Source organism: Lissotriton helveticus (genome assembly GCF_964261635.1).
Source record: "Lissotriton helveticus chromosome 1_1 unlocalized genomic scaffold, aLisHel1.1 SUPER_1_unloc_1, whole genome shotgun sequence".
Lineage (NCBI taxonomy): Eukaryota > Metazoa > Chordata > Amphibia > Caudata > Salamandridae > Lissotriton > Lissotriton helveticus.
The window spans coordinates 68977-140521 of record NW_027611648.1 but is presented as its reverse complement, the minus strand read 5'-3'; the positions used below and the strand labels follow the sequence as shown (position 1 = coordinate 140521).

At 50.5% G+C, this 71545-nt stretch overlaps 1 protein-coding gene across 1 annotated transcript; it reads left to right on the top strand.

Annotated features, from left to right (window-relative positions):
* Window positions 1–24117: 24117 nt before the first annotated feature.
* LOC144805421 (uncharacterized) lies at window positions 24118–43334 on the top strand. Its single transcript, XM_078671980.1, has 5 exons — window positions 24118–24198; window positions 29014–29048; window positions 33304–33324; window positions 40717–40744; window positions 42849–43334. The coding sequence occupies exons 1-5, from the start codon at window positions 24118–24120 to the stop codon at window positions 43332–43334; spliced, it is 651 nt and encodes a 216-aa protein (XP_078528106.1).
* Window positions 43335–71545: the final 28211 nt, after the last annotated feature.

Genomic DNA, 71545 nt, shown 5'->3' with positions numbered 1-71545 from the left:
AGCAAATCTATTGTGTGCTGCGAGGACTATGCCTAGACATATCCCTCAACTATGGTCCAGAGTATGAATCAAGGGCAATGAAATTAAGGAGTACTTTCATGTGCTCATTTTATTCCACCTGATTATCAGTTGTTGGGTTTTTCTGCACCTGGATGTACCGGGTGCAGAAATACAGGACACAATTTTGTTCCAGACAGGAAAATTAGACTGATAAGACGCACAAGACTCTGGGTGTAGGAGAAGCAGCCAAGACGTATGCTGTTTTTTTTACAAACTGTGGGAAACACACAATTCTTCCCTTAGTTAGACATTTCTTTACTCTTCCCCCCCCCCCTGCTTCACCCATCGCCCCCCAACCAACCACATGCATTTATCTTCCACCTGCTTAAAACTAGTGGTAAATAAAAGCAGAAAAACACTATGAAATAGTGAATGGCATGTGGTTTGACAGGCAGAAGAATCTGTTCCTCGTGGCAACTCCCCTGTCCATGGCGTCAAACTTGTGACTGCATGTTACTGGGGTAAATATACCACAAAGTTTACAAAAAAACAATTACATGAGATTTTTCTGCCACCCCAGTACTATGCAACTTCTAACAAGGGACTATGAGCGGTCTTGGACCAGTCCTGTGACCTGGAGGGTCACACCAAGTGTTCCCTTATTTAAGGCAGAGGACTGTCATGGGTTTAACAGCTAGAGCGGTGGTGGCAATGCACCCTGTTGTAAGGATCAATAGCCTGATGAGATCTTTGCATCATGGTCAGTGGAGTGGCGTCCTGCTGACACACCTATGTTGATTTTTTTTGTTTTTTGTTTTTTATTAGCAATACATGAGTATTCAACTCACAAGAGTACAAACAAATTAAAGAATAGTGAGTACATGCGTCTTAACCATCACACCACATTTAAGCATATACATTTAACTCGGACAGTTCCATAGCAGATCGACTTCTTCTGGTATGCCCAACTTTAGTACATAGAATTAAACACAACAAAAAAAAAATTGCCATTCAAAAATCCAAATAAGATAAAACAGGACCCCAAATTTGTAAGCCCAGCTTTCTCTTACGCCTACCTTTTAATGCATACAAACTATACACTAAATTAAATTTAGCCTAGAACCTAGCCCTCCAAGCCTCAAACTATGGGGGATCCCTTTGTTATCAGCTTGAAGCTATACATAGCCTTAATACTGCTGTTGCTAAAAAATTCAAATATATAGCATTCCTTGGTACACTATCAGCATTTACCCCCATCTCTACACCCAACAAAAGCTGCGTAGGCGACAAATCAATAGGTGTTCCCAAAATAGCAGTTAGAAATTATCAACATGCTCTAATAATTCTTTTAATAGTGGACACGTACAGAAGATATGCATCACATCTACATCAGGGTTATCACAGCGAAAGCATTTCCCCTCCTGTCCACCACCCCATTTGGCAATCTTATGAGGTGTCATATATAAATAAAAAATAGTTTTATAATGTTGGGCAGACAGGTTAGCAGTCATAAATAATCGACTAGCTAATTCAATGGAGGTCTCCAAACTAATATCAGAACATCCTAACCTGCTTTCCCACTTACGATTATGTTCTTCCAAATCATTGGATCTTGTTTCTAACATACAACTATATAACCCCCCTATTCTTACTGCTTTTCGGCTAGCTTCAATAAGAGAATTAGTCTGAATATTCCACCGGGCAGTGAAGAGATAGTTCCTAATTTGTAAATATTTTTAAAAATCTGCCCGGGTATATGGTATTGTTCCATGATCTGATTAAACGATTTCAGACCCCCTTCCGTATACAAATCCCCCACTATTTTTATACCCTTACTCCGCCAGTTCTGCACTGTCCTATCCCAAAATACATTCAGAAAGCAAGTAGCAACAGTTAATGGGGTATACCAGGAGACTTTCTCTATCATGAACATTTTCTTAATAGCTTTCCAAACCTTCCAAGCTGCTAATACAGTCTTGAATCTTGTGCGCTTATAATAGCTCCAGTCTAGGTGAATGAACAAACAGCTTTTTACATCTGACCCCAGCAACATATGATATATAGCAGGAGATTCAGCAGCCACACTTGGCCCTATTCCAGTAAAGAGTATATTCATATGTTGGAGCATGCATGCTTAGTAGTGTGGTACTGAAATTCAATTCTGGACCCGTGTCATAAACATCGTCGTATCATAACGATTTTGGTATCAGAAGACCGAAAATGACGAGTATACTATATACGAGTGTTTTCGGCGTATTCGAGTGACAAGATCACCCTGAAATCAGAGATTCCGTCCTGATCCATCGGGTTCCATTTTGTGCATGGCAGCCATTTTGTGGTTGCCCTCACATAGGCCGATGACTAAGGCCAAAACGAGTCTTAGGGACCCGTACACCTTTGCTGACTTCTGTGTGACCTGGGCAAGCTGACTCCACTGCCCGAAGCCAAAACCTGTTCGGCCAGTTCCTTTCCCAGTGGCCGCTCGAGATTAGAATCAAGGCACAGCATACCATAAACCCTTCATTGCACACAACTATGTCTAATCTCACTCACACCTGTCTCTGTTCTTTACTTTATGGCTTGCTTTACGAGGAGGAGGTGCCCGATTTTATTAGGGGTCCGTCGATATCTGATGAAAAATGTTGGGCCTTGCCGGGTAATTGATTGTGGGCTGGACAAACTGAAAATGGGCTTGTCATCATGAATCTGCCTTTTCTTTGTCGTGAAAATATGTGAATGGTCAACTGTAAAATAAGGAATGTTTGCCTAAAGCATAATATTTTGTATAAAAAGGGATGGCTGGCTTTGTAAGATTGAGCAATCTCCTGAGAATATACACCGTGTTGTACTTCTAGGATACCTGTTTACTGGCTGCAGCCAATAAATTTGATCTTTGAAGTCACCAAGAAGACTCTGCGTTTCTGTAGTCTGAGACAGAAGAACTCGAAGTCTTTGGGTGTGTCCCCTGGCACCGCTGGGTTCTTAAAAACCCAGTACTTCACTTGGCGCCCAACGTGGGGCGATTTCAGAGGTACCGGTTCAAGCCAGAGGTTCGTGAGGAGCTTCGTGTGAAATTCTGGAGGAAGGCCAACCACTTCATCGACCCCTGTATATTGTCGTGGGCCGAAAGTCTTTGCTGAGAGGTTCCCAGCTTGCCGACGGCTACGAAGGACTGCTGCCCTGACTATCGCCCTGTCTTGGACCCTTTGACGATTTGTAGAGCGAGACGATAGACGAGTCTTCTGGTGACGTCATCGATACTTCAGTTAAGTATGAGTGGAGCGTCTCCCAGTCCTTAGTTTGGTTCTTAGTTTTTGGGTATCCCCTTGGGATCTTTGATTTGGAACTTGCAAGTACCAAAGCAGAGGGACTCGTGTATTCACGAGAATATCGTATTCGATAATCCTTTGAAGTTTGAAGCTAGACTAGTGAGCGAAGATGCCTGGTCTTAGCAGACTTGGAAATTTGTTTTGTCTTGGTTGTAATAGGGATTCCCGATTGGAGGACTCATGTCCGGTTCCTCCAATTGGAACTCCAACCTATGAGCTTTATGTGAAGCATGGCGTAGGCCCCATCACATATAATGAAGTATGGATCCGATACACCAGGAAAGATGGGGTTTTAAAGTGGCCCCAATATGGTAGTTTTGACACGGAGATTTTAGATAATCTAGAGGTTAAACTCTTTAAGAAGAAAGCCCGGCCGGCAATGTTTGACTCTTTCCGCCTATGGCGAAAGGAAGCCAAACAGAAAGAAATTAAGGGCCCGATGTAGGTAAAAGTCATTTACCGATTTTAAAATACCGATTTTTACCGAATCAGTATTATGAAATCGGAAAATGAGATGTAGAGAAAAAAATCGGTAAAATACCGATTCGGTAACAATCGGTATCGTGTTACGACACTTACCGAATCGGTATTGACCGAATTGGTAGATACCGATTCGGTAATGGCAATATAACCGTATGGCCCAAAAGGCCCATAGGAATGCATCGGCAAAACTGAATCGGTATTTCCGGATTCGGTATTTCCCGATTCGGTATAAATACCGATTCGGTAAATACCGAATTGGGAAACACGGAATCGGCAAGCAAGGAAAAGTGAAACTGATGAAAGCAGCCAATGAGGTGGAAGCACCCTCCCCCTCCCTAGCAGGGAGTGGCAACCCAGGCAAGTGCAACTCATCAGAACTTTCTGGAGAGGCAGCCAGAGCTGAGCAGTGAGAGTGAGCAGCAGACAGAGTGTTTGGAGATCTGTGAACACAGTGGAAATGGCAAGCAGCTCTGAGAGCCAGAAGGCTGAGAGAAAGCGCAAGGTGAAGTTCAGCAGCATGGAGCTGCAAGTATTGGTGGAGGAGGTGGTGAGGGTCCACAGGCAGCTTTATGGGAGGCTGTCCCTCACAGTCCCTGAGTCTACAAAGAGGAAACTGTGGAGTGCCATCAGTGAGAGGGTCAATGCTGTTGGTGTGACCCCCAGGACCATGGAGGACCTCAAGAAGAGGTTTTATGATATCCGGAGCCTCACCAAGAGGAAATTGGCGGAGCTCCACAAGCAGGCAGGACTGACCGGTGGAGGCAGGAACCCTGCGCCCCCCCCTCACTGAACTGGAGGAACAGGTGTCCACAACGATTTCGACAGAGAGTGTGGTTGGAGTTGGGGACATGGACAGCTCAGCCAGAGCCAAAGCAAAAGGTAAGAAGCATGCACAGCATGACACACCCTACCAGACACCTCCCCATTGGCCCCAATGTACAGCCAAACCCCAGTCCAGTACTGATAGCAAAATACATGAGCAATGCATGATGGGAAATGTAGACAGCTAATGTAGGAACAATTTACAGTGCACATTAAACTGCAATGCACCTTAAGAAAGAATCAGAGTAATGAAAATGACATGTGCAATGCATTTATTGTAGTGACAGCAAGACATTTCCGCTCAGTTGACAAATGCTACTTTATTCCTAGGGGCGCCATCAGGTAGTGGAGCAGCAGCTGCACAAGTGTCAGCTCCAGCAACAGCGGACAGTGCGGTGGCAGGGCCAAGCAGCATGGAAGCCTCGCAGGAGGTGGAGGACAGCAGTGCCATGGCTAATGAGGATGACTCAGGACATGCCCTCTTATTTCCCCACTCCCCCCAATCGTCACAATCGCCACCATTGCAGTTCTCACCAGAGGACACACCCACACGGTCCCAGCCAGCACCTGCCACAGCTCCAGCCAGGAGGAGTATTGTGGCCCCATTGACCATCATGGAGGGAGCTGCGGGTCAGGCACCAGCACCCACACCTGTGACACCTGTGGCACAGCAGGCCACCCAGCAGACCAGCCCCAATCGCCGCCGCCCACGCACTTCCAGCAGTGCAATTCCATCACGGGAGGGCACCGTCTTCCAAGGGCTTGAGGGGAGCATGGAGCGAATCCAGCGGATGCAGGCCAAGTCCATCCTCGCTTGCCACCAGCAATTGCGTGAACATAACCTGCAGATGGTGGAAATGACAAAGGGAGTTGCTGAGTTTGTGGCAAGTTACCGGGAAATTGCAACAGGAATGGGTCGCATAACAACTGCCATAACACAGCTGTGTGCCAAGATGGAACAGAATGAGCACACAAGGCCCAGGGATGCCCGTGTACAAAACCGGGCAATTAACCGGCTTGCCGCAGCAACAGCCCTGCTATGCCGCCGAGGGGCAAATATGGAAGCGTGCCTCACTTAAAACACTGCGGAGGTGACCAGGGGCATGGCCCGCATCACCAGTGCCATGGAGACACTCATCATATCCAACGCAGTGGTGAATCCTGCCCTGGACGTGGCCGAGGCTGGGGACAGCAGCCGCAGCAGTCCGGCCAGCGCAGTGTCCGAGCCGCGTCGGAGCTCCAGGCGCTCCGCAGAGGCAGCCGGACATTCAGAAGGGGAGGAGCCGCATCCCAGTGGGTCTGCAAAGCGCAGCAGAAAATGACACTGCCAGTGTGGGTGAGGCAACCCGGCCCATTTCCTGTCCCCACATTGTAGTTACTCATTTCATTTGTTGCACATCAGTGCTGTAACGTTGTACCAAAATGTTAAAATTTACATTTTTTCACATCCATAACGTGTCTGTGCATCTGTACTCACTCAGAAATAGTTGTCTGTTATCTCCTCACGTCTGAACCTGCCATCAGTTGGTGTAGACACTCCGGCAGGTTGTGTTTGTGGCACAGCAATGTCATCGTCAGGGTCCTCGTAGTCAGATAACTCTACCTCTGTGCCCTTCTTGACCGCAAGGTTGTGCAACATTGCACAGACAGCTATTATCTTGCAGCAGGTGATGGGGGTATATTGCCTTGCACCTCCGCTCTTGTGCAGGCATCTGAACCTGCTCTTCCAGATGCCGAAGGTCCGTTGGGTTGGGTCAGTCTCCTGAGGCGAAAAGCCGGGAGTAGATGCAATTTTAACTGTTGTGATTTTAAAAACTGTATTTCTGTTTACTGCAGCACCTCGCACTTTAAGGGCACGGTAGAGCGGACCTAGCACTCACGTGACCCCCTTACACCGGCTGCCTTCGCCGCTGGCCACGCCCATCTCGAGGCCACGCCCCCTTCCCGCCCTTCATAAGCGCTGATCTGCTAGCGCTCGGTTCGGTCAGTCTCCTGAGGCGAAAAGCCGGGAGTAGATGCAATTTTAACTGTTGTGATTTTAAAAACTGTATTTCTGTTTACTGCAGCACCTCGCACTTTAAGGACACGGTAGAGCGGACCTAGCACTCACGTGACCCCCTTACACCGGCTGCCTTCGCCGCTGGCCACGCCCATCTCGAGGCCACGCCCCCTTCCCGCCCTTGAGGCCTCCTATAATAATGTGCCACTTTAGAACGCGCAGCGGACGTGCGCAGCGGGCGCGCCGTTTGCGCGCCGAAGGCGCGCCTAAGGCAAGCCCGTCAGCGCCCGTCCGCGGCCGGACGGGGCCAGGGGCACGACCCCATGCCAAATTTACATCATACTCTTCTGAGGAGCTCACCACCCTCCAAGGCCACTGGCCTCTCTCAGAAACCGTCCGTAGGCACATCGCCTCTGTAGGGTTTGTCCCTCCTTCCACTCCTACATCGCCGCCTTCTCGATCGATCCCTCTGCCACTTTGCTCTTCTCTACCTGACCCTCTCCCCCCTATTCCGTCGTTATCTGCTCTCTTACTTAACACCAGGTCAGTGGTCAAGCACCATCATGAGCTGTTTGTCCTGCTTGATACTGAGAAGCCTGACTTACTGCTCTTGACCGAAACCTGGTTCTGTGATTCTTCCCTTCCTGTTCTCTTGGCTACCCTCCCCCTTCCTACGTTGCCCTACGTGCCGATCGTCCGGCAGGCAAGGCTGGTGGCGGTGTGGCGTTAATCGCTCGGTCGGATTTAAACTTTCAAACCCTTCCCTCTCCCCCCATTCCCTCCACTGAGTTCCTTGTAGTCCGTTCCCTCTCTTTTTCCCCTCCTATTACTTGTCTTTTAATGTATCGCCCACCCCAGTTTTCGTCTCTGTTCTTACCAGCATTTCAAGACCTGCTGGCCAATTTGGTGGTCAATTACGCTTCGGTTCTGGTGTTAGGAGATTTTAACTACTGGCCCTCGGATCCCTCGGAGTGCACTGCTTCGAAAGAGTTTGCAGAATCTCTTGTTTCTTTGAACTTTGTCCCCCACATAACTGTCCCCACTCATTCTCATGGTCACACACTTGACCAGGTTTGGTCCCTCAATCTTCCAATATCTTCGGTGACCGTATCCCCCTGTCTCTGGTCTGACCATGCCCTCATCTCTTTCACCATCTCTCACAACCCTGTATCTAAAGTCCCACACGCCAAAAATACCTGGGCGCGGAATTGGAACAGAGTCGATTTTCCTGCCCTGTCGTCCCTGCTGCGGAACTCCACTCCGATTCTCTCCGGGCTTTCATCCAACTCTCAAGTCAATGCTATTAACACCTGGTTGACTGGAGGCTGCAACTCAGTGGCTCCCCTGCGTCGCATCTCCATCCGGCGACCCAAGGACTCCAACAGGTGGTTTAACGACCACCTAAAAGAACTTAAACTGACTGCTCGACAGGCAGAGAGGCAGTGGAGGAAAAATTATTGCCCCTCATTAAAAACCCTCTATCTTAAATCACTTGCCAATTACAAAAATGCAATTCTCTCCGCTAAAACCACCTATTTTTCAACAAAAATAATGTCAGCTGAAAACAAACCTAAAGAAATATTCGGTATAGTGAATGACCTGGCCTATTCCGATAGAGCTTCACCCCAAATCCCTCCATCCCAGTCACTATGTGACCAACTCAACATTTACTTCTTGGAGAAGATCGCTACTATCAAGTCTAACATCCCCCCCCTCATCGGCCTTTGTTGATCCCTCCCCTCCCACTGTTCAAAGTCACCTTACTTTTATCCCTCCCCTTACTGAGGCTAGATTCCGGGAGATACTCCCCAAAGTAAAATCGGGTTCTCCGGCAGACATCTGTCCGGCACGAATCCTGCAACAAATCTACTCCTCTTGCCCCGAACCCCCCATTACTTTCCTCAACAACTCCCTTGCGCAGGGAGTAGTGACCCCGGCACTCAAATCAGCCACTATAGTGCCCATTTTAAAGAAGCCTGGCGCGGACCCGTCTATCTCAGCCAATTACCGCCCCATCTCCCTGCTGCCCTACCTGGGCAAGGTGCTGGAACGCCATGCCACCGCGGTATTCAGCGCCCACGTAGAGGCTAATGGGGGATTGGCCTCCCGCCAGGCTGGCTTTCGTCCCAGGCACTCGACCGAATCAGTTGTGGTTTCGGTCTTGGACAACCTCAGGAAGGGTATGGATAATAACAAATATCAGGCGCTGGTACTCCTCGATCTCTCCGCCGCCTTTGACACGGTGGACCACACCATCTTACTGTCCCGTGTCAAGGCGGCTGGAATAGAGGGTTCAGCCCTGATATGGCTTTCCTCCTTCCTGAGAGACCGTACCCAGGCGGTCCGGCTAGGAGACTTCACGACCACACCTCTTCCTGTCACTTGTGGTGTTCCTCAGGGCTCCTCCCTTTCTCCCTTATTATTTAACCTTTATATCTTTCCTCTTATTTTCGCTCTTCAGCAGCTGGAGGTCACCGTGTACAATTATGCCGACGACCTCCAGCTCATCTTCGACCTATCCTCCTCTCCTCTCTCTGTCTCCAATTTCCAGTCTACGATGACATTCATCAGGGACTGGATGAACTACAACCATCTCAAATTGAACCCGGACAAAACCGAGTTGGTTCTCACTGGTGGTTCGTCCAGTCCCTGGAACTCTCTCTTCTGGCCCTCCTCTCTTGGTCCCTCCCCCACTCCCTCAACCACAGTTAAAACACTGGGGGTTAAAATGAACAACCAGCTTACCCTTCACTCACAAATCAGCGGTGTAGTTTCCTCTTGTTTCCTCACCCTTCGAACCATCCGCACTGTTTCCCGTTTTTTTCCCCCACAGGCACTCAAGCTGATCATGGCCGCACTGGTGATATCGCGGCTGGATTATGCCAATGCCCTCTACAACGGCATTCCAGCATACAGCCTGCGGAGACTCCAGATGGTCCAGAACCAGGCGGCCAGGTTGGTCTATGGTCTCCCACGTTATCATCATTCCACACCTCTTCTCAGGGAGCTTCATTGGCTTCCTGTTAAGGAACGTTCACTGTTTAAGACCGGTTGCATGGTCTTCCAGGCCCGTCTAGGCACTGCCCCTGCATTCATCTCCTCGCTAATAAAAGAATATGTCCCCACTAGAGAGCTTCGCTCTTCCTCCAAATCTCTCCTTCAAATCCCACGTTTCAAACGCAAAAAGTGGGGTGGAACCAATTTTTCTACCCTAGCCCCCACGTTTTGGAACTCCCTCCCTGATCACCTTCGTTCTGCCACTCATTATTTTACCTTCCGTAAAGATCTAAAAACGTTTCTTTTTAAACAGGCCTTCTCCGTGTAATTTCCCCTTTTTCTACGACAGGTTTCTTTTTGCCTTAGTTGCTGATCTCTCCACTAGCGCCAAGAAACCGTACGGTGCACACTGCGCTCTATAAATGTTTTAAATTGGATAAATTGGTTCTACTACATTCCTTGTGCTTTTGTGCGCACGGTTATACCTCCTTTGGCTGGGTGTTGAGGGGTTGAGGTAGGGGGTAAGAATGAATGAGCGGAGGGCATATGCACTGTCGCCTAGAAGGAAAAGGGGTAACATTACTCACATGCATACATGTACTTCACACTGCTATTTAGGTTATGGGGGTCTGACACTGTGTCTTACCTAGGAGGTATCCTTCACCGAATTCCCCTGCTGTCAGCCGTGCATACATTCCGCTATTTTGAAAGATGTAGGAGTCGTGGGTACTCCCTGGAAATTTTGCAACCACGTCAGTGTTGACACACTTAGCATTACAAATCACCTGCACATTTATGGTGTGCCGTGACTTCCGATTGCGGTATACGTATTCCGTGTCAGCAGGGGGGCAAATCGGAATGTGTGTGCCATCTATGCAGCCAATGATGTGGGGGAATCTTGCCATCTGCTTTTGTCTGTACCAGTTCTGCATGGGTTGCAGGGAAGGAAATGTATTGCTCCATCCTTTGTATCATGGCGTCAAGGAACTTGTGGAAGAACCTTGACAGGCTGCTCTGGGTCACCCCTCCTACCACAGCTACTGCACTTTGATAGCTGCCAGACGCAAGCAGGTGTAGGCTGCATAGCACCTGCACGTGCACTGGGATTGCGTGTGCCCTTGGGGTGGTGTGCTGCAACAGGGGTTGGAGGTCCCTAATGAGCTCTAAGATGGTCTCTGGGTCCAGCCTGTACCTCTGTAGGATCTCTGCATCTGTCAGCATGAACAGGGTGATCCGCTGTCTATACACCTGCTCCTGTCTCAGCCATTCCCTCTCTCCTTCCTGCTGTAGCCGTAGCCGTCTTGCTATGCAATAAAATCCCGCCATGGTGCAAGAAGAATTACATTTTGGGTCCATTTTTATAGGTTGCACCTGGTTACCACCTGATTCAAATCTATGGTAAGTACAGATTCTTAAATACCGAATTTGAAGCTAAATCGGTATTTCAGAGCTTTCCTGCATCTCAATCTTCAGTTTTTCACACAGAATCGAATTTACACCGAATCGGTATTTTTACCGATTCGCTGACTTTACCGAATGGGTATTTTTTTCCGATTCTGTGTTTTTTCCGAATCGGTATTCTACCGAATCGGTGATTTTTCCGAATCCCTATTTTTACCGAATCGGTTTGTTAACGGTTCGGTATATTTACCGAATCTGTGTATTTTCAGATTCGGTATTCTAACGATTCGGTTACTTTTCCGAATCGGTATTATAACCAATTTGGGCGGTTTTCGGACTGCTACATCCCGATGGCTCGATACCGATCGGTAACGGCCGAAAATACCGATTTTCGGCCGTTACCGACCGACCTACATCGGGCCCTATATTAGCAAAGAGAAATAAAAGAGAAAAGGGTATCTCGATAATGCAAGCTGCTATGCAGTTTAAAGATAACGAAGAAGAACAAGCGAGTGAGCAGTTGCACAGGCAACGTAAAATGGCGATTGATAAATGCTACCCAGTTTTGCCGGCTCTACAGCAAGATGCAGCAAAGGAACTTGAGAAAGACCCTTTAATGTCGCATTTGTTGACTTCGCCACCCCCCTATGTGCAGAGTGCTACAGCATCTCCGCAACCTTTAGTTGTGCAACCTCTGGTTGTTTTGCCTCAGGTTCTTCCACAGCCGCCAGCTCCTCTTCAGTTGGCTCCTACTCCTCTGGTGCAGCCTCCTCAAGGGCCACCGACCATACCTGCTCCGCCTGTGCTTCCTACAACTTTGCCTACTGTATTGACTACTTCTTCCAATATTACTTCTGATACTGCCTCTGTGTCTGCCTTACTTCACTCTGTTTTTCCTCCTGTTCTTTTGTCAACTTCTGTTTGACAGAGAATGACTGATACTGTTGTTAGCCTTCTATCTCCTTTCTTTGGGGCAGCAAGTATGACCCCGGTTTCAACACGCAAACAGTTGCGTAGTCAATTGCCTGATTCTAGAGAGCGGGAGATATTGGATCATTTGGCGCATAAATGGGTTACCGACCCCACAAGATATGAGTTAGAGTCTGTTATGGATGTCTTCCGTCAATAGGAACCATCGAAACAGAGATATGTTTTTGAGAAAATCTGTGTTTTTCTTTGTGAAGAATTGGAGGATAATGATTTGGAATCCAATCCGCCTGATTGTGCCGTGTACGATTCGAGTTTGCAAAAGGAACGATTGTAGGTTCCGATGTTGAGAGGGCAGTTGCGCCATTGTTGTCATTTAGGAGTGAGACTATTTCTCAGCAGTTGTTTGAGCCTGACCTTTCTGTTAAGAGAAAAGTGAGACAATATCCCATGAGAGAAGTTCCTCCAGTATGGAAGGAAGCAATTCAGGCCGATGCCGCTCTTCATATTGATGCTGTACCAGCACATTTTCCGCGTGTTTGGGTACATGTTCCGTGGAAGCGAGCAGAAGTCTTGGCTCTTAAACAGACTTTACCTGACCCCCGCAAAAATCCTGCAGGGTATTATAAGGAATTATCACAGACTGCAGACTCATGTATTATGAATCTAGCCGATATAGACATGTTGTTTGGGAATGTTGTTCCACAGCCTTTGTGGGGTTTGATCCGCCATACAGATCATGCGCAAGAGTTAGGTGAGACATGGGCTAATATTAGTGCTGTGAATGACAGACAAGTAGGTGGTGCTAAACCTGAGCCTTTAGTAGCAGAACTCCCTGGTAGGATTGTTTTACGTACATGAAGACTTTAATGCCTGCGATGCGTGTAAATTGGGATAAATTGTCTGCATGTAAGCAGAAGAAAGAGGAAACCGTGTCTGATTTCTTCACTAGGTTTGAAGAGACGTTTATCGACCACAGTGGTGAAGATATGAGTACAGAAGGTGGTCAACGGTTGTTCGTTGACAAATTTGTGCAGAATTTGCTTCCCGAATTATGTAAGAAATTGAAAGATTCGGAGAGTTCTTGGGCCGGTTCCTCTTCAGCACAGATATTAGCTACTGCACAGTATTATGAAAATAGGGATAAAGATGAGAAGGATAGAGCAGACAAGAAAACTAAAGAATTGAAGACGAAGGTTCTTTTACAGCAGGCGTATTCGCCTCGTGGTGGCCAGCGTGACTATCAGCAACCTCAGCAGTTTCAGAGAAACTCGCAAAGGTTCGAGCCTTCTCAACCACGTTTTCCTATAGGTCCTAATCAGTGTGCATATTGCAAAGAAGAGGGTCATTTTAAAAGTAGCTGCCCTGCTTTGTTACAGCGTAGGAATGGGGTTTCTAACGCAAGAGTTCGAGGCATTTCACAAGCTCCTAGAGGTAGAGGACGTGGAAATTTCCCCCAGAACGCGCGTCCCTTCCCTCCTCAAAATTCAATGAATAGTTTTGATTAGCAGAATAACGCGTCTGGTAGGACGACTCAGTACTATGCTGATGACTACAATGCAGAAGATGAGAATATGGAAGGTAATGATTGCTAGGACAGCCATAGACAAAGAGAGGGAGTTGTTTCAGTTCCAGTAGATCAGAGTGGACCTTATGTTGAGGTGATTACATCAGGTGTGTCAGAGCATTTTCTGTTGGATACTGGTGCCACGAAGAGTTCTATTATGCACTCTAAAATCCCTGGCGCACCTTTGTCTGGTGAGACGAATGTTTCAGTAGGTTTTTCTGGCGCCCCGGTTAGGAACCCGATTTCTAGTCCTATGTCCCTTTCTGTTGGACCTTGTGAATTCGAAGCACCCCTTATTCTAACGACAGGTTGCGGTGAGAACTTGCTAGGATTGGATCTGTTGAAAAGATTGTATGCGACATTGTATTGTTCTCCTTCGGGAGTACAACTTACACTGGGTAAGAAAGTGGTCTCCCCAATGTATTTGTCGAAGGATAAACTTCCGACAGAATTGTCGTTTCTTCCTGATATTCTTTGGGCTACTGGTCCTAATGATGTAGGTCTTTTGGAAATACCGCCATATGTTGTAACGTTGAAAACCAATGTTAAAATGCCACGCATACCCCAGTACAAAATTTCTAGTGAAGGTGAAAAAGCATTGCTAGCGATCATTTATGATCTAATTGAAAAAGATGTAATTGAGGAAACAAGAGGTAACGTTTGCAATAATCCTGTTCTGCCTGTTTTGAAACGTACTGACCCTTCTCAGCCACCTGTTTACAGGTTTGTGATTGATCTTAGAGAGGTAAATAAAATAGTTGTACCACAATTTCCAGTTGTTCCTGATATCACTGCCCTATTGACTATGATTCCAGCTTCCGCGACTTGGTTCTCAGTGATTGACTTGAAGAATGCTTTCTTCAGCATTCCGATTGCCGAAGAGAGCAGGGATATTTTCGGCTTCTGTTTAGGAGGTCGAAGCTTCAGATTTAAACGCGCTCCCCAAGGCTACTGTGAAAGTCCATCGATATATAGTCAGGCTTTAAAAACACAGCTTGATACGATTGTTTTACCTGATGGCGCTACCTTTATTCAGTACGTCGACGATTTACTAGTTGCTGCAGATACTGAGGAAATTTGTAAAGAAGCCACCTTGTCGTTGTTGCGTCATTTGTCTGATTTGCACCACAAAGTGTCTCTTTCGAAATTGCAATATTGTCGACAAGAAGTGACCTACTTAGGTCATCTCTTATCGAAGGAGGGAAGGAAACTGACCCCAGAAAGAATTCAGGCAATTGCAAAATTGAGTGTGCCAATGACACAGAGAGAAGTGCGTGCTTTCTTGGGTATTACATCATATTGCAGACAATGGATACCGAATTTTTCTCTGCTGGCCAAACCTTTGGTAGCATTGACCTGTAAAGATACACCGAATCCCCTTCCGTGGTCTGAAAATTGTCAGAAAAGTTTTTCCGAATTGGGTGATGCATTGTGTTCGGCTCATGTGTTGGGTACCCCCGACTACAGTAAGCCCTTTACACTGTATGTCCATGAGAAAGAAGGATGTGCATTGTCAGTGTTGACACAGTCTTTTGGGGACAAGCAGCGTCCATGTGCATATTTCTCGTCGACCTTGGATCCAGTAGCTAGAGCGTTGCCGAGTTGTTTGAGAGCCACAGCGGCAGCAGCTGTTTCTATTCGACAGTCTGCTGGTTTGGTAATGAATAATACATTGATTGTGATGGTTCCACATGCATTGGACACCTTGTTAAACAGGACCAAGACGCAGCACTTAACTAGTGCTCGATTGTCAGGTTACGAGTTGACACTTTTAGCGAGTCATGTGCACATAAAGAGATGCAACACGTTGAATCCAGCTACGTTGTTGCCAATTGTAACAGAGACAGATGTTTCTGAACAGCATGATTGTTTTCTCAGGACAAAAGAAGAAACGAAAGGGAGAGTAGATCTTAAGGACACTCTGTGAGAAGTTGGCCTGATAGGTGATGTTTCCAATTCTGGAACCACCTGATATCAGACCAAACAATCCCTTATGGTGTCTGGTTGTAAGTCAACCTTATTAGACAAGCTATCCTAGGGGTAGCCTGGACTAAGCAGCCTAAAGGCTTAACTTAAGAGGTCGTGTTAAGCGAGCTGTTTTACCACATACAATCCTGTAATATCAAATGAAAGGACACCACACAAGTATATATTATAAAAATATATGTGTTTATTACTAAAAACAATCCCCAGTATTCTTTATGAATAAAGGGGCACAAGCGTAAAATCAAAAGCACAGTTTAAACATATAAAGTTGCACAATTATGGATGAGGGCGGGGGGCCACTCAAACCATATACTAAACAAGTGGTATAAGAGATACCAATCGAACAGTGGTTAGGCCTAGGGCCTAGGGAATCGCTGGGAGCAGTCAGGACAAGCAGTGCTGAAGTCGGGGAAAGCCCGCGGGATTCGGGTGCAGTGCAGAAAGCGCACGCAGGCACCAATGTTAACCAATGGTGCGTAAAAGTTGTAAAGTTAAAGTTTAAGGACACTTCCGCTGAACCTAGAGGAACAAAACTTAAGACACAGACCCTAGAGATGTGTACCAGTGTGGGAACACTGGCGGAGCAAAGTTACCTCACCCACAGGAAGCGGGTGCACAGGGTCGAAGTTGAGTCGGGTTTAGTCACGCAGGCTCTTGGTGCTTGAAGCTGAAAGGGCTGCAGGCGGGGTGAAAGAGAAGTGTCCGGTGGAGTCCAAGGGTGGACTCAAGTAGAAAAGTACCTGAAAGCAGAGGGGACAGAGTCTGGGTCACTCAGCAGTGACCAGGGTGGAACCAGGACGGAACCAGGCAATGTCGGGCGCAATCAGGTGGTCGTCAAGGAGCTTCTCTCCACTGTCACGTGGGCTCTGGGGCATCTGCGACGTCCAGGAGCGGGTCACGATCTGTCCCACGCAGGCTCTCGCCGTCGGCGCTGTCGGCTTCAAGATTGGAGCAAACAACACTTGGCAAAAGCAATCCACGCGGAACCGGGAGATTGCTTCTCACTCGAACCAGGAGGGTCAGAGTGGGGGCTCCTTTTCAGGGGAGCTGGTGCAGATCTGGAGCAACCAGATTCGCAGGTCGAATTTCAAAGTTCGTCAGCACAAGGGCCACTAGCCGGCTGGCAAGTGACCGGGCCAACGCGTTGAGCCAAAAGAAGCAGAAGGGCCCCACGCAGCACTCGTGGAGTGTGGAGGGCTGAACTTCGGTGCAGTTGTGGCTCAGGGTTGGGGCTTCTCAAACCCCGGTGTACAGCTTCGAGGGTCACTTGTGGGCTGCACGGTCAGCGTCTCGTGGTCAATTCAAGATGGCGTGCCCCACGCTTCCGGTCGCCTCCACGGGTCTCAGCTCTGCAGGGACTGTGGATCGGGCTGTTGGAAGGCAGGCAAGCTTGATCTCGTCGATCTCTGTCGCTCGAGTTCCGGCGGGAACTGCGACAAAGCAGACGTCAATGGCTGGATGGTGCCTGTTTGCACAGGGTGGTCACTCATTGACCACAAGGGAGATTCTTCGGGCTTCTACGTCAAGTAGGATGTCGAAGGGTCCAGAGTTTCATTTCTTATGTTTCATCAGGATAATCTAAAGTGCATTGGCACTGCTCCCACTCTTATTCGAATCTGGGGGGGCGTGATTACCTGCTAGGTCCCCCCCTATGGGTGGGACCCAGGAAGTGGGTGGATACACCCCCTTCCTTTGATCCAGGCCGCCCTGGCACGAGGGCTGGAGTGCCCCAGAACCGGTTTGGCCGGATTATGCAAGGGGCAGCCTTGTGCGCCCCAAGCAGTGTCTGGTTTCTTTCAGACCTCCCTGCTACAATCCATTATCTCCTGTCTGGAGGGTGATAACACCCCCCTGCGACAGGAAACCCTTTGTCCAGGCCCCATTTGGCTGAGTTTCGGTCAGCTGCAGGGGGTCAGACTCTTGTCTGTGGCAGAGGCATCCATTTTGTGGATCTAAGGCCTTTTTAGAAATTAACCGCATTTAAGTAAAGTAACATGTCTTACCCCTCTAGAGGTGTGGAATGCTATCCCCGTCGCCAGAACTGGCGAGGGGATAGTATTCCAAATCGTATGACACCTTACACGACATGTTTTGATAAAGCCAAACCAAAGTTGCTATATAACCGCGAGGATTATAAGGCACTTAAGAGTATATGGTATGGCCTTATCCTGAAACAGCTTAGGGAGTTGTTCCCGACGGCTGCAGACAGGCTCAGCTCATGCTAGAGCTCCATCTCACATTAAACCACGCACTCTGCCTCCAGGATTGATGAGGCCTTCCATAGGAGTGGCTCACAGGTTTATATGTGTCCAGATATAGGTTTAGATATAGGTATACTATACCTAAGCAAGGGGTGATTACACCACCTTACCCCAGCTGAGTGATCAGCCAATTGTGTCAATTTAAGAACCAGCCAGGGGTGGCAAAAGATATGCTGCAGCCCCTGGTAGGCCTTGGTGGCTCCTATGCCCTGGGCACCTATAGTGCATTATACAGGGGCTGACAAGGAGTCCATTTCCAATTGTGGTATGTACCTAGGGTACATGGAATCCATTTTACAGAGAGAGCAGATGGCCTGGGGCCCTGATTAGCAGGGAACCAGGTCAACTAAGTCAAAAAACCAGCTAAACACAGGCAAAAAATCTGGGGTAACCATAGTCAGGTAGCCACCTTCCTACATAACCCCCCCCCCAAAAACGAAAGGAGATAAGGCTATCCTTGGCCAGGTAAGCCTATATTGCCTGAGTGGCCAAATAAGGAAGTACCTGCACTAGCATGGGTACCCCCTGTCTCATGGTCCACTAAGCAGTCCCTCACCCTTTGGGTATTAGAGGGTCTCCACCATAGGGAATCACTACCTTGGGTGTGTTTATGCAAAGTTAAAGGCTGGTTTGGATATGGAGTATTGAAGTGAGGCTCTACTAATTTAGGGCTTAGCTTCCTCCAATTATCTTCCACCATGTGTGCCTTTCTTTCTTTAACTGAGTTGCACTGTGCTCTCAGGGTCAACCTCTGGCTACCTAAAGCTGGAGGCTGGGTCCCTCTGTTTGGCTTGCTGGAGGGACAGTTCAGGTTTGGGCCCTTTGGGTCCCAGGTTTGGCTGCGCCCAACAGAATCCACCTGTGGGAGGTCCCTAACTGTTTTTAAGGGGGCTCCCTCAGGAGTCTTTAAAGTTTTCACCTCACTAGGGCTACTAGTTTTGGTGCCCCTAATCTGTTGATGGGGGTGCTTTATTTGACAGGGGGCCCTCTGGGTCTCACTGTCCTTCTTGTCCTCTGCAGCCCTGGGCTGACTAAGGCAAGGTAGAGAGGGGCAGGTTACCTGCTCCAGACTGGGTCCCACCCGAAAAGGGTCCACTGACATCAGAGGCTCTGTCAGGCTAGGCCTAACCACCTCTGGGGCAGTTCCTTCATCAGGGGTAAGATCAGTTCCCTGAGGAGGCTGATCCTTTCCTAAAGTCTGGTGAGGGGGAGATTTCTCATCCTCCTCTGTGCTCTCAGTTTGTGTGGAGTTATCCATCATTTCAGGCTTCACAACACACATATCAGTTTGAGTTCGGGCTGTGGCCATCACAGCCCCACCAACCTTTTCAGGAGGAGACTCAGTTTGGGTTTCTGCTGTTATCATAACAGCTTTGCTATTCTGTTCAGGAAGAGCTTTTGCTAAAGATGGGGCAGAGAGTATCTCAGCCCTACCGACCTTTTCAGGAAGGACATCTTGAATTGGGGCTGTAGCCATTACAGCCCCACTAACCTTTCCATTGGAATTTACCATTCTAGAATGGGTTTCCTGTTCAACCTCAGCCCAGGCTGAGATTTCCAAATCATTACCGAGTAGGCAGTCTACAGGCAAGTTTGATGACACTGCCACTCTCTTTGGGCCAATGACACCTCCCCAGCTGAGACTCACTACTGCCATGGGATGATTTGTTTTGAGGCCATCAATGTTTGTCACCTGGTATGTGGCACCAGGTAAAAGTTGTTTAGAGGGGACTATACAGTCAGCCACCATGGTGATGCTAGCCCCTGTGTCTCTAAAAGCTTCAACTTTCAAACCATTGATGATGGGCTCTTGTCTATACTTGCTCAAGGTATTTGGGCAATCAGAGAAGTTGGCAAACCCCATGCCAGTCTCATAAACAAGATCATTGGGTGATCGGGACCTGGATAGGCCAGGGTCCACCTGAGCTCCAAAAGTAAACCCACCCAGATTCCTGGGTGTGCTCCCACTTCCTGGGGGATTACTGCTGACAGTAACAGGAGGTGTTGGAGCTGGCTTTGGAGGTATATTTTCTTTATTGCCATTCTTGGGACAACAGTTGTCTGTTTTGTAATGCCCAACCTGTTTACAGACATGACAATAAGGCTTTTTCTCTGTTGAAGAAGTGTCTTGGGACCCACCCCCATTCTTGGAGTTTTGGGGCCCTGGGGAAGTCTTTTCTTCATTTTTATCCCCACCCTTATCTTGAGGCTTGGTAGACTCCTTCTTCTGGTTACTGTCCTGATTCTTAGGCCTAATCCTGGTTCTGACCCATTTGTCTGCCTTCTTTCCCAATTCTTGGGGAGAGGTCAGATCAGAGTCCACCAGGTGCTGGTGTAAGAGCTGGTTCTGACAATTACTTAGGATCTGCTCCCTCATAATCAAATTATACAATCCTGTAAAGTCATGTACTTTGCTGCCATGTAGCCAACCCTCCAGAGCCTTAGTTGCACAATCAACAAAATCAGTCCAGTCCTGAGTCTGTGTCTTCTGGGTGTCTCTGAACTTCAACCTGTACTGTTCAGTGGTTAAGCCAAACCCATCTATCAGAACACTCTTCAGGACTTTGTAATTGTTTGCATCCTCATGTCTAACAGTGAGGAGCTTATCTCTCCCTTTCTCTGAAAAGGAGTACCATAAGATTGCTGCCCACTGTTCCTCAGGAACCTGCTGTACCATGCAGGCTCTCTCAAGAGCAGTTATCCACTTGTGGTTGTCATCCCCTTCCTTGTAGGGGGGCACAATCTTTGTCAGGTTTCTACTATCATAGGACCTGGGTTTCTCTTTAGGAATATTGCTGCCACCAGTGGCATCTAAGCCACACAATTTTTGCTCTCTTGCCAAGGCAAGTCTAGCTTGAGCCAAGGCTACCTCCTCCCTCTCTATTTGGAGTTTGACAGCCCTCATTCTGGCCCTATGCTCTAGCTTTTGAGAAGCAGTCATGCCTCTCTGAGATTCTCTTGAGGCACTAGAAATATGAGAGTCCCCTGAGGGAGATCTCACTCTTCTGTTGCCTGGGAGAATGACATGGTAGGATCTGGGGAGGTGCTGGCCCTCTCCATTTCCCAGTAGGTCTAAGTTGGCCTGGCTAAGCCTGGCAACTTTACCTTGGTTAACACCTAGCTCCTGATCTTCAGGTCCATATATGTCTGAACCATCCTCCTCCTCTTCCTCCTCTTCTTCTTCCTCCTCTGGAGTGGTATCAGTTACAGGGGGGTTCACTCCATCTCCTGACTCTAAGGGAACTTCATTCGCCTTCTCTAAGTCATCCTGTTCTAGAATGGCTATCAGGATAGGACAGGTGGGACTTCTGCCCCTTTTTAACCCTCTTGAGATGCACAAGGCAATCAAGTCCTTTCGGGTTAATTTGTCATAGCTGGAAGTTGCCTTGGTAAGGTCAACTGTCACAGGAGCAGACCCTGAGGCTTTTCCTGTGTCAGACATGACTCTAGTGTGGTGTAAGTGGTGCACTTACCTACACTAAGTGTTTTCCTACTGTACCTTGCTAGTGAGTTGTAGTCAGGGTGTGCTAATCCCTTTAATCTACAACTACTAAGTTCAGTAGAACTTAATATGCTAAGCTTTTGATTTATATGTACCTAGAGGTACTTGATGTGATCTTTCAATTTGATAAAAGATTGCAATGGTAAAACAACAGCAAGCTCAAATCCCACCGCTGCCACCAATGTGAGAAGTTGGCCTGATAGGTGATGTTTCCAATTCTGGAACCACCTGATATCAGACCAAACAATCCCTTATGGTGTCTGGTTGTAAGTCAACCTTATTAGACAAGCTATCCTAGGGGTAGCATATACTAAGCAGCCTAAAGGCTTAACTTAAGAGGTCGTGTTAAGCGAGCTGTTTTACCACATACAATCCTGTAATATCAAATGAAAGGACACCACACAAGTATATATTATAAAAATATATGTGTTTATTACTAAAAACAATCCCCAGTATTCTTTATGAATAAAGGGGCACAAGCGTAAAATCAAAAGCACAGTTTAAACATATAAAGTTGCACAATTATGGATGAGGGCGGGGGGCCACTCAAACCATATACTAAACAAGTGGTATAAGAGATACCAATCGAACAGTGGTTAGGCCTAGGGCCTAGGGAATCGCTGGGAGCAGTCAGGACAAGCAGTGCTGAAGTCGGGAAAAGCCCGCGGGATTCGGGTGCAGTGCAGAAAGCGCACGCAGGCACCAATGTTAACCAATGGTGCGTAAAAGTTGTAAAGTTAAAGTTTAAGGACACTTCCGCTGAAACTAGAGGAACAAAACTTAAGACACAGACCCTAGAGATGTGTACCAGTGTGGGAACACCGGCGGAGCAAAGTTACCTCACCCACAGGAAGCGGGTGCACAGGGTCGAAGTTGAGTCGGGTTTCGTCACGCAGGCTCTTGGTGCTTGAAGCTGAAAGGGCTGCAGGCGGGGTGAAAGAGAAGTGTCCGGTGGAGTCCAAGGGTGGACTCAAGTGTGGAAAAGTAAATTTTGCCATGTTCTGTGTCCCTACGCCTCATTCATCATATGTTATGTGTGCATGATCAATATGCATATGTTATTCCCCATTTCTGATTAAAGACGCAATTACAGTTGTGTCCACCTCTAGTATGCTATTTTCCAGTCCTCGTGAATACTACGAATATCAGGCCTATGTAAGTAATGTTGCCACGTTTCTCAGTGTGCACGTTATTCAATTATAAAGTCCCCGTTTCCAGGCCTCAAAAGGGCCCGGACCACAGATTCAGCTCCTGTCTCCTGAAAGCCTCGCTGAGGAGCGATACAGCCCCCACCTGTATCCTCGACCCTTCACTTACTTCCTGCCTTGCAGTGCCCGGTGCACCCCGGCTCTGCCTCTGAGTCTGCCAAAAGTATGTTATAGTTCCTGCTATCAGTTCAGTCCTCCTCCTCTGCATTCCTAAGCTACTGAACTGCATCAATAGTTTCCGTCATTGTCTAGCCTTTTCGTCTCCACGTTAGAGAAATACTGTATTTAATGGTCATTTAATATTCTTCACGCACTACATGTAGAATAATGCATGGTCCAATCTTAGAGTCAAGTTAGCCTTTCCCCTCATGACTTCTAGTTTATATCAACATGTTCCCTAAACATCAGATACCAGATAGGGTTTAGGTACATGTCGCTCCGACCCTCCAGACTCTAGTCTCTGCTCCTAGTACAGAGTTCGTAGCCCCCAGCTTCTCCTAGTAACACGTCATTGCTAGTTTTCGCGCACCATTAGGTTAGAGGTCCCGGCTCCTTAGGTAGCCCCCTCCTATGTTTCCGCCCATTCAAGACATATTCTGTTACGTTTTGCATCACATGTCTATGTATACTCCCAGTTACACCTCTTTTCACTATTATCTCTCGCGACTGCTACACGTCACGCCTTCTACTCCACCCACTGTTACGCCTACTGCAATGTAATGCTATGTGTTCGCGCTATGTATATAAATGAATGTCTTGTTATTGAATATTAGCGCGCTCATCCCAGACCTAGCCCCAGCAGCTGCTGGGCCTCTTTTCCCCTGCTGGGCCCCAGTTGTCCTGCTGGGCCCTGTTACCCCCGTTCTATGCAGGTTGTCCTGATCCTGTCCTTATGCTGTAATAAACCTGCAGAAACTCCTACTACCTCGAATCTTGACTCTTATTTATTGAGCTATCTGTTATTCATTCATTCATCCAAAAATAGGGTATTATTTATTTATTTACCACATAATGGCGCCCGAATAGGGACTTGCCCTTTCCCCACGCGTCGGTGAAGCCACGCCGACCCCCTGACCCTCTGCAGTCGTGACGGAACTCTTCTGCGCAGTGGCAGATATTTCTGCTCAAGTATCCCTCAGGCCCACGGAGGAGACGGAGGAGGCGGTCCAGCATCCGAACGAGACGGTGGAGGAACGCGGCTAGTCCCGACCAGAGCCCAAGCCGAGAGTCCAAGGTCCGAGGGGGGACCCAGGGAGAGCCAGGCGCGAGCCGGTCTCTCCCTGGGTAGGTTCGCGCGAGAAGCAGGAAAGCAGGTGTGGGCTGATTAGGGAAGTTATATAAGGGGGTTAGGCTGGCAGTGGGGTAACTGCGTAGCGGGAGGCTAGTAGGGAGGTTTGTTTTGCGGCGCCCGTGTTTTACCTTGGGTCCTTGGGCATGGAGGAAGCGGCGGAGGTCCGGAGGGCTGTGAGGATCCTTTGTGAGGCGGGGCGCGAAGACCTGCTACGGCCGGGTGTTCCGGCGGAGGCGTGGGTCGGGTTGTCCCGCCCCCCTCGCAGGGCGTCTGAGGGCGTTTCCAGGGCGGTCGAGGCCTGCCTCTTGCAGGGCCTGGAGGAGGAGCAAGACGGAGACGCGGCTATGCCGGAAGACGGGCCTGGGCCGGTGTCGCCCGCCGTCGATATGGAGCCCTCACTGGATGCCCCGGGCGCCCCTCAGCAGGTATGTGCTTTGCCATTTATTCTTGCTGACACGCGTGGGGCGCCCGGGGGGAGGAGGGGCCGCTCGGTGAGCCGGCAGGCACCGAGCCCCAGCGGGCTGGTGCGGGGGAAGTCGGGGAAGCCTCCGGCGGGCCCAAAGCCCAAGCGTGGGAGGAGCCTGGATGTGCCTGGGCGTGTACAACCCCCCCCCCTGCAGCGGTGCCCCCTGCCGCCCCCCCCTGCGGTTCCTCAAATGACGGCCGGGGCCTCGCCTTACCTGTGGCTGAACGGGCAATGTTTCCTGCTCTCCCCCGCTGTGCCGGGGCCTGGTACGGCCCCTCACCTCTCTTTTGGTCCCCCACCCCAAGGTGGGGCTGATGTACGGCCCTTGCCGGACGCGTTACCTGCCTGCCCCCTCCCTGATGCCCCGCCTCCTGCTGCTGTTCTGCCCTCTGCGGGTGCTGCACCCAGTGGGCTGCCACCCCCGCCTGCACAGTCTACGGACGCTGGTGTGCCTGGCCTGGGAACTGCCACCCCCCCTCATTTGGCTACGGGTGGGAGGGGTTTGCTCCATGGGGGGGCGCACGCGGGCACTGGTCCCTCCTTGTTCCCGGTCCCCAGGGGTCGGCCGGGTGGCCGTTTTGGGTGTCCTGAGCCTGGGGCGGTGGGTGGCCATGGTTTGGCGTCGGCGACCAGTTCCTTGGGGGGTGATGGCGTTTTCGTTTCCGGGGAGCCTGTTCTGGGGTCCTCTTCCTTTTCTGGCTCGAGCGGCCGCAGTTTTCGTCCGGCGCCTTCGGCTGGGCGGCTGCCGGCTGTTTCTACGGGCCCGGGAACTGTCCACACGGCTGTTTCCAGTGGTGGGCTTCACGGGGGGCTATCTGGAGCGGATAGCTCGTCTACAGCTTTCAATGTACACAGTTTTCAGCCTATTGATTGGCAGTTTTATGATGGGGGTATTGGTGATGGGGCTATGCCCAGTGGCAGTGACCAAGTTTTATTTTCTGATGAAGCTTTCTGTGCTAATTTTCGTGAGGGGGATTTGGAGGAAGGGGAGTTGAGAGACACCAATGTTGGGCTTTTGGCAGCACGGGCCCAGGGGGGTGGGTTGGGGCAACCCCCTGTCTCTCGTGTTTCGCAGGAGTCTCGAGCGGACCGTGCCGGTGTACGAGGGGCAGGGAGTTCTGGACCTTCGCAGAAGGAGCATGGGGCTGTCACACTGCAGTCGGAGCAGTTGCCCAGAGGTAAGGATGGGTGGTGGTCTGTGTGGCAACCTAGGGAGAGTCTCCCTGTGAAGAGTACAAGGTCTATTGGTACGGGTGATGGGGTTGTGGTTGAGCGAGTCGCTCTGGCACCAAGGCTTGAGCGGCCTGTACTTTCGAACGTTTATACGGGGGATGGGGTTGGCGTTGAGCGAGTCGCTCTGGCACCGAGGCTTGAGCGGCCTGTATTTTCGCATGTTTCTACGAGGGATGGGGTTGTGGTTGAGCGAGTCGCTCTGGGACCGAGGCTTGAGCGGCCGGTGTGTTCGAATGTTTCTACGGGGCAAGTTGCCAAAGAGGTTTCTACTACTGGGAATGGTGGAATGGTTGCCCCACAGGTGGCGGAGGATAGTATCCTGCCGAAAAAGTTGCCTTATTCTGGGGTGGGAATGCCTTTGGGGTCTCATTTGTCCGAGAAAACGAAGAATCTGATATGGTCTGGGGCATTTGTGGATGTTTTTCGACTTCTTCATAGAGATATTCAGGCAAAGGAGGGGTCGAAGGAGGAGGAACTGGAACTGGCGCGGCGGCCCCGTGTTCCGAAGTCTATAGAGAATTGGACTTCGGCCTTTCTGATTTATGCCAGTGTTTATTGTCAACGTCATCCTGAGAAGGCAATTGCTATGTTTAAATATGCAGATATCGTCCGCAAGGCTCACAGTTATTTTGGTGGCTTTGCATGGTTGTCCTATGATGACGAATTTCGGGCCCGCATGAGCGCTTTCCCCGAGCGTTCGTGGGGTGAGGTTGACTCCGAATTATGGTTACAGTGGATGGCATCGGCAAATCCGCCTGCTACGACCCACACGGCTAGTGGTCAGCCGGTGCATTATCGGCCCTTTTCAGCTCGCCCCGCTCAGTCTGGGGCGGGGGTTTGGGGCAGAGGTCAAGCAGCCGCCACTGGCACTTGCTGGCACTTTAACCGGGGTTCCTGTAACAGGCCAGCTTGTAGGTACAAGCATGAGTGTTCCCAGTGTGGGGGAAAGCACTCCCTCACCCACTGTTTTCCTGGACAACGTTTGGGCGATCAGGGACGAGGTTCCGGGGGTAGGGGACAGCACCAACAGCCTGTTTACAAGGGCTCCTACTCCTATTAGGCAGACGGTCCTCGATTTCTGGCTGGTGGATTATCCAGATTTTGATGCCGCTAAGATTCTGTCTTGGGGTTTCAAAATTGGTTTTCGGATTGGATATCAGGGACCCAGGGTGGGCAGGTGGTCGGATAATTTGAAGTCGGCGAAGGAGAGTCCCCATGTGGTGCGGAAAAAATTGGATGCCGAGCTGGCGGCTGGTAGGATTGCTGGTCCTTTTGTATCTTGTCCTCTGCCTGACTTGATTGTTTCACCCCTGGGCGTGGTGCCCAAGAAGGCGGCAGGAGAGTTTCGTCTTATCCATCACCTGTCCTGGCCCGAGGGTACCTCCATTAATGACTTCATCGATCCGGCCGACTCGAGTGTTGCTTATGCCTCGGTGGACGATGCCTTACGGCTCGTGCGCATGGCAGGTGTTGGGGCATTGCTGGCGAAGAGCGATATTCAGTCGGCTTTCCGGCTTTTGCCCATCCATCCTTGGGATTTCAGTCTGTTAGGAATGCAGTTTGATGGTTGTATCTATGTGGATCGAGTGTTGCCTATGGGCTGTTCAGTGTCCTGCTCCCTGTTTGAAACTTTCAGTACCTTCCTGCAGTGGAGATTCACTTTTGTTACTGGCCACGTCCTGGTCTGTCATTACCTTGATGATTTTCTTTTCATTGGGGAAGGTCGCTCCGGGCAGTGTCAGTCGGCTTTGAACAGCTTTCAGGCCCTGGCGGAGGAATTGGGTGTTCCTTTAGCGCCGGACAAGACTGAGGGCCCATGTACGTCCCTGACTTTCTTGGGGATTGAAATTGACACGCTGTCTATGGTGGCGCGATTGCCTGCAGCTAAAGTGACGGAAATGTCTGACTTCATCCAACTGGTTTTGAGGGAGCGGAAAGTAGTTTTGAGAACTGTCCAGAAGCTGTTGGGGTACCTCAATTTTGCTTGTCGGGTTGTTCGGGCGGGCAGGACGTTCTGTAGACGTCTGGGTCTGTCCATGTCCGGTGCGAGCCTTCCCCATCATCGGGTACGCATTACCACCGCTGTCCGTGCTGATCTGACAGTCTGGCTTAGTTTTCTGCAGGAGTTCAATGGCGTGTCCTTGTTTTTTGCGGATGAGGACATGGTGTGGCAAGTACAGTTGTTCACTGATGCTTCTGGGGCTCATGGCTTCGGAATCTTTTGGGACGGTCGGTGGTGCGCGGCCGGCTGGCCGGCGCTCTGGCGGGACCAAGGTCGTAGCATAGCATTTCTGGAGCTCTTCCCACTGCTGGTTGCTTTGTATCTGTGGGGGGATGAGTTTCGGAATCGATCAATTTTGTTTCATGTGGACAATTTGGCAGTTGTACATCTTGTCAATCACCAGAAGGCTCGTGATTTGCGGGTGTTGCGACTCCTGCGCGCATTCATGCTGCGGTGTCTGCAATTAAATATTGTCTTTAAAGCACGGCATGTTCCTGGCACTTCTAACTGCATCGCTGACTCTTTGTCTCGATTTCAGTGGGCCGAGTTCCGCAAGTTAGCTCCTGGGGCGGACCTGGAACCAACAGCGATCCCACAGTACGTATGGGCCTTGGGGGATTGAGGGTTCACCAATTAGTCGAACATTCGGTGGCCGCCTCAACGAGGCAGGGGTATGTGAAGGCTTGGAGCGAGTTTCTGCAGTTCGGTAAGGAGTGGGTGGGCCCGGCTGGGGCTGGTTGGTCTGATGAACGTGTTATCTTACAGTTTGTGTTGCATTTGGCAGACAAAGGTCTGTCGCCCACTACCATTTCGGGCAAGTTGGCTGGGATTTCTTTTTATGGGCTACTTTGGTGGGGGAGGGATCCGGTTGGGGGGGTGTTGGTTCGTAAAATGTTGAAAGGTTTGGCCAGGCTTCGGGCTGGTGGTCCGCAGCTACGGCAGCCAGTGACTTTTGAGTTGCTTCAGTTGTTGTTACCAGAGTTGGAGTTGTGTTGTCATGATGCTTTTGAGTGTGCCAAGTTTCGTTTGTGTTTCATTTGGTTGTTCTTTGGGGCATTTCGGGCTTCGGAATTGTTGGGGTTACGGGGTAGGGTAGGCATGACTAGCAGTGAGGTAGTGTTGGAGAGTGACAGGGTGCGGCTGTGGCTGCGGGCATCCAAAACCGACCAGTTGGGGAGGGGTAAGTGGGTGTTCCTTGGCAGGAGTGGTGTTTCTGCTTGTTGTCCGGTTGGGGAATGGGAAGTGTTTATATCATCTCCATATTTTCTCCAGGGGTCTATATTTTGTCATGTGGATGGTAGTCCCATTGTTGCTTCCCAATTGCTGGCTGTCTTGCGCAAAGTTTTGTTGCGCTTGGGGAAGGATCCGGTTCAGTTTGGTACCCATTCCTTCAGAATTGGTGCGGCGACGGAGGCCGCTCGTTTGGGGTGGGACTGGTCCCAGATCAGACGCATTGGTCGTTGGCGTTCCAAGTGCTGTGAGAAATATGTGAGGAAATAGTGAATTTTTTGGATTGTCTAACATTTCTTTCTCTCCTAGGTCCTTGGCCGTCGGCCCCCGGAGGCAAACGGAGGGTTTGGATACTAGGGCACTCTTTTATTAAACGTGCAGCTTGCGCCGCTGCCACTCAGCTCTGTGGGAGATCGCTGGGTCTCAACAGCGCGGAACATGAAGTCTCCTGGCATGGAACAGGGGGCATGCGGTGGGGTGGGCTTTTTCCCGCCTTAGCTGCTTTGGTTTCCCAGTGTTTGGGGGGCCCTCCGGATCTCTTGGTGCTCCATCTTGGCGAGAATGACTTGGTTTCTCTCTCTGGGTTAACTTTGTTGAAACTCATGAAGCAAGATCTGGAAATTATCAAAACCACATGGGTGAGCACCATGCTGATATGGACTGAGTTTGTGCCTCGTCTGCAGTGGCGTGGAGCACGGAACCATTCCGCCCTTGAAAAGGCCAGGAGAAAAGTGAACAGGACAATGCGACCTTTTTGTCATAATTTGGGTATCTACTGTTTGAATCATTATCATTTACAGGTCTCGGAACATCATTTATTTTGTGAGGACGGTGTGCATCTCTCGGCTTTGGGTATTTCTTTTTACCTTTTAGAACTCAGGGATTTGATTAGTAAGGTTCTTCAGGTACAGTTATGGTGTGCTCCTTCCTGTCCTTTTGGTGGGGCAGGAAAACACTAAAGGTTTTCCTGGGTGGCGGGTTTTTGGTAGTGGGGGTGGGCAGCCTGGAGCGGGTTGGCCATCCTGAAGGGTAGCGTGGGTAGGTTAGGGGTAGTAGATAGGAGTTTCGTTCTGGGTTTTGGGTTCAGGTTTTCTAAGATCATTGTAGAGTTGGTTTTTGTAAATAAATAAATAATGAAATGTGTTTCGTGAAAATTTATGATGCACCTGTCCTAAAATAAAGTGGCCTTTTTTGCTCCTAAAAGAGAGATGTGGACAATGATTTCTTGCGCGAGGGGGGACCCAGGGAGAGCCAGGCGCGAGCCGGTCTCTCCCTGGGTAGGTTCGCGCGAGAAGCAGGAAAGCAGGTGTGGGCTGATTAGGGAAGTTATATAAGGGGGTTAGGCTGGCAGTGGGGTAACTGCGTAGCGGGAGGCTAGTAGGGAGGTTTGTTTTGCCCCACCCACCCTCCCTCTTTTTTCTTTTCCATTTGGGTGGGGGGGTGTGTTTTTTCTTCTGTGGTACCCTAGGTGCTGCTCCTTTCTTGGCCTGCCACGGTTAGGATGGGTGCCTTTGTTCTACTTATAGGCGGGTTTTTGGTAGTGGGGGTGGGCAGCCTGGAGCGGGTTGGCCATCCTGAAGGGTAGCGTGGGTAGGTTAGGGGTAGTAGATAGGAGTTTCGTTCTGGGTTTTGGGTTCAGGTTTTCTAAGATCATTGTAGAGTTGGTTTTTGTAAATAAATAAATAATGAAATGTGTTTCGTGAAAATTTATGATGCACCTGTCCTAAAATAAAGTGGCCTTTTTTGCTCCTAAAAGAGAGATGTGGACAATGATTTCTTGCGCGAGGTATCCGGAGGTCCACCCGTAATTGAAGTCCGAAGTCCGAAGTTCGTCGTCGTAGTCCAGTCCCGTCCGAGGCCTTCCGTTCCGTGCTGCCCGGTGAGTACCATTGCTGGGGTAGTGTCTAGACAGGGTCAGTCTAAATTGACTCCTGGTCCGTGGGTTGGTGGTACCCAAGCTCACAAACGAAGTGTTCACCTAGGTGGATACGGGTCTTGATGTGTTCCTTTATGGGACCGGTATGTTCCGTACTGTTATAGCAGTGCATCCAGTAACTCTAGTCTGTTCCGTTCTCGAGAAATCTGTTCTGTTTCTGTTTTCAGTATTTTCAGGTAGTATTCTGTTCGAACTGTTATTTATAATGTTGTTCAATGTATTTCCAATGTCGTGGTATGCCTGAATTGTTTTCCCAATTGTTATTGTTTTTCGTGTATTGTATTGTGTTCCGATTCAAGTTTAGAATGCCGCTCTTTTCCAAGTTACGTCAGTTAAAAACCAGAAAGGGTCTGTTAGAAGCAGCAGTTCCTGTTCCGCCTAGGGACAGTCCAGGTCACTTTATGTATCAGAAACATGGCATAAGCGCCATATTGTATCTAGATTTATGGGTAGAGTATACCAAACAGTTAGAAGAAAAGTATAGATGGCCCGTATCGGGTACATGGGATGCCGAATGTATCATGCGAGTAGAAGAAGCATTATGGAAAAAGAAAGCCAGACAGTCACAGAAAGATGCCATCGAGTTATGGCGTAAGGAAGCGCATAGAAGAACGGAAAAGGAAGTCAGAAAGTCAGAGTTAAGTAGAGAATCCCAAGAACGAGCCCAAGAAAGAGAATTAATCGAGATAGGTGAACAAGTCAGAGCCGAACAGTCAGACAGACAGAGGCATGCCCTTATTAAGGGTATGTATCCTCTCCTTGCCGAAGGCTTGCCAAAAGCGACCCCAGAGGCACCCAGTAATTTCCCGCCACCATTAGTTCCGACCAAGCTACGTCACAAACCGACCGCAGCTGATATTTTTATTTCGTCCTATTTGGATGATACAGTTCCAGAATATGCAAATCCAGTTCGCGCTCCACCAGTCCCTGTAAATCAGGCACTTCCCGTTCCTCCAGACACCGGAGTACCTGTTACGGTACCCCCGGGTCAGCCAGCCATACAAGTTCAGCCCACGTTACAATTACCGACCCTGCAAGCACGAAGAATGTCAGTCGACGATTCTAGTCTAGGGGCCGCAGGAGGAGGTCCTCCTCAAACCCCGCCGCCACACAAGCGTTTATCAGCACTCGAATTACATGCTCAAGCATCAGAGCGTACTCCTAAAAGTAATAAGTCTGTTACAGAAATCAGGCAAGCCCTTAACGAATGTGTTTATGATCCAGTTCCAGGCGAATATAATATGGTTCTATATTCCGTACGCGTAAGAAGGGTGACCGAGTATCTAGTCACCTTGCCGAATATGAAAGAAGATCTAGACAGAATATATCGTTTCATCCGTACAGGGGATGATCCAGAAAGTATTGGCGAGATTATGTCTCAAAGGAAAGCCGAGATTCAGCTCATGATATTAAAGTTCCTGATCAATTGTCTAATAAGAGAACAAGATTATCCGTCTAAAGATCCCGCCGAAATGAGAATCCTGACAAGGTGGAGTGATAATATAGCCGAGGGTAAGCACAAGACCATTAGTGCCATGGAAAGTATGTACAAGAAAATTCGTAAAGAAATAATAAGGTTACACGAACAGCGTAAAGCAGCACAAGTAAGCGAGAAAGAAAGTATCTCTGATCCTGAAGAAGAGAACGAGAATCCCGCCAGAATAGCGTATGTAGGAAAATCCAGATTTCCAGATCGCCATTTACGTCTAGAACCCAAGTCTGTTTTTCAACATCTAGCACCAGAACAAGGTTCTCTAGAACAAGTATTTCAAGCTACCGATCACATTCTGAAATCACGAGTCGGTTATAGCGAGTTAAGTACCATGCATGAACAAGAACTAGCCCGATCAGCAGTCCGATGGATTACTGATTCTACCACTTTTCCAGACGAAATAGTGGCACAAATGTTTCTGAAACTGCCCCCAGCCGAGCAACGACTGGTGGGTATGTATATGATCCAGCACCTCATTATTGATTCAAGTTTTGCCCAGATTATTGACAACTAGGAAAGAAGACTGGGATGCAATCTCAGCCTGTAAACAGAAACAAGATGAAGACATTAGTGATTTTTATTCTAGATTCGAGAAATGTTTCAGTATTAATAGTGGTCTCAAGACAAGTAGTGAGTCATACCCTCATCTTTTCGTTACCAAATTAGTCGAGAATTCAAGTCCACAAATTAAAAACCGAGTTTTGAAAGTCGAAAGCACCTGGCAAGCAAATACTCCGTCCCAGATGCTCCAGATGCTCCAGTATCACCAGAATAGAATCAGAGAAGAGCAAGAACACGAAAGAAAACGTATGAAAGACACGAAAATGAAAGTGCTAGTTGCACAATCTATTCCTCAAGACAGTCAGAAGAGGGGTCCGAATCAAGCCAGTCATCCTGCGGCTCCCGTTAAAGGGAATTGCAATTATTGTAAACAGCCAGGTCATTTTATAAACGAGTGTGCAGTTCTGAAACATAATATAGCTACTGGTAAGACTAAAGAAAGACCACGTCCGCCGAGACAAGAACAAGTTTCACAGACTCCTCAGTCACAGAATGCACCACAGACAGTTACAGTACCGCAGCCTATTGCTGCAACACAGCATGTTACTTCGCAGATGTACCAGTATGCACAGTCTGAGTATCCAGAGTACCAACAGTAATTATGAAACAGCCTAGAGAGGGAGGTAGGCTTGCCTCTCATCGAGATACCTGTAGACCAAGAAGGTCCCTATGTTTATAGTCAAGTATTAGGGAAAGACAGAAAATTTTTGATCGATACAGGGGCAAGTAGGACCACAATTAGTCATGCCGAAGTTCCAGGGGCTCCGCTCTCAGGCTCAAGAAATGTTTCCCTTGGATTTTCAGGAAAACCCATAGTTAATGAGATTTCAAAGCCAGTTACTCTAGAAGTAGGTCCATTGTCCCGTACTACTGACCTGTTACTTACTAAGTCATGTCCAGAAAATCTATTAGGTATTAAGACACTGAAAGAGTTAGGTGCAGTTATTTGCTGTTCCCCAGAGGGAATACGTCTGTTCCTACGTGACTTTAAGGGTCACTATGTATTACGAGATTTTGATTCAAGATTGTCTAATGTTCCGCAGCATTTATGGGCGCAAGGTCCAACTGATGTAGGTTACATGCAAATCACACCCTATCGTGTGACTCTCAAACCAGATGTAGTGTTACCCCGAATCAGACAGTACAGATTGCCACCTGAGGCTGTAGCAGCCTTATCCAAAATTATTGACGAGCTCATGGCTCAAGGAGTAGTTGTAGAAACTGACTCCAATGTATGCAATTCTCCGATCATTCCAGTCATGAAACGTACTGATCCAAATGCACCGCCAGTATATCGATTAGTGATTGATTTACGAGAGCTTAATAAATGTATTATTCCTCAGTACCCAGTTGTTCCAGACATCTCTTCCCTGTTAACAGCCATTGATTCCGAAGCCATGTTTTTCACTGTTATTGACCTCAAGAATGCATTTTTTAGTGTTCCAATTCATCCAGACAGCCAGTTTCTTTTCGGATTTTGTTTAAATGGAAGGAGCTATATGTTTACACGCGCTCCTCAAGGTTTCACAGAAAGCCCTAGTATTTACAGTCAAGCACTCAAGAGACAACTAGACAACATTCACATGCCAACTGACACTGCCCTGCTCCAGTATGTCGATGATCTACTGATCACAGCCCGTTCTGAACGTGCCTGCGAGCGAGCATCACTTACAGTCCTGTATTTTCTAGCCGAGATGGGACACAAGGTGTCACCTTCGAAGCTTCAATTCTGTGTCCAGCAAGTGGTATACTTAGGACACTTGCTGTCCAAGAGGGGTAGGCAGTTGACACCCGACCGTATCCAGTTAATAGCGAGTCTTCCCCAGCCCAGAACCCAGAAGGAGGTACGTGCCTTTATCGGCCTTACTTCTTATTGTAGACAATGGATTCCCCAGTATGCATTCCTAGCCAAGCCACTGATACAGTTAACGACACAGGAGGCAGCCGTATCGACTGTCCTCCCTTGGACATCCGAACATACACTTAGTTTCAACGAGTTAAAGAAAGCCCTATGTCAAGCTCCAGTTCTAGCTACACCGAACTACAGTAAGCCTTTTACACTTTTCGTTACAGAACGCGAAGGTACAGCATTATCTGTTCTCACACAAGATCAAGCAGGTCAATACAAGCCCTGTGCTTATTTTTCGAGCACATTAGATCCAGTCGCCCAGGCGTTGCCTGCGTGCCTCAAGTCAGTTGCAGCCACAGCACTAGCTATCAGACAAAGTGATTCCATAGTTTTAGGACACTCCCTGACAGTACAAGTTCCACATTCAGTAGAAGTTCTTTTAAACCGAACACAAACTCAGCACTTGACAATTGCACGTTTAACAGGTTATGAATTGACACTGTTCCAGCCACACATAGAAATTAGACGCTGCAACGTTCTGAATCCTGCTACACTGTTACCATCAGTTAATTCAAATCCAGACCCACATGATTGTGTGGAAGTAGTCAACATTACGACTAAGCCAAGACAAGACCTGACAGATATTCCGTTACCAGATCCTGACCTGACACTTTATGTGGATGGTTCATGTATGAGAACTAGTACAGGAGAACTAGTCGCCGCGTATGCAGTGACTACTGACACTGAAGTTATTGAAACACACCGTATTGATACCCTGTCCGCTCAAGCAGCAGAGCTAGTTGCTCTGACACAAGCCTGTATACACGCCAAGAACCTGAAGGTTAATGTTTACACAGATTCACGTTACGCATTCGGAGTTGTACACGACTTCGGAGTGCTCTGGCAGGAGAGAGGTTTTATGACTTCTCATGGAACCAAGATTCAGCATGGTCTCCTTATTCAAGCCCTGTTAGATGCCATACATTTACCGACATCTATTGCTATCATGAAGTGCAAAGCACATACGAAAGTTACTGACATTATTTCCCAAGGTAATGATTTAGCAGACCGCACAGCCAAGCTTACAGCACAGACACCAGACATTCCAGTTAATCAGACACAGACACATATTCCAGATCTGATTACATGCATGACAGTTAAGGACCCTACACAAGATGTCATAGATATCCAGTTACATGCTACTCCCGATGAAATCAAGAAATGGTCTGTACAAGGAGGGGTCCAGACAGATCAAGGATGGTTAACGAAGGGTAGAGCCACATGGTTTCTCCCCGATTCTATGGTTCAAGTCATTATCAATACCGCACATAGTCCAGCACATTTAGGAGAAAAAGCTATGTTAGACAGTATCCAGAACATTTGGTTCAACAAGCATTTACGAGCTGCAGCCAAGCAGAAAGTCCGTACCTGTATGATATGTTGTCAGTTTAATCCAGGTAAAAGTGTTCCGGTGGAACAAGGTGGTTTCCAGCCCCCTGACCACCCTTTTGAGGTCCTCCAGATGGATTATATTCAAATGGAGCGATGTCGAGGTTTCAAGTATGTCCTTGTAGTAGTATGCGCTTTGTCCAGATGGACAGAAGCATATCCAGTCCCAGATTACACAGCCGCGACCACTGCCAAGCAGTTGGTTCGTGAATTCTTCCCTAGATATGGACTCCCTAGAGTCGTATATTCTGATAACGGCCAGCCATTCTCATCCGAACTCATGAGACACGTTTCCCTTTTGTTAGGGTACCAGTGGAAGTTCCATTGTGTACGCCATCCAGAAGCAGCTGGACTAGTCGAAAGGCATAATCAGACTCTGAAAATCCGTATAGCAAAAATCTGTAAAGACAAGGGTGTGGACTGGTTAGTAGCTTTGCCAGTCGCTCTGTTTTACATGCGTATGGTCGCACATTCCAGATCAGGTCTGTCCCCGTATGAGGTCGTATTCGGCCGCCCCCCTAACATGTGGGGTACTCCTAGACCCCGAAGTATTACCGATGTTTCATGTAATATGCTGACAGATTACCTAGCTTCCTTGATGTCTGCCCTCAACTCATGTCGTTCACAGGTTGCCGCCGCATTTCCAGACAATACCGAGGTGGCACCGCACGAGATCGTTCCAGGATCCTTGGTGATGATCAGAAATTTTGACAGATCAAGTCCGCTGGAACCACGTTGGAAGGAGCCACGTCAGGTCCTCTTGACCACCCGAACTGCCGTCAAGTTAGAAGGCAGGAAGGGGTGGGTCCATCTTTCTCATGTAAAACTTTTCAAAGGACCAAAGCCAGTCTTCAAAGACATTGCCAAGAACATTTCCCAGGATTCGAAGGATTGCCAGAACATTGTTTTAAAGGACTGTCCCGCACCAGACTTTATTACAACCCCTCCCTTGTTAGAGAAAACTCCGCAACAGGAGTATAAGTTAAAGCTCAGGTCTAATAAGTCAGCCAGTTTGATTGTATAAGTCCTCCCCTAGGTGAAACGGTTAGACTGTTTCTGACATATATAAAATAGACCCCCATAGTGAGAGAGTCAGTCAAAGTTCACTCCAATGTATCGTTTTTCTGAGTTTCATATTATTCATCAGCATAATGATTTCTTGCACCAGCTATGCTTTATATCTGTGTTTTTCAGTTCCTCATGTAAATATGCCTGCTCATGCTACAGTAGAGCACACGTTTAGTGATCTGCCTCCTCACGAATATTCATACCGCCTCGCCATGCGTAATAACACATTTATCCGTATGTTACATTATTCACACCAGACCAGCAATGCCACTAATTGTTGGGTGTGTGGTCGACTCCCCCCTTTCCAGACACCGAAGGGAGTTCTGCCACTGTTTCCTTATCCATTCTCACACAATGGTTCGTGTGGAGCATGGTCCACGTTAATGTCATCCTCAACAGATATGTCTTTTCTTAACAGTACATGTTTTCCAGACAAACAAGGTTTCCCCCACAGAACAGGTTCAGATCTAGAAAATGAAGTATATAATATAGGAAATTATTCGTCGAATTTCATGGTCCTGAATGTTCAGTCTGATACTACTCCAGACTCACCCGCTATTTCAGTACTACCAGTCAAAGGCGAATTATGTGTCCGTAGTTATGGTTCTGTACATATAGGTCATAGTGAATGTACTACTGTTATCAAGTATAGTGACAGTGGGAAATCTGTTTTCAAAGCTTCACGTCATTCTTATTTTATTTGTGGTCAAACTGCATATGTCCGTCTGCCCCTCGATTGGGAGGGAACCTGTTACATTGCCTTCCTACTGCCACCTGTTTTTCTAGCCCCACCTGACTATCATAGGAATTCTTTCTTAGTACACACTAGACACAAGAGAAATCTCCCGATTATCGATTATACTGAAACTACCCTGGACATGGTCCGGTTGGTTCTGGAATGTAATTTCCGCATGAGGATGGAAAGTTCTGTCCTTTCTAGGTATTGCAGTAGCGATCATATTCAGCTGCTGCCTCTGTATACAATGTGGCCCTGCGATTTGCAGCATGTATGCTACCTCTTGTATTTCTAGTCCCAAGCCCCGTTCTAAATCCCGTTCCAAGACAATTCGAGACGAGCAAATGGTACTGTATGAAATGATAGACGGTATCATGAATATTGATGTTTCCTGATTGAAACGTAGTGACAAGGAGGGAATGTGGAAAAGTAAATTTTGCCATGTTCTGTGTCCCTACGCCTCATCCATCATATGTTATGTGTGCATGATCAATATGCATATGTTATTCCCCATTTCTGATTAAAGACGCAATTACAGTTGTGTCCACCTCTAGTATGCTATTTTCCAGTCCTCGTGAATACTACGAATATCAGGCCTATGTAAGTAATGTTGCCACGTTTCTCAGTGTGCACGTTATTCAATTATAAAGTCCCCGTTTCCAGGCCTCAAAAGGGCCCGGACCACAGATTCAGCTCCTGTCTCCTGAAAGCCTCGCTGAGGAGCGATACAGCCCCCACCTGTATCCTCGACCCTTCACTTACTTCCTGCCTTGCAGTGCCCGGTGCACCCCGGCTCTGCCTCTGAGTCTGCCAAAAGTATGTTATAGTTCCTGCTATCAGTTCAGTCCTCCTCCTCTGCATTCCTAAGCTACTGAACTGCATCAATAGTTTCCGTCATTGTCTAGCCTTTTCGTCTCCACGTTAGAGAAATACTGTATTTAATGGTCATTTAATATTCTTCACGCACTACATGTAGAATAATGCATGGTCCAATCTTAGAGTCAAGTTAGCCTTTCCCCTCATGACTTCTAGTTTATATCAACATGTTCCCTAAACATCAGATACCAGATAGGGTTTAGGTACATGTCGCTCCGACCCTCCAGACTCTAGTCTCTGCTCCTAGTACAGAGTTCGTAGCCCCCAGCTTCTCCTAGTAACACGTCATTGCTAGTTTTCGCGCACCATTAGGTTAGAGGTCCCGGCTCCTTAGGTAGCCCCCTCCTATGTTTCCGCCCATTCAAGACATATTCTGTTACGTTTTGCATCACATGTCTATGTATACTCCCAGTTACACCTCTTTTCACTATTATCTCTCGCGACTGCTACACGTCACGCCTTCTACTCCACCCACTGTTACGCCTACTGCAATGTAATGCTATGTGTTCGCGCTATGTATATAAATGAATGTCTTGTTATTGAATATTAGCGCGCTCATCCCAGACCTAGCCCCAGCAGCTGCTGGGCCTCTTTTCCCCTGCTGGGCCCCAGTTGTCCTGCTGGGCCCTGTTACCCCCGTTCTATGCAGGTTGTCCTGATCCTGTCCTTATGCTGTAATAAACCTGCAGAAACTCCTACTACCTCGAATCTTGACTCTTATTTATTGAGCTATCTGTTATTCATTCATTCATCCAAAAATAGGGTATTATTTATTTATTTACCACACAAGTCGAAAAGTACCTGAAAGCAGAGGGGACAGAGTCTGGGTCACTCAGCAGTGACCAGGGTGGAACCAGGACGGAACCAGGCAATGTCGGGCGCAATCAGGTGGTCGTCGAGGAGCTTCTCTCCGCTGTCACGTGGGCTCTGGGGCATCTGCGAAGTCCAGGAGCGGGTCACGATCTGTCCCACGCAGGCTCTCGCCGTCGGCGCTTTCGGCTTCAAGATTGGAGCAAACAACACTTGGCAAAAGCAATCCACGCAGAACCGGGAGATTGCTTCTCACTCGAACCAGGAGGGTCAGAGTGGGGGCTCCTTTTCAGGGGAGCTGGTGCAGATCTGGAGCAACCAGATTCGCAGGTCGAATTTCAAAGTTCGTCGGCACAAGGGCCACTAGCCGGCTGGCAAGTGACCGGGCCAACGCGTTGAGCCAAAAGAAGCAGAAGGGCCCCACGCCGCACTCGTCGAGTGTGGAGGGCTGAACTTCGGTGCAAGTGTGGCTCAGGGTTGGGGCTTCTCAAACCCCGGTGTAAAGCTTCGAGGGTCACTCGTGGGCTGCACCGTCAGCGTCTTGTGGTCAATTCAAGATGGCGTGCCCCACGCTTCCGGTCGCCTCCACGGGTCTCAGCTCTGCAGGGACTGTGGATCGGGCTGTTGGAAGGCAGGCAAGCTTGATCTCGTCGATCTCTGTCGCTCGAGTTCCGGCGGGAACTGCGACAAAGCAGATGTCGATGGCTGGATGGTGCCTGTTTGCACAGGGTGGTCACTCCTTGACCACAAGGGAGATTCTTCGGGCTTCTACGTTGAGTAGGATGTCGAAGGGTCCAGAGTTTCGTTTCTTATGTTTCATCAGGATAATCTGAAGTGTCTTGGCACTGCTCCCACTCTTATTCGAATCTGGGGGGCTGGATTACCTGCTAGGTCCCCTCCTATGGGTGGGACCCAGGAAGGGGGTGGATACACCCCTTTCCTTTGATCCAGGCCGCCCTGGCACGAGGGCTGGAGTGCCCCAGAACCGGTTTGGCCGGATTATGCAAGGGGCAGCCTTGTGCGCCCCAAGCAGTGTCTGGTTTCTTTCAAACCTCCCTGCTACAATCCACTATCTCCTGTCTGGAGGGTGATAACACCCCCCTGCGACAGGAAACCCTTTGTCCAGGCCCCATTTGGCTGAGTTTCGGTCAGCTGCAGGGGGTCAGACTCTTGTCTGTGGCAGAGGCATCCATTTTGTGGATCTAAGGCCTTTTTAGAAATTAACCGCATTTAAGTAAAGTAACATGTCTTACCCCTCTAGAGGTGTGGAATGCTATCCCCGTCGCCAGAACTGGCGAGGGGATAGTATTCCAAATCGTATGACACCTTACACGACATGTTTTGATAAAGCCAAACCAAAGTTGCTATATAACCGCGAGGATTATAAGGCACTTAAGAGTATATGGTATGGCCTTATCCTGAAACAGCTTAGGGAGTTGTTCCCGACGGCTGCAGACAGGCTCAGCTCATGCTAGAGCTCCATCTCACATTAAACCACGCACTCTGCCTCCAGGATTGATGAGGCCTTCCATAGGAGTGGCTCACAGGTTTATATGTGTCCAGATATAGGTTTAGATATAGGTATACTATACCTGAGCAAGGGGTGATTACACCACCTTACCCCAGCTGAGTGATCAGCCAGTTGTGTCAATTTAAGAACCAGCCAGGGGTGGCAAAAGATATGCTGCAGCCCCTGGTAGGCCTTGGTGGCTCCTATGCCCTGGGCACCTATAGTGCATTATACAGGGGCTGACAAGGAGTCCATTTCCAATTGTGGTATGTACCTAGGGTACATGGAATCCATTTTACAGAGAGAGCAGATGGCCTGGGGCCCTGATTAGCAGGGAACCAGGTCAACTAAGTCAAAAAACCAGCTAAACACAGGCAAAAAATCTGGGGTAACCATAGTCAGGTAGCCACCTTCCTACACACTCCTCTTGTGAAGTGTGATGGTACCTTATGGGTGGATGGTTCATGCTTCAAGCTTCCGAATGGTGATACGACTGCGGCATATGCTGTTACGACTTTGCATACGATTGTTGAAGCTGCACGTATCCCACATAATTCAGCCCAAGCAGCAGAGTTGATTGCACTTACGAGAGCGTGTGTATTGTCGAAAGGAAAGAAAGTGACCATATATACTGACAGCCAGTATGCGTTTGGTGTGGCTCACAGTTTTGGACGATTGTGGAAAGAACGTGGGTTTCTGACTTCGCATGGAACCAAGATTCAGCATGGTCAGTTGGTGAATGAGCTTCTCGAGTCACTTACTTTGCCACTACAAGTTGCGATTGTGAAATGTAGTGCACACAAGAAGGTTACTGATGATGTTGGTCATGGCAATGCATTTGCTGACGAAGTCGCAAAAGAAACAGCAAGGGATGTGATGAGTCGAATGTATGTTGCAGGCCCTGCAAGATGGGTTGGTGACGTTGGAATGTGTGAAGATACGATAGAGAGTGTGAAGTTTATTCAAGCTGAAGCTACAGAGAAAGAGTTGAGTGTGTGGAGAGAGAGTACGGGTAAATTGGATGCAAATGGTTGTTGGGTTCAATTGTCAGAGCATCAGCGATGGTTGTTACCCGATGCGTATGTGCTTGCAGTGGTTACAATGGCGCATGGAATGGCTCATATCAGTGTGAAAGGGATTTGTAAGTTGTTGGCTCCAATATGGCAAAATGCTGGAATTCCTAAGTGTGCAGAGAATGTGGTCAAGAATTGCATGGTGTGTCTGAAATACAATCCTGGTAGGGGAACCCCAACTCCAGCTGGTCATTTTGCACCTCTAACGTATCCGTTCGAGGTTTTGCAGCTAGATTTCATCCACGTGGAAAGATGCAACAACCTGAAATATGTACTCGTGGTTGTTTGTGCCTTTTCGAGATGGGTGGCAGCATATCCCCTGTAAGATAACACTGCCTTATCCACAGCTAAAGCCCTTGTCAAAGAATTTTTCCCTAGGTTTGGTTTGCCGAGAATGGTCTGGAGTGATAATGGGAGTGAATTTGTGGGTCGAGTGATGAAGAGAGTATGTGAAGGGCTAGGTATACGCCAAAAATTTCACGCTGCAAATCACCCCCAATCAGCTGGACTAGTAGAGTGCTACAATGGCACTCTAAAACTTAAACTGGCCAAGATACAAGCAAGCTCTGGCCTCAAATGGCCCGATGCTTTACCATTAGCACTTCTATCGACAAGAATGACTGTGCATTCGCGAGTGGGACTTAGTCCATACGAGATTGTGTTCGGCCGTCCGGCCAACATATGGGGAGTGCCAAGACCGACAAAGTTCAGTGAAATTGAACACCCTGTACTGCTTGATTACTTGTATGATTTGACGGCTAAATTGCGTGTTTTACACCAACAGGTTCACGATACTTTTCCTCAGGTGTCTGAAGATCCAGGGTACATCATCGATCCTGGATCATGGGTCCTGGTTAAAAACTTCCAGCGGAAAAAGAATGAACAGCCCCGGTGGACCGGCCCCTATCTAGTCCTTTTGTCAACGAGATCCGCCGTGCGAGTGGAAAGAAAAAATAACTGGATCCACGGCGTACATTGTAAGAGGGTCCCTTTGCCTCTGCCGTACGACCGGTGGGTCCAGGAGGGTATCGCTGACTCTGAGACTGAGACTGTGCCTCGTTTTCTGCCTTTCAGCGATGCACGTGTAAAAGGAACAAACTCTGAACGTGAAAGTGACAATCTTTTGCAAGAAGCTGTGCCACCGTCAATTCGATTGGACACTACAGAGCCTGAACTTTTGTTCCAAGACCAGACATTACCTGGAAAAAGCCGTTATAATCTGAGGCCTAGAACTATGGACAAATACAATTCTTTTCTTTGCTATTTTTGAAAGTGCAGCTCTCTCATCTGAGAAACTTTTTTATTTTTGTTTTTCGAACCGCCATCCGGGTTCAGCTGTAGGGTCGCGGTTGCCGAAGTCTTTGGAGTGCAAGCCGAAGACACAAGGTCGACGGTTCTGGTTGGTCTAAGGGAGTTGCCCTGGACTGACAGAAGCATTCCTTAACATAGAACATCCTACCACCGCGAGCAGCAATTAGAGAGAATGGAGTTTTTCGAGATGGAGAGACCTGCCAAAGAGATGAACTTTAAAGCCAAAATGTGTATAATGATGACCAAGAAACGTTTTTTGATGTTATGCATTTTCATGTTACTTAGTGTAATGACGTTTTTAATAGGATATGTTTTATTCTCTTTTCGAGTGACATTTGCACCCACTACACCGCCCATACCTCCTTCTACTGTTTCCTCGCATTTTTTTCATCCTCTGCCTGAACATGAGTCCGCTAGAAGATTAGAGTTCATTAATAACTCCTTTGTTCAGCTTTTGCACCAACACCAATTAGTAGTGAACACAACTAACTGTTGGGTGTGTGGTCTTATGCCTCATACCACTGACAAAGGTATCCCTTACCTGATCCTGCCATTCAGTCATAATGGTTCTGTATGGGCATACAGAACAATGTTCATTTAAGCCAGTGAAGCTCACCCCCTACGTTCTGTGAAGGACAATCTGAAGAATAGTGCTCTAGTTAAGGGTATAGTCAATATGATTAGAGGAACTATCTCTTATGAGACTATCCCAAGAGATGAGACACTAGCATATATTGGATGGAACGTAACCGGATATGGAGTTAGTCTGAGTGAGAACCAGCGGGCAAAAAGATCCTCCCCGATTTGGGTCGTACCCCATCAGGGTCATCTATGTCTGCAAGGTAATGGCAAGAATCCCAGAGCTCAGCTAGGGGAGAGTATCTGCACTGAGACGTATGTTTTTGCGTCCCAGACTTTCCCATCGTTTCTAGCAGCTAAGGGTACCTATTTCATCTGCTACGATAGAGCATACACATGGTTGCCCCCTGACTTCTCAGGCACATGTTTTGTTTCGTTCCTGTTGCCTCCCACCTACACAGCTGCGGCAGATTACCACAAGACAAGGGTAGTTAGAGGCGTCGTCAGCAAGGAAGACACTGCAGGACAAGAATTGGGAGATTTCTTGAAGGGCTTTCTGCCGTTTTGGGGACCTATGGTTAACAGTAGGAATATAAGGCAATTGACAAGGGTGGTTGAGTCCACCGTAGTTGAAACTGCCGGTGCCCTTAGTAACTTGACTGCTGAGCTCCAGTCGGATCGTCTTATGACTCTTCAGAACAGAGTTGCGTTAGATGTCATACTTGCAGACCGAGGTGGGGTATGTAAAGTGATCCAGTCCAGTTGCTGTGTTTTCATTCCAGATAACGCTCCGACAGTGTACCAGGCCATCTCCAAACTGCATAAGATCTCTGAATCTATTCATGTGGATAAAGGAGATTGGTCGTTGATGGGATGGTTCTGGGAGCTGTTGTCTGCCTGGGGATGGAAGATTCTAATGATCATTGGGATGACCTTAGCCATTCTTTTCCTGTTCTGTCTGTGCGTACAGTGTGCTCCTACTATATGTGGCCTCTGTGCTACATCGTGTGTAAGGAAACCTGTATCAAGGGACGAGCTAAGTAATAGGATGATGCAACAGCAACATCTCAATGAATTCATGAATATAGACCTGGACTCAGATTAGCGTGTGTGTAGGTTAATTGCCTATGTAAGGGCAAAAGGAGGGGCTGTGGTACTGAAATTCTGGACCCGTGTCATAAACATCATCGTATCATAACAATTTTGGTATCAGAAGACCGAAAATGACGAGTATGCTAAATACGAGTGTTTTCGGCGTATTCGAGTGACAAGATCACCCTGAAATCAGAGATTCCACCCTGAACCCTCGGGTTCCATTTTGTGCATGGCAGCCATTTTGTGGTTGCCCTCACATAGGCCGATGACTAAGGCCAAAACGAGTCTTAGGGACCCGTACACCTTTGCTGACTTCTGTGTGACCTGGGCAAGCTGACTCCACTGCCCGAAGCCAAAACCTGTTCGGCCAGTTCCTTTCCCAGTGGCCGCTCGAGATTAGAATCAAGGCACAGCATACCATAAACCCTTCATTGCACACAACTATGTCTAATCTCACTCACACCTGTCTCTGTTATTTACTTTATGGCTTGCTTTACGAGGAGGAGGTGCCCGATTTTATTAGGGGTCCGTCGATATCTGATCAAAAATGTTGGGCCTTGCCGGGTAATTGATTGTGGGCTGGACAAACTGAAAATGGGCTTGTCATCATGAATCTGCTTTTTCTTTGTCGTGAAAATATGTGAATGGTCAACTGTAAAATAAGGAATGTTTGCCTAAAGCATAATATTTTGTATAAAAAGGGATGGCTGGCTTTGTAAGATTGAGCAGTCTCGGAGGAGGAGCTTAGCGCGCATCCAAGATGGTCGCGTGAGCATAGGGCTCCCGAGACCCTCGCCGCCTCCCGCATATATCCTGCCACTAATCCTGCCACAGATGACGGGTTATTGAAGAATTAACCCTGCTGACCTGAATGCTCTTTTCCGAATTTGATTTGGATGCCGGGAACCGGACTTACTCCGTTTGCAAGTTGACGGCCTACAACGGGGAGCACCCTGGGACTCAGGTCCCCGAAGAACCCGGGTGGTAATTGAACAACAATGGCCAGTTGAGGTTGTCTTGTGCCCCCGAGGTACTTTCGGTTTCGTTTTCGAACTCTTTGGGCTGAACCCAGTCTCCATCTTACTTCAGTCTCCCGAGGTCTGCACTTGGCTTGTGCGCTGGCCCGCCACTCTTCGTGCTTCAGACTTTTCGGAGATTGACCTAAGAAGAGCCATTCATACCAGGTCTCAAAGGGCCCTCAGGGGCACGTCGCACACTATGGCGGGCAAGCATGAAATCGATAAGCGGACGACCAAGAACACGCACCGAGGGGGTGCCACTCAATCGAACATCATGGATCGCTACACCCGTCCCAAAGGTTCCCCCAGTGGTGCGGGCGGCACACCGGACGAGACCAGAGATGGTTCAGCATCGACGGCAGAGCTGACCTTGCGGGACGTCATGGGCGCCATTGCGGAGATTAAGACTTCCGTGGGCCAGCAGTATGAGACACTGGCCTTGAAGTTAGACACGGTGACGATCGACATTAACTTGATCAGGACAGATCTGGCGAAGACAAATGAACGGGTCAAGTCTTTGGACATCAAGACTGCCAGTCTTACAACCGACGTGTCTGATCTTCAAACCGAGGTCCGAAACCTAAGCTCCACTAACGACTTGTTCGCCCGCCGGCTGGAAGACTCCGAGAGTCGTGCAAGGCGCAACAATGTCCGCATTATTGGGGTTCCGGAGAAGTCCTCTGAGATGACTACAGATCTCCTCGTGGAGGACCTGATACTGAACCATCTGGCCCCCAAAGGCCTCAGTAACTTTTTTGCAGTTGAGCGCGCCCACCGTGTTCCGGGTGGAGCTCACAAGCCGGGCGCTCCGCCGCGACCCATAATAGCTAGAATTTTCAATTTCAGGGACAGGGACGCTATTCTACAGGCATCGCGAACTGGAGGTCCCACGAAATTTGAGAATGCAACCATCAGCTTTTACCTAGACTTTACCCAGGCAGTTCAGAAGCAGAGAATGGAATTTATGGGGGTCAAGCGGAGGATGCGGGACATGGGAGTGAAGTACGCTATGCTCTTTCCTGCCCGGCTTCGAGTTGAACACAACGAGCGAACACTTTTCTTTGATCGGCCTGAGGTCATCAGTGACTTGCTAGACACTTTGCCGGCGCGTCGAGATTGCCCGGACCTCTCGGAGGGCGCAGAGGGTGGCCTGCAGGAACAGGAGTGAGAGGTGACTACAGGCACGCCAAGTGAATGGACTTCGCAGCAGTGGTTTGATGACTTTCTATGTGAATACATTTGTTTGCTGAGCCCGGAGGTGGCGGGGGGGGGTACGGAACTCTTCCTCCTCCTGGGGTTTCTTTCTTTTTGTAGACTAGTTTCTTGTGAGGGCGACAGGCACACTGCAAGTTGGGGTGGTTCTTTGGACTAGCGCAGGGGTGCAGGGTGGGGGGATATGTTCTAGGAGTTTTCTTGGGGGTGGGCTGGGGACTTCTGTTGGGTTCAGAGGCAATGTTTTACGATTTATTTTGATTTTGATGTCCGCTTCGCTGGAAGGGGGAGTCGATCCATACTGTTGGGATGGGGGGGTAGGGGGCTGAGGGTCATTAGTTGGAACGTCAATGGCCTGGGGGATGGCATCAAACGGGGTATTCCTGAAACGTTTCTCCCCTGATGTGGTGTTGTTACAAGAAACACATTTGATTGGGAACACATGTCGTGCAATGAATCGCCGAGGGTATCGTCTAGTCGCCCACTCCGGATTCACCACTGGGTCGAGAGGGGCAGGGATTCTAGTCAGAAGCTCCCTCCCCCTTGCAATAGATGTGACCACTCTAGATGATAGAGGTAGATATGCTGTCGTTACCGGCAGATGGTCAAGTCTTTGGACATCAAGACTGCCAGTCTTACAACCGACGATGGGAGGGGAAGACGATCTCCATACTTTCTGTCTATGTCCCGCCTGGCTTACAAACTACGACATTTGCGGACCTGGGGGAGATAATACTGGGACTCCCAGAGGGTATTTTAATTGTGGGCGGAGATTTTAACTCGGTGGTCTGTGGCACGGAGGATCGTAGCCCCCCTAGAGATCTTGCAAGATCGCAGTCTTGGTTGAGTACCTTCTTGGAGACGCTGGGTCTAGTAGATTGCTGGAGGTTGATGCACCCTGGACAGACACAGTACACCTTTCATTCTGGAGCGCACGGGAGCCTCTCCAGACTTGATTATATACTTGTGCCGGCGGCGCAGGCCGTCTCGGTTAGGGAGGTTAGACACTTGGCCCGGGGCATATCCGATCACTCCCCAGTGTGGCTCTCCATTGATGCTCAGTTTGGGGCGGAGGGTAGAGTGGCCCCGATTAATCCCTGGCACTTTCGTAATCCCAAAACCAGGGTGGGTGTGGTCAAGTCCATCGATCAGTACTTTGCTGAGAATGTGGGGTCTGTGTCCTCTTCCGTTTCCTTATGGGAGGCTTTCAAGACTGTGATCCGGGGTCAATCCCTCTCTTTGATTGCCGATGCTAAGAAAAGGAAGACTGAGGAGGTGGAAAGACTGGAAGCTGAACTCAGTAGCTTGGAGAGAGAGTTGGAGTCTGGTGCGACACAAGAAAAACGGCATGCGCTGCACCTTAAACAGTCGGATTATCGAGCTCTGGTGACAGACGCTGCCAAGGCTATGAGCCGGGAGCAGCGGGGTCGATTGTATGATGTGGGTGATAAAGCGGGAAAGTTGATTGCCTGGTTGGATAAGAGAGAAAGGCCGAGTCGTGTTGTGCCTGTGGTGGAACGTGCTGATGGAGTGCGAGTGGTTGACCAAGTAGACATAGTGGAGAGTTTTGCGTGTTATTTCCAGAAGGTGTATGTCTCAGACACACCGGAGGAAGACTCGCATCTGTTGCTTAGGGATATTGCCTTGCCCTGTCTGTCTGATTCGGACAAAGAGCTCATGGAGTCAGAATTCTCCAATGATGAAGTGGCGCTCGATATCCGCTCCATCCGCTCAGGTAAGGCCATGGGCCCGAATGGTATCCCCATCGAGCGGTACAAGTTACGACCGGATAAAATGGCGCCTTATCTCCGCGAGATGTTCATGGAGTCGCGTGAGACAGGGTCACTCCCACGAGACCAGCGACTCGCATCCATTGTTGTGATTCACAAAGAGGGTAAACCCCGGGATTTATGTACCTCATATAGACCGATATCACTTTTAAATGCCGAACCAAAAATCTTGGGAAAAATGTTGGCTAATCGCCTCATAAAGGTGATTGGCGACTTAATACACCAGGATCAGTCTGGATTTATTCCGCACCTCAACACAGCGCTCAACTTGCGTCGTCTTCATGGCGTCCTGGCGAGGGCGGGGTCCTTACGTGAGCCGGCCATCTTGGTGTCCTTGGATGCCACGATGGCCTTTGACACCGTGGAATGGCCGTATTTATGGGCCGCCCTCGCGAAGTTTGGGTTCGGCCCGAGTTTATGGGTTGGGTTAGACTCCTGTATGAGGAGCCGTTTGCCCAGGTTGTGGTTAATGGTAGGGTCTTGAAGTCCTTTGTGCTCGGGAGGGGTACACGACAGGGATGCCCGTTATCTCCTTTGCTGTTCGCACTCGCACTGGAACCCCTAGCTGCTTGGCTGCGGTGGGAACCGTCACTTAAGGGAATTAGGTGGACCCCTGACTTTGAGGACCGCCCATCGTTATACGCAGATGATATTTTGCTATACCTCACCTCCCCACGGAAATCGCTGGGAGTACTGTTTGATGTCCTCAGTTCATTTGGCAAAAACTCCGGCCTGGTGATTAATTATGCTAAATCCTGCGTCTATGCACTCACTGGTGATGTGCCCCCGCTACCGCGCAACTGCCCGATACAGATAACGCAGATTGGATTCAAATATTTAGGAATCTTTATATCATTAGACCCCGCGGTACGTTATGAGCGCAACCTACTCCCCCCGCTGCTCCGGCTTAAATCTGATGTAGCGGCCTGGAGTGGCCTGCCGTTGTCCCCGCTCGGAAGGGCTGCCCTTTTTAAGATGATGGCCCTGCCCCGGTTCTTATACGCCCTTCAGAATACACTTGACCTCGTACCAGCACGATACTTCCGCGAGGTAGAGGGTCTGCAGAGGCAATTAGTTTGGGGCGGGCGTTCTCGTATCGCTCTAGCGAAATTTACACTGCCTTGGTACGACGGGGGCATTGCATTGCCGGACATCAGGCGCTACTATTGGGCATCTCAATTGAGTGCAATTAACCATGCCATGTATGGCCCAACGCCGAACCCCGCGTTCGAAATGGACAAATGGCAGCTGCCGGGAGGGAATTATAACAGGGCACTATATTCAAAATCGAATTGCAAAGTACTGTCAGGGCCCAGCGAAGTGGCCGTGCGGGTGTGGAGAAGTGCGAACGCAGCCATGGGATGGTCTGACAGATTGACTTGGGCAACCCCGCTTTATGCGGCGGAGAAACTGGGTAGTCTATGGACGACGAAGGGCTTCGAGAAGTGGGACCTTATTGGTATCTGTACGATTGGGGATCTGTGGGTCAAAGACAGGATCAAAACCTTTGAGGAGCTGCAGTCGGAATATGCTCTTAGTAATAGGGAGCATTTTCGCTATGTACAGATCCGACATGCGCTCCACTCGGTTTTCCCGACCGGAACTGTCATTCAGGAATCCTCCCCCCCTTGAGGATAGGGTGCTTGATGGCCATACTCCTGACAGCACCATATCTCTCATATATAAAAAACTGATTAACGACCGAACGGATCTGCTTCTGCAGCTCCGTGAGGCGTGGACCGGCGATGGACTGGAATTGGACGATGAAGATTGGCAGGCGGCGGTATACTCCCCGAAAGAGGTCGCGATCCCGGCTCGTCTCCGGCTGGTGCAACTAAAGATCTTACACCGTATCTATGTAACTGGTCCCCGTTTGGTTCGTATGGGTCTCGCTGCGGATGGAGCGTGTAGGCGTGGTTGTGGTGCGCTGGGTACCTTCCTGCATATCATATGGGAATGCCCGGCTGTGGCTCTGTTCTGGAACCATGTGCATGTGATTATGGAAGAAGTCACAGGAGTTTCTCTGCTGCCTGAGGCCCGCCGTTGTTTGCTGAATATATGGGAGCCGAATGACTACACTGTGGCACAAACGCAATGGGCTACGCTTGGTAACATGGTGGCTAAAAGAGACATAGCACAGTTATGGGGGTCCCAGAGGGCACCTACGACTTCTGCGTGGGAAGAAAATATGGACTGGTGTATGTTCAGGGAAAAAATGGTATATGTTGCACGTGGTAGACCCAAGAAGTGGGGTAGAGTCTGGAACCAATGGAATTCGTATCGTGGGGAGATTTGTGCCCCCCCGTTTGCGGGGGCCCCAGTACTGCCACAGTCCCCGTGACCTGACGTTCTTACAATATGTAGATTTTCGTATTACATGCCCGATTACCCAGGAGGCCCCCCCTCCCACTTTTTATTTCATCCTTATTACTGTATGTTTGTTGCTATGGCTCTCCCCCATGAGAAGCATGTTTGCCGCATTGCCTCTTGTTTCGTGTGTTATTGTCATTGTCGTTTTTCTTGTTTATACGAACAATTAAAATAGTAAGACCTTCACTATTTCCTACACCACTATTCTGCTCCTGTCGAAACGGTACGTTGAATTGCTGCTGGGCCCCCGGGCTGTCGGCTGAAAGCTGTGTAAACTGGCAATACTAACTGATTTCTATTGTTTTAGCGATGGCCGGCCCCTGTGGTTGTAGGCCCGCAAATGTAATACTGCAATTGAAATAAAGGTTTAAAAAAAAAAAGATTGAGCAGTCTCCTGAGAATATACACCGTGTTGTACTTCTAGGATACCTGTTACTGGCTGCAGCCAATAAATTTGATCTTTGAAGTGACCAAGAAGACTCTGCGTTTCTGTAGTCTGAGACAGGAGAACTTGAAGTCTTTGGGTGTGTCCCCTGGCACCACTGGGTTCTTAAAAACCCAGTACTTCAGAAGTAGAGTGTAAAGTCCGGTACAGACCACCCCCCAACCGCTCTAGGTAACACCATAAACCGTGCAGCTCTGCGGGCCTTCCCTCGTGCCCATATAAAGTTCATACATAATGACTATGATTGTGTCAAATGAGTGCGTGAGACTTCAAGTGGAACACATCTAAAAAAATACTGTATTTTTGGCAGAATCATAATTTTCAGCATATTGCACCTGCCAATTAATGACAGATGCAAGCATTCACACGATCAAGCTGTCTACACACCCCTTGTAAAAGCTTCCCCCAATTAGCGCCAACTAATGCTGGTGCCGAGGTCCTTAATAGCACTCCTAGATATGTTACTTCCTGTGAGACCCTTGGGTCATTAAAACCCCTAACATTATGGCACAAGATTTGCGTTTTGGCGGTGTTTAATTTATATCCCGAGACAGACCCATATTCTGCAGCGAGATGTTCTACTGCCTGTATTGCTGCTGCAGGTTTAACAGAAAGCACCGCAACATCGTCTGCGTAAGCCAGAACCCGATATTGTTGCTGCTGAACAATAACAGGCTGTATTTGTGGGCTATGGTCAAGCATTTTCAAAAAAGGCTCTTTATACAGGGCAAATAATAATGGGGAGCAGGGTTAGCCAACTGGATGAACAGCAATTTGCTTAAATTAAATGGTGGGAAGACGGAGGTTCTGGTTTTGGGCAACAAACCTGATCTCTGGAGCCCGAGTCACTAGCCTTCAGCTATGGGTAACTAAAAACAGTTCTGGCATTTGCAGGTGGCCACGCTCTGCAAAGTCACACCCGGGAAGGGGGGCAGTTGCCTGATGCATCCCTACTGGAGGACCAGCTACTAATTGATCCCCTGACCGAAAAAGCAATCTCAACCATGTATAGGAAGTTGATCTACAGTTCTCTGGATGCCTTGGGGACGCGGAAAGCTGTGTGGGAGAGGGATCTAGGCACGCTTGGCGATGGCGATTGGGTTGAGGTCATTCAGGGTGTCAGGGAGTTGGCAATTAGAACTCTTTTTTGTCTAATTTAACTACAGATACTGATACTGCCAAATCAATGACCCTGTTTACATTAACCACTTGGCTGCTAAGGCTTTTCCCGTCCTGTGCTGATATTTATTGAATCCCATTATACATGACGAGTTCACCTTGTCATGAGCACAGCTCCAGTGTGCCTCATGACGAGCTCACCTTGTCATGAGCATGCAAGAGGTTAAAGGGCAGCTTGAACTCAGAGCTCAACAACAGACTCGATTGAATAACTGACCTGCACACTTCTTATCTTGCCAAGACACAGGTACTTTGTAAATCTCTTTTTATGAACAAGTGCTCAATCGATGGTGTTGACACCGAAAATACGGTGCACATTAATGAGAGTGATTAGACCAAAAACACAAAGTCTGCAAATATAGAGTGAGTAGCATAGCTTGGCTTGTCCTGACACTCCCTGGCCAAATCCCACTACATAAAACTAAATTGCCCTTTATCAAAGGCAGGTAGTCCTCCCAAGGTTCTGGAGGTCCCTGGGCTGCAAGACGACTTGACTTTTGGTTCTGGATCATCCAGGGATGCAGACAGGCCAGTAGGACTGGGACCAAGCCAATAGATCTCTACAGATCCTCACCAGCAGAGAAGGCTGCAGTGCCCTTAGGTCGCCAAGAACTGAAATTCATGGTCTGGGGATGACACCTAAAATCTTGATTTAAGGGTGTTACAAGGGAGTGACAGGTAGAGGCTAATGGGCCCCTTTCCTGGGGTGTCTACACCCTCTATCATGCCCACCTCCTGTGGGAAGGGGACATAGTCCTAGCCCTGATTGGATAAGTCCCATCATTTTCAAGATGGTGGGCACTACAAAGTGTACTTCACCTCGCCTCCAGCACCTGAGGGATGGAGTTAACAGAGGGGGCGGGGGGCACACCTCCTGTTCTATCTAAGATTTCCCACCTGTCCTTGCACCTAAAAGGGAGTGAGGACAGGAAGATCGCTTGCTCCCGCTAACATGAGAGGCTGGGGTCGCATTACAAAGGCGGCAAGGCCTTTGAAAATCCTTACCACAGATGGCTCTTCCTGACCAGGGGGAGGTGTGAGCACCTCCACCCAGGAAAGGCATTGTTATTGACCTCGAAGTGCACAGGCACTCTCCCATGAGGACAGAACACTGTCTGGTGGTAGCAGGCTGGCTCAGGCCAGTCGGTGACCACACTAAGGAGTGGTAGATTTTACAGGACCCGTCTAAGGGGTACTCTGTGTGCAATTTTTAATAAATCGGACACTGCAATCAGCGCAGGTATATTTCCTAGGACAGCAAAAACTATACAGCAGGTCTTGCTCACAGTCCTTATACTGTGACTGCCACTACTGAACATTAATCTTGAATTGTTAAAGCAGGGCCAGGATCTGGACAGGAGCCAATGAACAGGAGGGCAACTCACCAGATAATAGAAGTCTTCTGTCTTCACACTCACTTAGAGAGAACAATGCCATCCCATGTATTGCAAGACAAAGAGACCACAACCCTCAGTGAAAAAATCACCTCTCAGATGGGATTCATTATTAAGAATTAAATGAAGAAAACGCGTCCCCGGGGACCCCACAGATACACCGTTCCTACCAGTACCATAAATGCTTGGGGTCCCGCAGGTAAACCTAACAGTGCTACAAAGGCTTAGGGGCCCTACAGGTAAACCTTTCGTAACCCAGTGCTACAAATGCTATGTGCTCACTACAGCAAGACTGGGCACTCTAGGGGCGCAATTAAGTTGCTTGGCATTCATCTACCCTTAGCTAAGCCACGTGATAAAGGCAGCCGATCAGGATGATTCTCCTCGATCAGGAGTAGCTCTCACTATTGAAAAGGCGAAGACCCTGGTGTAACACAAACGCAGACATGCGGTCAGGCTCTACCAGGACATGCAGTAAACTATTAATTTATGTATATGTAGGATTAGATTGCATTGCAGGTTAATTCTTATGTCACTATTTTCCGCACACAACATACAACATAGATTCCTCACGAGCACCCCCTGATGAAGGGAGAACCCCCAAAATGAATTGGGCAGACTGAATTTGAATTTACTTGAGAAACATTGGATTTTGAAACTGATTCTCTGAGAATAAATATGCTTAAACTGGAATACAGGTGGATTTGCTTCCAAGGGAAGGAGACATTGATGCACTTTTGCGGGTACAAGCTGTGGAGCAGGAGACACAGACCAGATCTAGTCTGGGCTATATAAACAACTGTAGCCACCCACATCTCCCTTCTGGCACGCGATGAGTGGATTACATAAATACTACAATAATGAATGAAAAACACACGGCATGCATAGACAAGGTTTGCTATGCAACCTCTGGACTCCTGTAAACCTAAACAAACACAAGTAAATCATACACTAGGGACATCACCTGAAGCTCCTAAGATTATCCTTTTGTTGGTATCTTGTTTTTGGATGGTGGGTTTTTAGGATAAGCTATTTTAGGCGTGTCTTCTTTTATTCCAGGATGGGGATTAGTTTTAGCATTGTCAGCTTTATACTACAAAGGCATGGGCTTCACAAGTCAGTGCAGTAGAGGTGGTGAAGATTAATGAGTGGTCAGTCCACGTCAAAGGCATGGGCTTCACAAGTCAGTGCAGTAGAGGTGGTGAAGATTAATGAGTGGTCAGCCCACGTCAAAGGCATGGGCTTCACAAGTCAGTGCAGTAGAGGTGGTGAAGATTAATGAGTGGTCAGCCCACGTCAAAGGCATGGGCTTCACAAGTTAGTGCAGTAGAGGTGGTGAAGATTAATGGGTGGTCAGCCCACGTCAAAGGCATGGGCTTCACAAGTCAGTGCAGTAGAGGTGGTGAAGATTAATGAGTGGTCAGTCCACGTCAAGGCATGGGCTTCACAAGTCAGTGCAGTAGAGGTGGTGAAGATTAATGAGTGGTCAGTCCACGTCAAAGGCATGGGCTTCACAAGTCAGTGCAGTAGAGGTGGTGAAGATTAATGAGTGGTCAGTCCATGTCAAAGGCATGGGCTTCACAAGTCAGTGCAGTAGAGGTGGTGAAGATTAATGATTGGTCAGTCCACGTCAAGGCATGGGCTTCACAAGTCAGTGCAGTAGAGGTGGTGAAGAGTAATGAGTGGTCCGTCCACGTCAAGGCATGGGCTTCACAAGTCAGTGCAGTAGAGGAGGTGAAGGGTAATGAGTGGTCAGTCCACGTCAAAGGCATGGGCTTCACAAGTCAGTGCAGTAGAGGTGGTGAAGATTAATGAGTGGTCAGTCCACGTCAAGGCATGGGCTTCACAAGTCAGTGCAGTAGAGGTGGTGAAGATTAATGAGTGGTCAGCCCACGTCAAAGGCATGGGCTTCACAAGTCAGTGCAGTAGAGGTGGTGAAGATTAATGAGTGGTCAGTCCACGTCAAAGGCATGGGCTTCACAAGTCAGTGCAGTAGAGGTGGTGAAGATTAATGAGTGGTCAGTCCATGTCAAAGGCATGGGCTTCACAAGTCAGTGCAGTAGAGGTGGTGAAGATTAATGATTGGTCAGTCCACGTCAAGGCATGGGCTTCACAAGTCAGTGCAGTAGAGGTGGTGAAGATTAATGATTGGTCAGTCCACGTCAAGGCATGGGCTTCACAAGTCAGTGCAGTAGAGGTGGCGAAGATTAATGATTGGTCAGTCCACGTCAAAGGCATGGGCTTCACAAGTTAGTGCAGTAGAGGTGGTGAAGATTAATGATTGGTCAGTCCACGTCAAAGGCATGGGCTTCACAAGTTAGTGCAGTAGAGGAGGTGAAGATTAATGAGTGGTCAGCCCACGTCAAAGTCATGGGCTTCACAAGTTAGTGCAGTAGAGGTGGTGAAGATTAATGAGTGGTCAGTCCACGTCAAGGCATGGGCTTCACACGTCAGTGCAGTAGAGGTGGTGAAGATTAATGAGTGGTCAGTCCACGTCCAAGGCATGGGCTTCACAAGTCAGTGCAGTAGAGGTGGTGAAGGTTAATGAGTGGTCAGCCCACGTCAAAGGCATGGGCTTCACAAGTTAGTGCAGTAGAGGTGGAGAAGATTAAGTCCAAGATTATGGCCCGCCGAGTGAGTAGGGTCCGTAATCTTTTGTTGCAGTCCTCAAGTCTTTAAGTCTGATAATAGTGTTGCTACTTCCATATCTAAAAAATCTTCTCCACGATAATTATAATCCCCAAGCAGAAGAAATGTTTGTGATGACTACACATAAGTCGCTAAATAAAATAGTCAGGTTCCAAACAACTAGTCTGCTAATTTGCCCCTACAGCTCTGGATGTGGGGCTTGAAAGACTTACTCTGCTCAATCGGGGAAGTCCTGCTGCAGATCGGGATGTCAAAAAGATACAGCACAGTCTATAAAAAAAACAAAGATGGTATATACAATAAAATCAGAAGCAGCCAAGTTTTTGTCTTTAAAAGTATTAAGAAGTACTAATGCTCTATTTTCATTTGCCTGCAAGGTCCGCTGTGTATTCCTTATATATTTCTCTGAGAGAAAGCACGAGTGACTGAGCGAAAGGGCTATAGATTTGTTACCACAATTCCTGGAGGGAGACGGGGAAGTCATGTTTGGTGGCTGCCAAAACCATTTTCTACCTTTCTAGGTTTAGGGATGCTTATAGTTTTGTTGCTTGCTGTTGCATTATTTTTCTGCTTTACTGAGGGTGTTATACTCCTTTTTTTCTTGCACTTGTACTTTGAGGAGCTGTTCCTGCCCGGGTGGCCATTTTGTTCGGCTACACTCTCCCTCCGCGAAGCGCTCTAGTCGCTGCCCTACTCAATGGCCCCAGATCGGACGCGTGCAGCTCGCTTAATTTTCCCAATGGCCCCCAGCGCCGGGATGCCTCCAGGTAGCTGTGCACTTTACAAATACTGGATTTACAAGTTACTATTTATTTTACGCAATGTTTCTTACTGAAACATGGCTGCACATGAGCTCCCGCCCTGATGTAGCTGCAGCTTTACTGTTTAACTATGCTATAGTCAGGAAAGACAGGAACACCAAGACAGGTGGTGGCATTGCTATAATTTATAAAAAGTCCTACATGTGCAAATTTGAAGACCTGCCATTTACGAGCTGTGAGGCAGCTTTATTTAAGCTTGCCCTGACCCCTAAGTTCACCTTCTCAGGCATACTAGTTTATCGTCCACCAGGGTCATCCGGTCCATGGGCTTCATCCTTTCATGACCTAATATCCCCTTTTCTCTTATATGCCACCAACTTCTACTTCTTGGGTGACCTTAACTTACGCTTGGATGACTCTGCATGTACTAATAGCGCTACTTTTATCTGGCAGCATTGAATATTGCACTTTGCAACTCCGGTCCCATTCATGTGGCCGGCCACCCTATTTTCTCCAGTTTATCCAACATTCAAAGCCCACCAGCTCTTCCCTTATGTTGGTCTGATCACTTTGCGATCGGCTTGCATTTCGAGATCTCAGTGAACTCACCTGTAGCCGCACCTAGCATCAGGAAACCAACTATGAACTGGGGAAAACTGGACATTGAAGCTCTCAATAAGATTCTGTCTTCCAATGCTCCTATCACAAAACAAATGTCTGTCACTCTTTCGGGTGGCGTCCAAAAGTGGCTTTTACATGCCATTGATACCTGTCTCCCACCCTCTATTAAGAAGGTGAACAACCACAGCTCCCTGCCCCTTGGTTCACTGAGAATTTAAAAACAGAGAAAGCCGGGGGGGCGTGGCCAAGTAACATGGCCGACAGGACGTGAGCTCCGCCAGCTCCCGTCCTACGGACCCGATATCCTGCCAATAACATCCTGCCCGGGCTGTCCTCTGCAAGAATACAGCATCGGAGGTTCCCCTCTGTTAGACGGGGACCCTGAGGGTCGGCCGGATACTGAGGGAGAGATCCCCGAGGGGGACCGTCTCCGGCGATCGTACAGACAAGTTACCTCCCTCCCCACAAACAGGCACCACACCAAGTCGAGTTCAATGCTTTATATAAGGTTCTTAAGGCAAGGATATCAGCGATACAGGATATCTCGGACCCGGGGGTCCTCTCACTTCTAGTCTCTGTAGGGAAAGGGGGTAGCGGGACAGTCTTGGTACCGGATCGGTACAGGTAGTGGTAAGGGGCGAGCTCACAATCCTCGAGCTGGAGGGTCTGTGGATCGGGCCGCGGCAGCGCCAGCAGGCCGAGATGGTAGTCTCACAAGGCGGAGGGCCGCGGCAGCGCAAGCAGGCCAAGTCGATGGTTTCACGAGGCAGAGGGCCGCGGCAGCGCCAGCAGGCCAAAATGATGGTTTCACGAGGCAGAGGGCCGCGGCAGCGCCAGCAGGCCAAGTCGATGGTTTCACGAGGCAGAGGGCCGCGGCAGCGCCAGCAGGCCAGTCACGGATGAGTTCTTCTCGGGTCTCTCGACTCCAGGATACAACTGCCTTCCTGGTCTGGCACTGCCCCAGTTATAGGTCTGGTCCCCTTTGATGTCCGGACCCTCGCGCCTGGGGGCCGGGAGGTCCGGGATGAGGGAGTCCAGACACCCAGCAGGGGGGTGGAGCCAGCGCCCAGGGCGGCCGGGGGTGATCGACACCTGGCGGAGGAGAGCCGTTGACGATTCCTTCTCCCATTGATTTGCCAAGTGGTCACTCTGCCTCCTGGGGGGAGGTTGGTGCCCCGATGTCGGGGCCGGCCGGGCCCAGGGTTAGGGTCGAGTTGAGGCCACGCGGCCTCGTGCTGCAGTGCCCCAAGATGGCGGCCGGTTCGATGTCGTGGTGTGGATGGTTACCCGGGCCAGCTGGGTCCGGGGCTGGTGTCTTGTAGTGGAGGGATTGCAGGGTACTTCGGGTGGTCGTTTGGGGACTCTGGCTGGGGATGCAGGGAGAGCCAGGGTCCAGGTCCTACTGCGGGGAGGGGGGACAGCCCGACCATGCGGCCTGTCCAACATGCGTCCCCCCCAGCTGAAGGCGGGGAGAGTCAGCCATCTTCCTGGGGACTCTCCTCGCTGAGGCGGAAAAAGCGGGACAGGCCGTCGGCGTTGGCGTGGTCCTGGCCTGGACGATGTTCCACCGTGAAGTCCATCCCCTGCAGGGAGATGGACCAGCGCAACAGCTTCGGGTTTTCCCCCCGCATTTGCATCAGCCATTGCAGGGGTCGGTGGTCTGTTTGCACCCGGAAGTGGGTGCCGAAGAGGTATGGCCGGAGCTTCTTGAGTGCCCAGACTACGGCGAAGGCCTCTCTCTCAATGGTGCTCCAGCGCTGTTCTCGGGGCAAGAGGCGTCTGCTGATGAAGACCACCGGATGGTCGACCCCTTCGGCGTTGAGTTGGGAGAGGACGGCCCCCACACCATGATCGGAGGCGTCCGTCTGCACAATGAATTCCCGGCTGTAGTCGGGAGCCTGGAGCACGGGGGCCGTGCACATGGCGGTCTTTAGTTTCTCGAAGGCCGATTGGCAGTCCGGGGTCCAGTTGACGGTTTTGGGGCCCTTTTTGGAGGTGAGCTCTGTGAGGGGCCCCACGATGCTGCCATAGTCCTTCACGAACCGCCGGTAGTATCCGGTGAGCCCCAGGAAGGCCCGGACCTCCGTTTGGGTCGTAGGGGGTTGCCAGGCCTGGATGGCAGCAATCTTGAGTTGGAGAGGAGCCACTAGCCCGCTTCCCACTTGGTGTCCCAGGTAGGTCACGGACCCTTGGCCAACCTGGCACTTGCTGGCCTTGATGGTGAGCCCGGCTTGCTGGAGGGCGTGTAGAACCTCCCGCAGGTGGCGGAGGTGGTCGGTCCACTGGTGGCTGTACACAGCAATGTCGTCCAGGTAGGCGGCGCTGAAGTCTTCCAGGCCCGCCAGTACCTGGTTTACCAGCCGTTGAAACGTGGCCGGGGCGTTTTTCATGCCGAAGGGCATGACTTTAAAGTGGTAGTGCCCGTCTGGGGTAGAGAAGGCGGATCGTTCTTGGGCCCGAGGGGTGAGGCCGATCTGCCAGTAGCCCGCTGTTAGGTCGAAGATGCTCAGGTAGCGGGCGGCCCCCATCCGGTCAATTAGCTCGTCGGCCCGGGGGATGGGATGAGCGTCGGTCCTGGTAACTGCATTCAGCCCCCGATAGTCCACGCAGAACCGGAGCTCAGGGGCAACGCCCGGGGCGGCCGCCTTGGGAACCAGGACGACTGGGCTTGCCCAGGGGCTGTCTGAGGGTTCGATCACTCCCAGGGTCAGCATTTTGGACACCTCGGTCTGGATGCAGGCTCGTACCCGGTCTGGTACGCGGTATGCCCGGTGTCGGATAGGAGGGCTGTCCCCGGTGTCCACATCGTGGAGGCACCAGGGGGTGACTCCGGGGGTGAGGGAGAACAGGGAGGCGAACCGCCTCAGGAGCGTTTGGCAGTCTTGGCGTTGCTCCGGGGACAGGGCCTCGGAGAGCTGGACCCCTTCCACTGAGCCATCCTGTTCGAAGGCCCTCAGTAAGTCCGGAAGGGGTTCGGAGTCTTCTTCTGTCCCATTATCGGTAGCCATCAGGAGGCTGAGCTCGGATCGCACAAAATGGGGTTTTAGCCTGTTGGCATGGAGGACCCGTAGGGGGTTCCGGGCAGTCTCCATGTCGATTAAATAGGTGACGGGCCCTTTGCGTTCGATTACCTTGAAGGGCCCGGACCATCGGTCTTGGAGTGCACAGGGTTCAACCGGGGACATCACCCAGACCTGTTGTCCCGGTTCGAACTCAATGGAGGACGCGTGCTGATCGTACCACCTCTTCATGTCCTCCTGACTGGCCTCGAGATTGGCTTTGGCGGTGTCTCGGAACTGCCGGGTCTGGTTGCGGAGAGCCAGGAGGTACCTGTAGATGTCCGGGGGAGTTTTCTGGGGAGGCTGCTCCCAACCTTCCTTGACTAGGCTGAGGGGGCCCCGGACGGGGTGCCCGTACAGGAGTTCAAATGGGCTGAAGCCGAGGGACTTCTGCGGGACCTCCCGATAGGCAAACAGGAGGCAGGGAAGTAGCACGTCCCACTGGCGTCGAAGGGGTTCTTCTAGGCCCATAATCATTCCCTTGAGGGTGCGGTTGAACCTCTCGACCAGTCCGTTTCCTTGCGGGTGATAGGGGGTCGTGAATTTGTAGGTGACCCCGCATTGTTGCCAAAGAGACTTCATATATCTGGAGATAAAGTTCGTGCCCCTGTCACTGATGACCTCCCGGGGGAACCCCACCCGGGAGAAGATCCCCATCAGGGCCCGGCCCACCACGGGGGCCGTCACCGTCCGAAGAGGGATGGCCTCGGGATAGCGAGTGGCGTGGTCTACGAGGACCAGGATGAACCGGTGTCCTTGGGCTGTTCGAGGGTCGAGGGGCCCCACAATGTCTATTCCCACTCGTTCAAACGGGGTGGTGACGATAGGAAAGGGTTGCAATGGTGCTTTGATTTTTCTGCCACTTTTTCCGCTGGCCTGGCAGGTGGGGCAGGCCTTGCAGTGGTTGGTGACATCCTTTCGCATGTGGGGCCAGAAAAAATGGGTCACCAGGCGGTCGTAGGTTTTATCCTGCCCCAGGTGTCCGGCAAGGGGGACATCGTGGGCTAAGTTCAGGAGGAAGTCTCTGAAGCGAAGGGGCACCACCAGCACCCGACTGGCCCCTAGTTCCGCCACTTTCTGCTCGCTGTAGAGCAGGTCTTGGTCCCAGTAGATCCAGTGGGCCCCCGAGGTATCCCCGGTGCTCTGGGCCAGGGCTTGCTGCCGGAGTCCTTCGAGAGAGGGACAGGTTTTCTGTTCGGCCCGGAATTGTTCCTGCGTGGGGCCTCCCTCCTGCCGCCATTGTGCCAGGTCAGGGACGTCCCGAAGCTGGTCGGATCCTTCTTCGGTTTGGGTCAATGGACTGGCTCCTGGGGCGGCCTCCTCTGGGATGAGCGCGGGAGGAGGTTCTGGCCACTCGGGCTCTTCTGGGCTGGGGACCGCGCGGGCGGTCATGGACCGGGTCGTGACGCAGACCCATTCGGGGAGGCCAAGCATCCCCAGGTGCTCCCTCCGTTCGACAGCTGCCCATGGAGAGCTTTCAAGGTCGTTTCCTAGGAGGCAGTCCACGGGGGCATCATCGCGGACAGTTACTTTTAACATCCCTGTTACTCCTCCCCACTCGAAGGGGACGCAGGCCATGTGGCATAGGCTTTCGGAGTTGTCGGCTGATCGGACAGGGCAAAGAATGTTCGGCAAGATTTGGTCGGGAGTGACGAGGTGGCGTCGGACCGCCGTTACACTGGCCCCGGTGTCGCGGAGGGCTTCCGCCCGGCGGCCATTAATGTTGACCCATTGACCGTACTTCTGGGTGTTGGCGGGAAGGGGGGCCCGCGGAATCATGTCTCTCTCCCCTAAGCAGACCAGTGCCATGGCGGCGGGTGCCCATTCAGAGGGATCGGTCTCGTACTCTTCTTGGTCTTCCGGGATTAGTTCTTCCCCTAGGGCCGCCGCTGCAACTTGGCGGGGGGTAGTGTTCGGATTCTTTGGGCAGTTGGGATCACTGGCGTAGTGGCCGGGTCGCTGGCACCTGTGGCACGTAATGTTGGCCCGGAAACCGGCCCGGACGGCAGGGCTTCCTCGGCCAACCGGGGTCGAGGGGTTTCTGGGGGGTGACGAGGGGCCGGGGTCTCTCCCCCGACCCTGACTCCCTCCTCCCCCTCGGGGGCGATACGGTCTGGATAATTCGCTGGGTGCGTTCCGGCCAACTCGGGTGCTTTCCCACCGGTCGGCTTCGACGGCGAGTTGTCGAGGGTCGGTTAGCTTACTGTCCAGGAGGTGTTGCCGGAGCTCCACGAAGCAGTTGTTCGACAGGTGTTCCCATACGATAAGGTCAAAGAGTTGTTCGTAGGTGGTTACTTTGTTGCCCTTGATCCACCCCTCGAAGGCTCGGCTAAAAAAGTTCACGTACTCCACCCAAGTTGTACCCGGAATCCGTTTGCAGTCGCGGAACCGTTGGCGGTACATCTCAGGTGTGAGCCCGTATCGAGTGAGGAGGGCGGCCTTCATGTGGTCGTAGGAGGTCATCAGCTGGTCCGGGAGTTGCAGCAGGGCGTCCCGCCCTTCGTTGACAAACCTCCCCCATAATCCGGCTCCCCAATCGCTTCGGGGAATCCGGTGGGAGGTCATTGCCACCTCATAGGCTTTAAACCACTGCTGTATATCATCGTTCTTGTGGTATTCCCGGATGACATCTTTGGGGATGTGAACCTTGGGTTCGGTCGAGGCAGACGGGGTCGGTCGTTCGGGGAGCCCGAGGTCTTTATTCTGTTTCTGGATCTCCAGTGCTTTGAGATCGCGCTCATGTTCGTACTCTAGTTTCATTTCCTCTAGCTCTCTCTGTCTTTGCTTGTCTTCTCGCTCTTCCTTGAGCCGTAAGTGTTCCAGGGTTATTTTTTGTTCTGCCAGCTTGAGTTCTCCATCCAAGCGAAGTCGGGCTAGTTCTAATTCGTGGAGTCTGGTTTTTTCTCTTTCTCGGATCTCTTCCAGGGAGAGACCCGCTCTTTCTTTAGTTGGTGCGGGGCTCGTTTCGGTCGTTTGTGTTCGGGGTACGGCCGTACCCGTTTCCGCCCAGGCTTCTAGGGCTCGTTTGAAGTCTTCCTTCGTACTCAGACCCGTGGTTGGGAGACCAAGTTCCATGCAATATTGCTTCAGTTCTCGGTGGTTGTAGTCTTCCAATTTTTCCATCTGGAATTTCTCCGTTGTTCCGCTCTCTGTTGTCATGGTGGTCGTGTGTCGTGGGTCGGGTGACTTTCTGTACGATTATGCGTAGGTTCGGATCCCGTCGCTGGCCACCAATGTTAGACGGGGACCCTGAGGGTCGGCCGGATACTGAGGGAGAGATCCCCGAGGGGGACCGTCTCCGGCGATCGTACAGACAAGTTACCTCCCTCCCCACAAACAGGCACCACACCAAGTCGAGTTCAATGCTTTATATAAGGTTCTTAAGGCAAGGATATCAGCGATACAGGATATCTCGGACCCGGGGGTCCTCTCACTTCTAGTCTCTGTAGGGAAAGGGGGTAGCGGGACAGTCTTGGTACCGGATCGGTACAGGTAGTGGTAAGGGGCGAGCTCACAATCCTCGAGCTGGAGGGTCTGTGGATCGGGCCGCGGCAGCGCCAGCAGGCCGAGATGGTAGTCTCACAAGGCGGAGGGCCGCGGCAGCGCCAGCAGGCCAAGTCGATGGTTTCACGAGGCAGAGGGCCGCGGCAGCGCCAGCAGGCCAAAATGATGGTTTCACGAGGCAGAGGGCCGCGGCAGCGCCAGCAGGCCAAGTCGATGGTTTCACGAGGCAGAGGGCCGCGGCAGCGCCAGCAGGCCAGTCACGGATGAGTTCTTCTCGGGTCTCTCGACTCCAGGATACAACTGCCTTCCTGGTCTGGCACTGCCCCAGTTATAGGTCTGGTCCCCTTTGATGTCCGGACCCTCGCGCCTGGGGGCCGGGAGGTCCGGGATGAGGGAGTCCAGACACCCAGCAGGGGGGTGGAGCCAGCGCCCAGGGCGGCCGGGGGTGATCGACACCTGGCGGAGGAGAGCCGTTGACGATTCCTTCTCCCATTGATTTGCCAAGTGGTCACTCTGCCTCCTGGGGGGAGGTTGGTGCCCCGATGTCGGGGCCGGCCGGGCCCAGGGTTAGGGTCGAGTTGAGGCCACGCGGCCTCGTGCTGCAGTGCCCCAAGATGGCGGCCGGTTCGATGTCGTGGTGTGGATGGTGACCCGGGCCAGCTGGGTCCGGGGCTGGTGTCTTGTAGTGGAGGGATTGCAGGGTACTTCGGGTGGTCGTTTGGGGACTCTGGCTGGGGATGCAGGGAGAGCCAGGGTCCAGGTCCTACTGCGGGGAGGGGGGACAGCCCGACCATGCGGCCTGTCCAACACCCTCGTGCCTCTGGGCTTCAAGCGGGGCGTTGGACCTCGGGGGCTCGCCCGAGAAACGACAGCATTGGCTCTGTATGCCGGCTCCCAGCTACGAGAGGCCGGGGACTGAGGCCTCGCCGGAAGGGGATTGCAGACTGGGACCGAGCCGCGGCGCACCTGAGGCATGGTCTTGCCAGTGCCGGGGGATCCGCCTTGGTGAGTGCGGCGCTGTACCGACAGGCTTGTGAGCGTCACTGGCGGAGGGCCCCTGACCCGCGTCGGAGCGCGGAGACGTGGAGGCCGCCATCTTGCGGACGTCCCTCGGCCAGATCTGCGGCTGCACGGTGAGACCCCGTCGGCGGCGACGGCTATGTCCTCCTGTCCACCGGGGGCTTGCTGATGCCCGGCGGTGACTGAACAGTGCGGGCCCCTGGGGGATGCGAACGGTGGACCCTGCACCCCTCCCCCATTGGGCCGCCAGTTTTGATTCCCCGGACGGACCCCTTCTCTGGAGATTCACGGCCTCATGAAGGCCTACCACCTTACCTGGGCAAATTGAGACAGGCGGCGAGACTGGGGGATCGTATATACTGCCGGGGACCTGGGCAGTAGCTGGGAAAACTCATCCGGTACCGCGAGAGGCGGACTCCCGTGGCTTGCTAATTTGTCTACTGGGCCCGGGCCTTGTTGACGGCTCGGCGGGAGTGCTGCTGCTTGCTGCTGTTGCCTCACTGTGGGCCTGGATCCTCCCGCCCCGGGTGCTCTCTACGGAGGTGGTAACAGGGAGTTGGCCTTGACGCTGGTGCGATCCTGGTGGAAAATAGGGGGCCTCGTGCACCTGACCGACCTCCTGCAGTGTTATAGACTGGCACACCCTGACCTGCTGGGGGTTGAACGGCGCCATTGGTGCGGGGACTCGTTGTGGTCTCCGAGCAGCCCTGGAAGTGCGTACCAGAGAGACAGAGGTCGAGGGATCGCTTTACTCGGCCCCTAGAACGATTGTAGGGACTCCGGCCTGATGTCCACGCGCAAGGATAGGATGTCGCGATCTACTCAGCCCAACACCATTGTACAATATACTATCCCGCGACTCCCGTCGCAGCGTCTTGCGCGGCAAGCGGGTCAGGAGGTGAGCGAAGATGGACCGGTGGAGCCTTCCCGAGCGGAGATATTAAAGGCCATACAGGGCTCTCATTCAGCACTGGAGAGACAAATTGAGACTGTCTCAGTAGATGTCAATTTATTGCGGACTGACCTCCGGAAGGTAGCTGATAAGGTCTCAGATGCCGAGGGTAACATTACCCAACTGCAAGGGGAAGTGGCCACGTTAAATAAAACGGTGGCACAACTCGCGGCTACGACGTGAACTCTGGAGCGGAGAGCTGAGGACGCGGAGGGTCGGGCACGCCGGAGTAACATCAGGGTCCTAGGTGTTCCGGAAAGGCTGGAAGCGGGGAATGCTGAACGATTTCTGGAGACCTGGATACGTGACCACTTATGCCCGCGGGGACTGTCGAATGTGTTCGTCGTTGAAAGGGCGCATAGGGCCCTGGTCCCCCCTCCGCGGCCCGGAGAGCCCCCCAGGGCGCTGATTGCAAAGATATTGAACTACAAAGACCGGGATTGTATCCTGAAGGCAGCGAGAGAGGCAGAGTCCCTTACCATAGAGAACAGTCGCATATCTGTATATCCTGATTACACCCAATTAGTTCAGGAGCAACGGAAGTCCTACCTTGGAGTCAAGCAAAAGCTCAGAGAGATGAAGCTTCAATACATGTTATTGTACCCGGCCAAACTTAAGGTGCTCTCACAGGGCCGAGCACACTTCTTTGCATCTCCGGAGGAGGTCTGGGAGTGGCTGGAGATAAGAGGAGATGATCTTCCTCCGGGTGAGCGCGGAGGACCCCGAGAATCGTGGGGGACACGTCCCCAGAGACGAAGGCGCGGGCGGAGAAGTCGCAGGTCCAGATCAGGTGGCTCTGTTGAACCTCGAGTCCTGGTAGGAGAGGATGGAGCTCTACTTCTAGGCTCTCCATTGGATGGGGATGGTCCTGAGACTTCTGGGGCGTCCGCCCCGGTGGATGTTCTGGTCCCAGACACACTGCAGAACGATGTGCCAGGTATAGACTCGACGGCCCTGGTGGTTCCAGAAACAGGTCTTACTGAGCCCCTGTCGGAGCTGGCTCCTGCCTGAGGTACTGTTTATTATTTGAAATGTTGATCGCTGCTGGGGTGGCCTCCGGACGGGTATCTGACCCGTGGAAAATGCTGGTGGCCCACACTATTGGGTATTGGATGATTGGATGGAGCGGAGGACTTGCACCCTGTGGAACTGAAGGCATGGAGGAAGGAGATTCAGGGTGTCGTATAGGGAGATCTTGGCTCTAGGGGGACAAGCCGGGAAATTGGCTCATAGTTCTGGGTCCTGTGGGGAGCTGGAAGGGGGGGGGGGAGTGTGTGGGATTGCATTGGTGTGAGTGGGGGTTGTTGAGTGGCTGTATGGGGTGGCTGTGCACGTCCTGGCACCGGCAGAGGGAGAATGGGGTGGCATTATTGGTTGTTGTTGTCATCTTATTCGTGGGTGGGGGTGGGGGTAAATGTTTAGTGGGGGTTTTGAAGTTGTCAGTTTTTGGGGGGAGGGACGGTATGGAAATGGGTACAATCATTGGCATTGTGGGTACTGCACTACAGGTTTATATGTTGTTGATCAGGAGTGTCTGATTGCTCGTCCCTGGCACTCAATGGGCCTGGCGGTGGTGGACCGCAATAACTGTACAATACGGCCCGAAGGGGCGTAATCTTCAGACATGGGTCTTAAATTCCTAACTTGGAATGTGCGCGGCTTGGGTACTTGCACCAAGAGGCACCGGGTCCTTTCCTTTCTCCGGAGACATGGCGTCTCCATTGCGTGTCTTCAGGAGACACACCTGGACGAAGAGGGCGCCCAGCGATTGTCCAGAAAATGGAGAGGCCAACTATTCCATTCCTCCCTCTCCACCTATGCTTGGGGGGTCCTGATCTGGGTGGCTCCAGGGGTACCCTGCGCAGTTCAATATGTTGAGGCAGACGTTGAGGGCAGATTTCTAATGCTGAAGGTTAAATTGGATGGTAGGGATTTTCTGATTCTCAACTCTTATGCGCCAAATATAGATGAGCCTGGTTTCTTTTCCCGCCTACAGGATCTTGTGATCCCGGACCTCGATGCGCCCCTTCTCTGGTTAGGGGACTTTAACTACGTGCTTGATCCGAACTTGGACCGGCATCCCCCTCGCGCTGGCACCAAACCGCGTATGTCGGCGCGCCTTAGAGAAGTAATGCAGAATCTGGGAGCTGTGGATGTGTGGCGAGCGGCCCATCCCACGCAGAGGCTCTATACTTGCTATACCCCAACACATAACACCCATAGCAGGCTTGACCGAATTCTTGCGGCCAATATCGCAGCGTCTCTCTCGTTGACAGTCACCCACCAGGCCCGTTTCCTCTCGGACCATGCCCCGTTAACATGCGTGGTGCAATGGATAGATCAGGCGACACGACCCCGAACCTGGCGTATGCCGGCGGACATTCTGCAGGACCAGGTTGGGAGGGATCATGTGGCCACAGCAGTAACGGACTATATAGACCTGAATTGGCACAGCGGTGAGTTGTCCTACTCTACTAAGTGGGAGGCCCTGAAAGCGGTGGTACGCGGCGCCTGTATGGGCCTTACCTATGGGGTCCGGAAGCAATTGCTCCGCGACCTGCAGGATGCGGAGGAACACCTCAGGCGATGTCAAATTCTACCTAACCCGGATGACGTGGATCGGGAGGCCGAGCTGGCGGCCCATGTGTCCGTGCATGACATCCTTACGCGTCTTGATAGATTTACTCTGGGTCAGTATAGACAACGTCTTCACCGTGAGGGGGACAAGTCGGGTCGCCTACTTGCCTGGATTCTTCGCCGTGAGTCCGCACCAGAGAGGATAGTTGCCCTGCGGAATCCGGCGGGGGACGTGGTGCACTCGGAATCCGATATTCTCGTGACCCTCAAATCCCACCTACAGGCAGTTTATGCGGCTGACCCTCTGATTACGGAGGCCTCCTATCGGCCTTACTTGCAGGGATTGACTCTCCTGGCCCTCTCGGATGAGACGGCAGAGGAACTAGATGCTGCGCTAACGACTCGGGAGATTACTGTGGCGTTAAATGCATTGCCGCGGGCCAAAGCACCGGGTGGGGATGGATTCCCGCCTGAATTCTATCATGCGTTTGGCGATGCCCTGGCCCCCCTCCTCCTACAGGTTTATAGTGAGGCTCTGGAGACTGGTGTTCTCCCGCCCACTATGAATCAGGGAGAAGTGTGTATGATCCTGAAACCGGGAGGGGATCGACACGATCCTGCGGCATTCAGACCTATTACCCTGATCAATACTGACGTGAAGATCCTCACCAGACTCTTAGCTACGCGCCTAGCCCCGCATATGGCGCCCTTGGTCCACACAGACCAGTGTGGGTTTATTCCTGGCCGCAATACCGCAATGAACCTCCGACGCTTGACCCATGTCCTCCATGAGGTGCGAGGGAAGGAAGACCCCCAAGTGTTGGTCTCCATTGACCTGGCTAAGGCCTTTGACACGGTCAGCTGGGGATATCTCTTGGAGGTGCTCCGGAAGACGGGACTGGGGCCCGGATTCTGCAATTGGATCCGAGTGCTTTACGGAGCACCCAAGGCCAGGGTCAGGTTCGGTTCGTCCCGTTTGGAGGAGTGGCCTTTGGGCAGGGGCAGCCGTCAGGGGTGCCCCTTGTCGCCGCCCCTCTTTGCCCTGGCAATAGAACCACTGGCGGTCTCCGCTCGCACCGAATTAGTGCAATGGGGAATTACGGTAGGGGCACTGTGAATGTGGTCTCCCTATATGCTGATGATGCCTTGTTCTATTTGACCTCTCCGGGCGATTCGGTCCCTGCTTTGATGAGACTGTTGGCCAGGTTTAGCAAGGCCTCTCGACTACGCATTAACCCTGATAAGTCTCTGATCTTTCCATTAGCAGGATGTGCAGCCGATCCGACTGTGGGCTTCCCAGCCCTAGGGTTGAGGTGGGAGATGGAGACGTTTCGATACCTCGGTATTCAGGTGGCGTCGTCGGATGAACTCATGTTGGCACACAATGCGGACCGGGTGATCAACTCTCTGCGTCGGTCAGTGTCCTTCTGGAACACGCTTCCTCTTTCCCTTATGGGGCGGTTGGCAATCGCTAAAATGGTAATGTTGCCTAGGATGTTATATATTCTGCAAAATACCATGTGCCCGCTCCCCCAGCGAATCTTCTCCGCGCTTAACTCGCTGCTGACATCGCTACTTTGGGCGGGTGGACGCAGCAGAGTCGCCCTACGCACTGTGGTCCGCAGCTGGGAGGAGGGAGGTCTTGAAGCCCCCAGGTTTGATCTGTACTATTACGCAGCCCAGCTCCTGCCTGCTGCTAGGTGGTTTGCGGACACGGACAGTTGGGAACTACAGCTACTGGCGGGCAGGGCCGACGAGCAGACGTTAAGGATAGCCCTGATGCAGGGTAAGGGAGCGGCTGCAGACCTGCCCTATGTGGTACGTCATGTGGCGGGAGTCTGGCAGAGGTTTGTTGAGCGAGTCTTGAGACGCGCTCCATTCCATAGGGAGCTCCCCGTGTGGATCTTGGCCCCGATTTTGCAGATGGAGGCTAATGTGTCCTTC

Bases quoted from the DNA above. Each gene is read 5' to 3' on its own strand.
- LOC144805421 (XM_078671980.1), top strand. From the start codon at position 24,118: ATGCCGGAAGACGGGCCTGGGCCGGTGTCGCCCGCCGTCGATATGGAG. The intron at 29,049-33,303 runs GTTTGGATACTA...ATTATGAAACAG, and splicing joins CCCCCGGAGGCAAACGGAGG to CCTAGAGAGGGAGGTAGGCT. The intron at 40,745-42,848 runs GTGTGGAATGCT...TTACACCAACAG, and splicing joins CATGTCTTACCCCTCTAGAG to GTTCACGATACTTTTCCTCA.